The following is a 72,089-nucleotide window of genomic DNA, read 5'->3' on the forward strand; positions in this document are numbered from 1 at the left end:
CGTGCAGAGGGATGACTCTGCGTGCGCGAGCAATGATTCCTGTAACAATCAAACACGTTAGAAACCGACACCTGCAAAACAGAGGAAAAGTTATTATGATTCATACATGAATGCAATATCTATCCGTATGAGGAACATTCTGTCCTTCGATCCTGGCTTCATTGAGACGGATAATAATCCGACAACAACATTCTGACATCAGTCCTCTGGCTTTGCCGTACGGAACAGAAAGTTGTGCTTTAGCAAAGATATCACCCGACCATGTGTGTGTTACGTACGAAAAAGCAAATAAAGCTTTGAGATCAATCACTGAATGATAATAACCACTGTATAGCAAAAGTGTGCAACATGCGCGAGAGTCATATATCATATCTGATGCAAATCAACTTTACAATCCTCTAGAATCGGAAAGAAATACGAGCAAGTGAATTCCGTCAACATGCCTGACGGTAACCCAACACACGATAACAACTGCAATAAAAGTCTAATCTGAAGAAGGTCCCACAGAAGGCTCTGCATCATCAACCATCCCGGTAAACTTCATAGTGAACCTGAGCTCAGTGTTCTCTTGCTGAAGTCTTCCCACCTCTTTCTGATGAATCTTCATCTGACGGAAATAATGGTCCCTCTCAGCAAGATAGTGATCTCTCTCGGCCATAATCTTCGCTTTCTCTTCTTCCTTAACCCTCAGCTTCGCTTCCCACTCTGCGGTAAGGGCTTTGGCTCTAGCTTCCCTCTGAGTCTTCACAAGGACTTGTCTCTTCTTTTCATCTTCAATGACCTTCAAAGCTCTAGCCAACTGTTATCTGGTAAGGTCGTGCTCATTCGTAGATGACTCTAAAGCTTGGCTGATCTTACAATAATAGGCGGTGTCTTTCTCAAAACGCTTCACCTCCAGAGCATGTCTCTTAGCCTAGTCTTCTGTTTTCCCCTTGACTTCCTGATTAGCCAGTTGAATTCCAGCAACACTCATTTCTAACTCAGTCTTCTCTGCTTGCAGTTGATCTCTTTCCCTCTTCATCTCAAGAAATTCTTCCATACTAACGGAAGAGTGTGGCTCCTCAATCAACGGATACCAAAGATCACCCACAGGAAATGGCAGACGAGTGAGTTCAACCCTTTTTCTGAGCTAATCATCAAATGGAGGAAAAGACCTGTTATTAGCTCTACCAAAAGGAATCTGGCCTTTCCTTTGAATGTCCAATTTACAGTATGGTCAAGAAAGACAAAGGCACCCTTGGAAGGCAAATATCCCATGAACCACTTATATAACAATTGAGCACAACATCTAACCAATCCTCCACGCCGCTTCTCGTTCCGATTATGGACTGAATAATAAACATCCCCAATCAAGGTAGGAATGGGATTCTTCTGAACAAACACCCGGATGGCATTAATATCCACAAAACTCTTCTGATTAGGGAACAGAATAATTCCATAAATGCTTACGGCAAGCAAAGCACAAACAGTCTTCCAATTACCCAAAACAACATGTTCCTTGGCTTTGGCCTCCAAGAAACTCAGATGAAAACCGGGCAACTTTCCTTTCTCCTTCAAACCTTTCTTAGTCACTTCCGGGCTCAAATAAAGAGCACGAGAAATCTCAACAATATCAGGTTCTTCCTTAGTAACATAAAAAGGAATCTGGTTTCTGACCCGAATGCCCAGAATATCGGCATAATCCTCCATCAAAGGTCCCAACAAATAGTCTGGGAAGACAAAACATCTCAAACCCAGATCATAAAACTGGAGAAGAGTATGGATGACACTCCTATCCCCATCTGTGAGCCTGAAAACCATCTTCGTAGTACTGCCATAAGCCTCACGGAACATCCCCACATGGTCAGGCATAATCAATGCTATCATACCCTTCAACACGCTAATCTCTGGATCAAAGAAACTGTAGACAACATCATCTTTTAAGTCGGTCCTCATACCTGGAACAAGGATGTCTCTCAACCAGAATCTCAATCAAGAATGTACCCTGCATATGGATAAACATGAGTTAGATGCGGATAAATGCAAAATGGGAATGATGCAGATGCATGAATGCAATTCATAGTGTCATCCTCCAAGACATCTGAACATCAACTGTACTGGATTCCGGTCTCACAACTGATCACAACCATCCAAGGGACTAAGTAACCACAAATCCAACTCGGGGGTTCAGAAATAAACGGAACCAGAGGATACATCACCATCATCACGGGAAAGTCACTGAACGGATAGCAACAAGATCACCTGAACAAGTAACCCCAAATCTAACCCGGGGGATCCGAAATAAATGGAACCCGCTAATAAATACCACGGACAGAACTCTGGCGTGTCAGAAATAAATATCCATAAATCCAACTTATAAATAGAAACCCAGATCACGAACCGAACCAAAATCACCATCAAAGAGTCACCAACAGAACCTGTACCTGTAGGAACCAAACCCCTCCCCTCACAGGTGAATTCTAATAAGGTCATCCTAAGGCGGATAATCGGTCTCGATAATTGGATGAGATACTCAACGGGTTTGCCATTTCGAGAGTGCCGTGCAGCTCTCATAAGATCATCTAAACCAAAGATCCGGGAAAGAATGGTCACCGAAGTCAACAGCTCAAAAGAGATAACCCAACCATAGTGGAAACTCCACAAGGAAGAGCTCTCTCAAAAGAACCTCGTCCGGCTGTGGTATGTCACGTCGCAACAACATGTTGATCTAACATGAGAGGAGACATGAGACCACGCTAATCCTAGGTGTGTACTCGGGCTTGGGTTTTAGCCCCACTCAGAACACCCATCCCCAAATCAGAGGAACCACACCTGTCCAGAGTCCAGCACAGTGATAACATGATGCATGCAAACATATATGCAAATATACATATAATCACAGTATAATAATCATAAATGCAATAAATAAAGCAGTAAAAGCAACCCAAACTACCCTAAAAACTACGCTAGAGAGCGCTAGGATTGACTCGCTTAGGGAAGATGGACCAGCAATAGGTCAACTTCAGTCCCCAGTGAAGTCGTCAGCTGTCGCAACGCGAAAAACAACCGGCGGGGAAAATACAGAGCCGCCACCGATGCTATTCATCCTATGACGGAAAGGGAGCGCAGGACTAACCTAAGAAAGGGAAAGGAACGGTCTTACGACCAGAGATTGCAAGGTACGGGAGTCGGTTACGCAAGGAGAAGGATTAGCACCCCCTCACGTCCGCCGTACTCAACGGGATCCACGCTCAAAAGATAGCTCAAAGAAAAGGAAAGGGCTGCTAACAAACTGCTCAAAGAAACTGCACAAACTGGAACGATAAACAGGTGGAGGAGAGAAAGAAGACGGAGGAAGTGGACTCGGCAGGATGTTGCATCCTGGGCCTACGTAGTTTGTCAGAGATAAGCATCAGAGTCAACGTAGTTCGGGTAACGCACGCTGAAACAAGACACCAAAAAAGGGATGCTGAGACGTCAAAAGAAACACCCAAAAGGAAACAGAATGCCAATACATGGACTTACACCCGACTCCCAACAATAACAAAAAGGAAACAGAATGCTAATACATGGACTTACACCCGACTCCCAACAATAACAAAAAGGAAACAGAATGACAATACATGGACTTACACCCGACTCCCAACAATAACAAACGCTAACCAGCGAACACCAAAGAAATAGGTTATCAGAACGAACCCCAACAAAGTAACCAAATATCCCGAATAAACCCCCGATATGTATAACCAGTCACTACAAATGAACCCCAAAGATGATCCCCAAGTGAATAACAATCATCACAAATGAACCCCGAAGATGAACCCCAATATGAACCCCAAGTAATAACAGAAGAAATCCCTCAAGTCAATATAGGTGAACCCCGAACGGATAACAGGTAACCAAAGTGAACCCCAACTAGTGAACCCCGAATAATAATAGAAGAAATCCCCCAAGATATAAACATACAACACACATATGCTGAACAAACGGGTACTCACACCAAAGAAAACAAAAGCCAGAAACCAAGACACGAAACGGCAAACACAAGTTGGGACTAAGGGTGAACACACAGAGACTCAACAGTGGAAGAGGGAAAGAGGAAACAACACAAATATAAAAGAAAACAACTAAAGGGTGAACACGCGCGAAAACAAAGAAAAGGGTGCCCGGAGAGATTGCCCTCAACCTCCTGCCTACGTATCTCATCTGGCATGAGAATCAGGGCGACGTAGTTCCCCTTACCAGGGGTAAAACACTCTCCTAACCAGAGACCGGGGAAACAACAAACTAATAGGGAGACTAAGGCTCGAGCCTAATAGTTGTCATGCGATCAATATCCCTAAGTTGAGGTCTCTAACAAGAATTTAACTCATCCTGGAAGCGAGTCAACTCAAGTCTAAACTCTACATACGTTCAACTTCCTCAGAAGTTAATCGTACGACTCCTACAAAAATGGAGATGAGGAGAGGAAAGCAAATGAACACACCAACACAAGTAAACAAACATCACACACTATATCCACACAAGAGTCTCAAACAATGGGTGGGCTTTAGTCAAGAGGGGTCATATCAACCTCGACAAACAAGCCAAACTGTAAGGGGTAATCTGTAGCTCTTAACCACTAACATTGAACATCAGGGTGAAGCTGATCAAAGTCTAAATGAGGATGAGACCTCATGCTCTTAACCCTGGCCAGGGTGAGCTCATGACACAGAAAGCGTGGGGATCCAGAAAGTGGGATCCTTTTCCACTTGACAGACTCTGGACAAAAGATCTGGGGCACATGTTCAGAAGCATCAGCACGTAGTGCGAGCATAAAGAACGACACACTGAATAACGGGGAATTGGTTACAGATCCCTACCTTCCGTCAATTGCCTCTTCTCTTGGAGGTCTTAACAAATAACACATGCCTCTTCTTGGAGGTCTTTGGGCATAATTTTAAACAAACACAAACAGAGCCTCTGAAGGAGGACTTGCCAGCAAAATGCCTGCCAAAAAGGTGACAGGACTCCAGACTACATGAAGTAAGAAGCTAACTACCTGAGTGGCGCGTCAACCACAATCCAATGCTCAAGCAAGAGCTAAAGCAATAAAGCAACTAAGGTACCTGTACAAAGACTAAACAGTTAGTACTTCAGTCATAAAACCAGAAGACAAGCAGTGAAACCCTCTAACAGTTACACAATTCAATGCATAAGTGCCCTAGCACTCAAATGAGCCCATGAGCTCACCACATCAATTAAAACCCTACAAAACAAAAATAGGTCAGAACTCAATGCATTTTGTATCTCACAAGGTGAGAATAAACCCAATCATCAATGATGAGTATCCAAACCTGAAACAAGAGACAAAGTTAGTTTATGTACATCCAACCAACACAACAAAGCATAAACAAACAATGGCATGAGATGAATTGAATCAATATCACTCCAAGTCAGAAGTAGGGCCCTTCAAATGACCACCCAATAATCCATACTCCAATGTTCCAAAATCAACCATAAACCCTTGAAAACTCAAGTAGAACAAGCTAAGATTCAAAACCTAACCAAATGACCAATCCAGGACCCATCCTTTTGCACATCACACATTCAAACACTCCCTTCAATGTCCTCAAAAGGACCAACATCAAATCAATGATCAAGTGTCTCAACTTGCCTATGCAATGTAATGACCAAAAATATGCACAAAATGAATTTCCAACTTAGAAAATTCATATCAAATCAGAAATGCATGCAATGACTTTGGGATTTTTTGTATAAGTTCCTTATGCCATTAATGTTCAATATGCAAAAGATCAAGTCCAGAATGATGCAAATGCTATGTGAACAAAAATGCACCAATTCAATGTCAAAAATGTGACACAAATTGTCACATTTTTCTCTATGTGTCAAAAATGATGATAACATGTGAGAAAAAATCCAAACCAGTGACCAATAATTCATGTCATGTATGAATGTCATGTATGCAAAAGAGTGGATCAAAAGGTTCAAAATTGAGGATTTCACAATATTTGCAAATGATATAGTAGGTTCCTTGAAAATAAAAATACTCAAGCATTACATTTTATGCATCATTTGCATAAGCAGGTTTTCGCCAGATGTCTGATTGGTGTTTCTTCTGTGCTTTAGCCAAGCTGACTCACCGGTACAATACTCGAGCCAATCATCTGAGAATCATGGAACATTTGGAGCAAGAGAACAGAGAGTTGAAGGACGAGATCGCTCGCTTGACTGCCATGATGGAGTCAGTTCTTGCTACTCATAATCAAGCTTCTCCAATGCCTAAAACTCCTCCCGTGATGACTGTTATTTCAGAAGTGGTTACCTCCACCGTGCCCACTGCTGCCACCCACTTCACGCCGAATATGCCTGCCGGATTCTCGTGGGGAATGTCGTCCAACTTTGTGCCTGAAGGCTTTGCGCCTACTTTTTCTTCCATGCCGGCATCTAGCCCGTTCATGTCCGTGCCACCTCCCGTTGTCCACACCTTGCCTCGCGTAGAAGACATCATCTATCATTCTGAGCCGTCTGAGGGCCCGGATGTTTATGAGAAGATGGACGAGATGAAAGATCAGTTTCTTGAGCTGCGCAAGAAATTGAAGATGCTGAGAGGTAAAGATCTGTTTGGAAAGAGTGCTGCTGAGTTGTGCTTAGTGCCCAATGTCAAGATCCCGGTGAAGTTCTAAGTGCCTGACTTTGAAAAGTATAAGGGGAACTCTTGTCCGCTTAGTCATCTTGTGGTGTATGCCTGCAAGATGTCTACTCAGACCGACAATGATCAATTACTTATTCACTACTTCCAAGATAGTCTGATCGGTGTTGCGCTTCATTGGTACATGGGGTTGGATAGTGCAAGCATTCGCACTTTCAACGACTTGGGAGAGGCTTTCGTGAAGCAATACAAGTATAATGTGGACATGGCGCCGGATAGAGACCAACTGAGGTCTATGTCTCAGAAGGATAAAGAGACATTCAAATAATACGCACAAAGATGGAGGGAGTTGGTTGCCCATATCACTCCTCCTTTGGAGGAAAAAGAGATGACAAAAATCTTCTTGAAAACTCTGAGTTCATTTTATTATGAACGCATGATTGCTAGTACCCCCAGTGACTTTACCGAAATGGTAAACATGGGGATGAGACTTGAGGAGGAGTCTGTGAGGGACGTTTGTCCAAAGATGAGGCGTCAACAAGCAAGAGGTATGGTAGCAACTTTGGTAAGAAAAAGGACAGTGAGACCAATGTAGTAATTAGTGGGAGGCAGAGGAGACCTCAGATCAGAAGGAATCCAACATCCCGTCAACATCATCATCATCAAGTGTCATCAATAATTCCGGTATTTTCAAATCAACAAGCAATACCAATTCAACAACAACAATATCAACGTCAACAACAACAACCGCAACAAAGAACAAACACCTACAACAATAACAATGCCAACAACAATCATCATCAGCAGAACTTTGAGAGGAAGAAGGTCTCTTTCGACCCGATTCCTATGTCATATGCAGAGTTGTATCCCTCGTTAGTTCTCAAGAATTTAATTCAACCGAGGAACCCATTCTTGAACTTTTTCTTGATTTTCTTGATCAAATGCATTCATCAACCATATTTTCATGATTCTTGACTTGAGAAACCCATGGTTGACAAAAAAATCTCAAAAGTCAAACTTCGACCTTGAGCAGTTGACTTTTCATCAGATGAATTCCAAATCTTCAATGATCAATGAATCAAACTTCTTTAGACAATTGAAGCACATGAATGGATCATAATGAAGCACTTGAGGACCTTGAATCATATTTCAAACCATTAGATCATGCATTGGTCAAAAAGTCAACATCAGAGCAATCTTGATCAAAACCCTAATTTAGGCATCAGATAAATTTGGAACTTATAGGTCTTGAATGAATGCAATCTTGAACCTGATTATGATGAATGGAAATCACTTGACTATTGTAAATGAATGATAAACTTGAGTTACCGAGGAATGCCCATAATCTTGACCAGTCAATCACTTGAGCTCCTTAAACTAACACACATACCTTGTGAAAGAATCAAACAAGACAAAACGTATTTTTGTATTTTCATAAGGTTGACAATGCATAAAAGACACACACATGAGATGTTTGATGCTATGTAAATGATGAAAATGAGATGGAATCTTAGGGGTAAAAATTAGGGTATGACAGCAAGTAAATATATAATATTTTGTAAAATAAACTAGAGGTGAGTGAAGGGGCCATCGAAGATCTACAATCATTAAACAAAGTTCTAACTGCTAAAGAGCAAAATGCGAATAAGAAATTCAAGAAGACTTGTCAAGCATTGAACATGAACTTGTTCTTCTAATATAACTAAATTTGTCATATTATAATGTTCTAGATCAGATTGAAATGTTATATATTTAGTGAGCATTAGAGAAATAAACATTCCAAATAATTTATAATAAACTCAGTTGTATATATCACAACGGTTGTTTATACCAACTGTTGTTAAATCTTTGGCTTTGAAGAATATCACAACGGTCGTCTAAATTAACTGTTGTGACAGGTCACACGCTACATAGTTTTTTAATCATTGTCGCACGACCGTGGTGGTAAACATCGTACATATAATCACACTTTATCTTACAACGGTTGATTCAGTGTGATGGTATCCTTTTCCAACCATTGTGATATGTGTTTTGTATATTAGTATTTCACTTATCATTTAATCTTACAAAGCCTTCTTTCAAAACAACTAATATTTTGATCAAACATGTTTTATTTCTACATGATTAGCGGCCCTCCCGATCAAACATACTTTAATGGGTTAATATCTATTTTATTTTAGAATCTTTTACTATATTTCATATTTCAATTACACTTAATAATATTATATAAATCTAATATTTAATACATTATTTATTTTATATTTAAATTTTATTGCAGGAACTTTAATATATTGTTTATTAAATATTATTTAAATGTAATAAATATTTTTGTAGTGTTTGAATATTTAATAAATTTTTAAATTTCAAAGGTTTATATTATCAAACTAATATGACGTATTAAGTATTTAAACATTTTTCAGGTTCCCTCCCTCACATCTTCAGACGCACTTAACACTGAAGCAAGCATTTTCATATCCCATAAAACTTATCATAAAAAATTTAGGATATAAATCCTCTATCCTTTAAAAATTATTTAATGTTTAATAAAATTTTCTATATGAATGCATGTTTAATAAAATTTTGTATTTAATGTTTAATAAAATTTTCTATTTAATGTTTAATAAAATTTATTTCAATATTCAATTCATATTTAAATAGGATTAAATATTATTTAATTGTGTTTGAATATAGTTTTAAATAAATTTATTTAAATATTATGTAATCAATATTTCTTTAGAAATATTATGCAATGGATATTTTTTAAATAAATAGTTTTACACTTATACCGGATGTCAATTAATCCTGAATCTTAAATTATATATATATATATATATATATATATATTATATATATATATATATATATATATATATATATATAATATATATATATATATATTATATATATATATGTGATTAATTACTATGCATTGTTAGTGTAAAAGTTTTATATTGTCGATTCATCATCATTATCCGTTTATATTATTTTATAGATTTTTAAAATAAAAGTTAAACTTGTTTTAATATCCAATATTTATAATTAATTGGCGGTGTAAAATCTTTTTATACGATTAGTATATTTCAATTAAATTCATATATAAAAGTAAAATATATCACAACAAATGAAATTGCTTAATTATAAGCGCCTCTTGCAGATAAGGTAGAGAGATTGAAGTCCCGTCCCCCAAAACTTTGGAGTTTTAATCTTGTAAATTATCCCCACTTAAAATATTTAGAAATAAAAGTCACGTGAAATTAAAAACAAAATATAATAAATATAAAAGGAGTTAAAATAAGAGAATCTGAAAAGAAAAAAAAAAACAGGAGTGTTTCCAGTGGCGGAACTGAGGGGGGACGTGGGAAGGTCACGACCACCCCTCAACTTTTTATTTTTTTTAATTCATATATATTAAATTATTAAAACATCCTTATTTTAAATTAAAATTAATTTTTATTTTTTCTTTTTCATTCAAAGTTAGGTTAAAATACAGATAAGGTAAAAAGCTCCCACTTTTCCTTTCTTTCTCATATGGGTTTGCTACCGGCACCGGAATCGGAACAAATTAAAGTGATCGGCATCTAATAGGTAAAAAACTTTATTCATTCTTCTTTTATAAAAAGTAACAAATTAAAGTGATTGTTTGATTTCTGTTTTTGAGATTTTTAGGGTTCTTCTTTCTTAATGTGTTAAAATAATCTATATGAGGTTTATTAAGCCAATTCATAACACTGTAATTTACAAATATAGTTATACACTATAATAAGATTTATTTAATCATTGTTGCTGCTAATTTCTAATAGTGAAGTTACCGGTATTTGAAAACGGATTAAAGTTTATTAATTAAGTTTATTAATTTTTTTCTCTTTTAATTTTTATGTTCTCTAAATTGATTTTTGGATCTGATATGATATTATAGGAAGAGTAAAGATGAATAATAGGAAAATTGATTCTTTTTTCAAAAGGAAAGCATGTGAGATTGAAAGAGAAGAGAGAGATGAAGAAATTATAATCCCGACATCCGAATCTGAAACAGTTCTTGAGAATCCAACAATTGAAGATCATCATGGTTTTGAAAATTCTTTGGAACACGATCCTGGAAAGCGTCATCCGATTTGGCAATATCCATCAAATCAAGTGGATGCAATACGAAGAGCTTATCTAAAATGGGGTCCATATCAAATTCATTTAGAAAACTATCCTTTGTCCGGTAACGAGGATCATCCGAGAAGGTTTCAACATACTTGGTTTAGCATATTTCCATCATGGTTAGAATATTCACCATCTGAAGATGCCGCATATTGCTTACCATGTTACCTTTTTAGCAAAAAACTAAGTGGACGTCCCATATCACTTGTCTTTATTTCTATGGCTTTTAGAAATTGGAAGAAAGTTAGGAATGGAAAACATTGTTCCTTTCTTAAACACATAGGGAAGGATCCTTGTTCACCACACAACAATGCAATCAAAGCTTATCAAGACTTGTTGAATCAAGATGGTCATATTAGAAATTTTATTCAAGTGCAAAGTTCAAGTCAAAGAATGAATAATCGGTTACGACTCAAGACTTCAATTGACACTGTTCGTTGGTTAACACTACAAGCTTGTGCTTTTAGGGGTCACGACGAAAGTAGCAAATCAAGAAATCAAGGTAACTTTCTTGAGTTATTGAAACTTTTAGCATCCTACAATGATGAAGTTGCAAAAGTTGTGTTGGAAAATGCTCCACAAAATTGCAAGTATACTTCACATCAAATTCAAAAAGAGCTCTTGCAAATTCTTTCTAGTAGGGTGAAAAAGAGTATTCGTGGGGAAATTGGTGATTCCAAATTTTGTATCGTTGTTGATGAAGCTCGTGATGAGTCAAAAAATGAACAAATGGCTCTTGTATTAAGATTTGTTGATAAAGTTGGTTTAATACAAGAGAGATTTTTTGATGTGGCACATGTTAAAGACATCACATCTTTAACTCTTAAGGAAGCAATATGTGATATACTTTCTCGACATAACCTTGATGTTTCTAACATTCGTGGCCAAGGGTATGATGGTGCTAGCAATATGAGAGGAGAATGGAATGGTTTACAAGTCCACTTTATGAAGGATTGTCCTTGTGCATACTATGTTCATTGTTTTGCTCATCGATTGCAACTTGCATTAGTTACATCATCAAGAGAAGTCAAACCTGTTCATAAATTTTTTGAGAAGTTGATCTTTGTTGTGAATGTCGTTTGTTCTTCTACAAAGCGTCATGATGAGTTACAAGCTGCCCAATTAGAATAAATTGCTTATTTGTTAGAGATTGATGAGATTGTAACTGGTAAAGGTGCAAATCAAGTTGGTACATTGAAACGAGCTGGAGATACTCGTTAGGGATCACATTACGATTCAATTTCTAGCTTGATAAACATGTATGAAGCAACTTGTTTAGTTTTTAAAAAAATTGCAAAAGATAGAGGGAGTTATGCTACACGTGGGGATGCAGATAGTTGTTACAATTACTTGAAGACATTTGATTTTATATTTATTTTGCACTTGATGAAAGAAATCATGGGAATAACAAATATGATTTGTCAAGCCTTACAAAAAAAAAATCAAGATGTAGTTAATGCTATGAACTTGGTTCGTTCAACAAAACATCTTATTCAAGGTTTAAGAGAAAATGGTTGGGATATATTGTTTACCAAAGTGGTATCTTTTTGTGAAAAGCATGGTATTGAGATTCCTGATCTTAATGATGTTCATTCAACAACAAGATTTGGACGCTCCCGTCTTGAAGAGAATCAAGTCACAATTCAACATTACTTTAAAGTTGAAATCTTTTTCACTACCATTGACAAACAGTTACAAGAGTTGAATAGCAGATTCAGTGAGCAGACAATGGATTTGTTAACTCTTTCTTGTTCTTTATCTCCTAAGGATGGATATAAAGCTTTTAGCATTGATACTATTTGTTCTTTAGTTGAAAAATATTATCCTATGGATTTTAGTGATCAAGAGAAGAATAATTTGTAATTTCAACTCCAACATTTTCTATTTGTTGCTCGTCAAGCATCAAACTTGAATAATTTATCAACTATTCAAGAACTATGTTCATGTTTGGTTGCATCTGGACAGGCTGAAACTTACTTCTTGATTGATAGACTATTTCGTCTTATCATGACTCTTCCCGTTTCTACAGCCACAACTGAGAGGTCTTTTTCAGCAATGAAAATTATTAAGACTAAGTTGAGAAACAAGATGGATGATGGGTTTCTTGGATATAGCATGACAGTATATATTGAAAGGGAGATTAGTGCAAGCATTAGTTCAGAGTCAATTATTGATGATTTCAAGTCACTCGGAACAGCGTAAAGCATTACTTTAAGGTAGTTTTAAGTCATGTAATTTAAATTTTTAGTAATTAACTTTGCATTTATTTTAACTTTAATGTTTTATTTAAAATACTATTTACATTTTATTTATAATCTTTATTTTACATTAGCGGTCATCCCAAATTTTTTTTATCTGACTCCGCCACTGAGTGTTTCTGTATTTTTTTTTAATTTGTCCATTCGCCTCACATAGCAGGGGAGTGGGTATTAAGCCAATTTTATTTTATATATATAATTAAGGTCCCTTATGTTAAAAACCATTTTACTTTAAAAAGGCATTTATAAAACAGAACTTTAAATTAATAAAAGTTGTCAAAAGAACATCACATTTTATTAGTTTTGTAAATTATTGACAACTTTTCCACCGTCATAAATGCAAAATGTAATATAATATTAATTTTAAAAAGTGAATACATTACCCCTTTCATTATTTATTATAAATAAATTTTGATTTTTAAATTTATTTTATAATTAATATATTTGGTCGGTATATAAACTAAATACATCAACTATTTAATATAGGGAAAGGCTAACGGGTGTCAAAAAATAAAAATGATAAGTTGAATATTATTTAAGAGATTTAAAAGATATGTTTTTTCTAAACATATGGGTATTCAATTCACTGAAAACATGAATAATCAACTTTTTAAAAGAATATTATGTGTATTCAATGAACTAAACATAATATATTTTCTTTATTTAGAATTCTTAATGAGTGTCCCCGAAGTACTGATTAACATGATCCTTTAATATATTATTAGTGTATTTAAAAATATATAATAATTAATAATTAATAACTAATGATTTATGTATCAATTATTTAATACACCAAATACATTAGTATTTTAAATTTATTTCTTATTATAAATAAATTTTGACTTTTAAATGTATCATATAATTAATATATTTGATCAATATTATATATAACTAGTCACTTAAATATTATTCTTAATCGTCATTCTTTTAAAAATAGTCTTGTCTCAAATCCAATATCCCGAGTCACATTATTTCAATTTTAAAAAGAATTAACATTTTATATATATATATATATATATATATATATATATATAATATATATATATATATATATAATATATATATATATATATATATAATATATATTATATATATATATATATATATTATATATATATATATTGTAGGAGGTGTAGGATACCTTTCTGTTAGTATGAATCAAGTGAAAGTGTTGCGCTTGGGCCAAATATTGTTCAGCAGACTACTAAGAAGGTTAAGATGATTCAAAAGAAGATGAAAACATCGTGAGCATGCATAAGAGTTATCACGATAAGTAGAGGAAGACTATTGAGTTTCAAGAGGGTGACCATGTATTTTTTAGAGTCACTTCGGTGACTGGTGTTGGTCGTGCCCTGAAGTCTTAGAAGTTTACTCCTTGTTTTATTGGTCTTTATTCGATTATCTAGAGAATTGCAGTTGTTGCCTATCGAGTTGCCTTGCCACCGCCTCTTTCAAACCTTCATGATGTTTTTCATGTGCCTCAGCTTTCAAAGTATATTTCTAATTTGTCTCATGTGATTCCAATGGATGATGTGCACATGAGAGATATGTGTTTCACCTCTCGATCACTCTTGCAGATTGAGGATCAAGAGGTGAAGCATCTGAGAGGTAAAGAGATTGCTCTGGTAAATGTAGTATGGAGAGGACCTGCTGGAGGGAGCGTGACGTAAGAGTTGTAGAGTCGGATGAGAGAGTCTTATCCGGAGTTGTTTGTGTCCGTTTATTTTTAATGACGAATATCCTTTTAACTTAGGGAGATTTGTAACACCCCAAATTTAGTTATTTAATTTTAATTAAATTGAATTGAATTTATTTTATTTACTTGAGTGATATATGTGTTTTATTTGAATTATTGGTAATTTATTTAATTTAATTAATATTAGAAATATTAGAGATATTTTATGCTTGGGAGAAAACATTTTTTTAATTAAAATTAAGGAGTGATGGGTGAATTGAGTAAGAACTGAGGGCATGGTGAAAGTTGAAGAAATAATTAAACTAAAATATTATTTACTTAAAATTAAATAACAGAATTTGGAATTTTAGAAAAATAGTAAGACGAGGGTGTGAGGAGAGTGATAGGTGAGAGGATAATAAGAAAATTAGGGTAAATAAATAATAAAGTGAAGAAGGATTTTGGGAGTTCGTGAAATTGAGAAAAAATGTGAAAGGAGATATAAAGGCAAAAAGTTATAGCGAACCATAGAAAGAAGAGAGAGGTAGATCCCCAAAAAACCAAAAGTTTTGTCGATCGTCAAATTCAAGGTAAGGGGGAAACTATTCACATGTGGATGTTTAGGCAGTCAGATAGTGAGGGATCATTACCATCCTATCTTCTTATTCTAAATTTTGTATCTTTGTTGTATATTTGTGGCCAAAGATTACTATTGTATTATTTCACTTGAATCCTTATAGAATGCCTTATGCCTTGTATAAGGCAAATTCATATAAATGTGTAGTTTTATCTTTTGTACATTTTTTCCTTGTTGATGCATTGTTGTTGTTGTTGAATTGTAATTACTTGTGTCGAAGCAGTTTGCTCGACAAAATCAAGGAAGTGTCGAACCACCTAGGGTGTTGAGTTGTCTTAGTGTCTCGAAGTGTGAAAGCATGTTGCTTCTTATAAGATTTAGACTTATGCCTATTTTAGTAGTGTTAGCTATTTTGCGCTTTTATAGTTTTGGACTTTTATAGTTTTGGGTTTTGCCTTGAGGTCCAAGTTAACCTAAATCTATAAATAGAGGGAGTAACCCTTATTTTTGTAATGAAGTGAATAGAGTATTCATAACATTGTAATTCATAGTATTTTGCAGTTGCAAAATGAATAATAAGTTTTTCACAATATATGGGCAAAGAGAAACTCTACATAATTTTAATTATTCTTCTCCTTCATCGTTCTTTACTTTCTTTCTTTCTCCATTGTTCTTCTTTTTCATTGTTATTATGTGGGTGATAATAATCTTGTTCATCAAGATTGATTGAAATTATCCAAAGGTTTTAGGGGATTTTCAACATCTGGTATCAGAGCTCCAGGTTAATCGATTAGTGGGATGAAAATCACAATGGCAATGAATCATCCAAACGGGCATTTCCAGCAAATCTTTCGATTCTTAAGAACAACAATTATGAGAATTGATGCAAGCAGATAAAGGTTGTGTTCTGTTATCAAGATCTTTGGGATCTTGTGAAGGAAGGAGTAGCAACACTTGAAGAAGACGTGACAGGTCAAGAAAAGGCTGCACATAAAGAATTGAAGAAGAAAGATTATAAAGCTCTCTTTATAATCCACCAATGTGTTAATGCAGATAATTTTGAAAAGGTTAGTAATGCAGAGTAAGCGAAAGAAGAATGAGAAATTCTAGAGAAATTGTTTGGAGGCATAGAGAAGGTGAAAGAGGTGAGGTTACAAACTCATAAAAAAATGTATGAATTGATTTAGATGGAAGACAATGAAAGCGTAAATGATTTCTTCACCAAGGTTACGAAACTGGTGAATCAAATACAGGTATGTGGAGAAATGTTGACATCAAGATCTGTTGTTGGAAAGATCTTGAGGTCGTTGGCCCCAAAGTTCGAACACATGGTAGTAGCCATAGAATAGTTGAAGGATTTATCAAAACTGACATAGGAAGAGCTTCAAGGGATGCTTGAATATCATGAACAAAGAACGGATGAAAGAGCTACAGGAAAGTTGAAAAGTGATATGGATTTGCAGGCTCAATCAGCAAAAGAAAGAAAAGGCAACGGAAGCTGGAATGGCAACAAAGTCAAAGGAGGATATAATAATTCGACTGGTCAAAATAAACAAGAAGGAAACTGGTCGAATCAGAGAAATCCCTGGAACCAAGGCAACCAAAGAGGTGGTGTTGCAAGTAGGGGAAAAGGTGGTGGTCAAAAGTCAGACAAGAGTCACATTCAGTGTTACAATTGACAGAACTATGGTCACTATTCTAGTGATTGTCCAAAAAAGCAGAAGAATCAAGAAACTTATGCAAAGATGGCGAAACATGAAGAAGAAAAGACGTTGTTGATGGTTACAACAAGAGATGAAGAGAGATTCAAGGACCAGTGGCACTTGAACTCAGGATGCTCATCACACATGTCTGGAAGGAAAGATTGGTTTGTCAACATAAAGCCCTAGAACATGGTGAAATTTTCAAATGACAACACTCTAGCAGCTGAAGGTGTTGGTGATGTTCTGATTATGAGGAAAGATGACAAGAGGTCAGTAATTTCAAATGTGTTGTACATACCAAGCATGGAGACTAATTTGCACAACATAGGACGGTCAGTCGAAAAGAACTACAAGGTGTCGATCGAAGACAAGATGATGAGAGTTCTCGACTCAAATAGAAGGTTGATCTTCAAGGCTCCAATGTCTTATAATAGAACCTTCAAGATTGAACTAAATGTGGTGGAGCATAAGTGCCTTGCAACAGCAGCCAGCAGAGATGAATGGGTATAGAATTATAGACTTGACCATCTCAATTTCAAATACATCAGAGATCTGAAGAGAAGAAATATGGTTTCAGGATTACCAGAAATCGACATTCCAAACGAAGTGTGCGAAGAATGTGTGCAAATGAAGCAGGTCGAAGGCAATTCTTGAAGTTATATACTTTGATGTATGTGGTCCTCTCCAGGTGTATTCGATTGGAGGTAACAAATACTCTGTTACATTCATAGATGATTTTAGTCGAAAACTTTGGTCTTACCTGATAAAGAAGAAAAGTGAAGGGACTGAGGTATTTGCCAAGTTTAAATTTATGGTCGAAAGACAGAGTGGTCGAAAGATCAAGATTTTGAGGACTGATGGTGGTGGAGAATATGTGTCCAAACACTTCGATGCATTATGTGTGAAAGAAGGGATTGTGCATAAGGTAGTGTCACCCTACACTCCACAACAAAATGGAGTTACAGAAAGAGAGAATAGAGCCATTATGAATATGGTTATAAGTATGTTGAAAGGCAATCATCTACCTAAAGAACTATGGGGAGAAGTTGTGTCGACTGCGACATATATTCTGAATAGATGTTCGACAAAGAAGTTAAAAGGAATCACGCCATAAGAATGTTGGTCTGGTGTCAAGCCTAGCTTGAGTCATATGAAAGTGTTTGAATCTATAGCATATAGACATGTTCCAAATCAGTTGAGAAGAAAACTTGATGACAAGTCGAATCAGATGATCCTGATAGGATATCATTCAACTGAAGGATACAAGTCATTTAACCAAGTGAATAAGCAAGTGGTGATCAGCAGGGACGTGATCATAGATGAACTTAAGGAGTGGGATTTGACTGAGAATGTCAAGAAATATTCAGTGAGAATCTTTTGTGATGAACCAGTTAGTGAAGTCAAAAGAGAAGTTCGACAGAAAGAAGTTAAAGGTGAAGCAGACCCAAGAAGACCTCAAAGAACAAGACACATGCCTGCAAGGTTGCAAGAATGTGTGATTACATCAAATGATATTTTCAATGAAGAAGGTGAGCTTGTACATTATGCTTTCTATGCAGATGTCGAACCTGTCAATGCAACTAAGGCATTGGAAGATTCAGAGTGGATGAAAGTAATGGACGAAGAGCTGAAGTCAATCAAAGTCAACAACACTTGGTCACTTATCGAATTTCCCCAAGACACCAAGGCAATTGATGTGAAGTGGGTATACAAGGTTAAGTTTAATCCCATAGGAGAAATGACTCAACACAAGGCGAGACTTGTGGCGAAAGGATTTCTTCAGAAATAAGGAATCGACTTCGATGAAGTTTTTGCACCTGTTGCTAGGATCGAAAGAATCAGGTTGATTGTTGGTCTAGCAAACATAAACAACTGGCAAATGTGCCAGATGGATGTGAAATGTGCAATCCTTAATGGCCCATTAGAAGAAGAAGTTTATGTTGCACAATCAGTTGGGTTTATGAAATAAGGAGAAGAAAGAAAGGTGTGCAGGCTGCATAAAGCCATGTACGGACTTAAACAAGCTCCAAGAGCTTGGAACAAGAAGATAGATGGTTTTCTAAGGGAGAAGGAATTTGTGAAGTGCACATCTGAACATGGAGTATATGTAAGAAGAAGCAAGAGTGAATTGCTTATACTATGCCTCTATATCGAGGACCTGTTGATAACATGAAGCTATAAGAAGGAGATTGGAGACTTCAAAGGTGATCTAAATAAGGAATTCGAAATGTCAGATTTGGGTGACATTTCATATTTATTTGGAATCGAATTCTACAAGAGTGGTAGAGGTTTGATGATTCATCAAAGAAGGTATGCATGCGAAATACTCAAGAGATTTGAGATGCAAGATTGCAACCCAACTTCGACTCCAGCTGAGCCCAGATTACAAATGTCAAAATATTCAGATGAAGATGATGTCGACCCAACCCAATACAAAAGACTTATTGGGTCACTTTGATACCTTTGTCACACAAGGCCTGACTTAGCATACAGTGTAGGTATGGTGAGTAGATTCATACAGAAGCTAAAGCTATCACACCTAGCAGTGGCGAAGAGGATACTAAGGTATCTGAAAGGAACTCTCGACTATGCCATTTTGTTTTCTGCAGCTGATGAAGGAAAAGAATGCAAATTAGTGGGATACACCGACTCAAGTTTGTGTAGTGACGTTGAGGATCAAAAATCCACAGTTGGCTATGTGTTTATGCTAGGTGGTGCACCAGTTGCTTGGAGTTTGAGAAAAGAGTCAATAGTGGCACTATCGTCGTGCGAAGAAGAATACATAATTGCTTTTATTTGTGCATGTCAAGTAACATGGATAGTGTATCTGGCCGAAGAGATAACATCGAAGAGTCATGAAGCAATTACCATGAAGATTGACAACATGTCAGCTATCAATTTGGCAAAGAATCTGATAGCATATGGTCGAAGAAAGCACATCGAAATGAGGTTCCATTATCTTCGAGAGCAGATAGTAGATGAGAATATGAATGTGGAATACTGCAGAACTGAGAATCTGATTGCATACATCATGACGAAGGGAGTGCAGGTCGAAGTGTTCAGAAGACTAAGGGCTATGATGAATGTAGATAGATTAAACACAATGAATTAGGTGGTGTTTTGAATTGGAATTCCTTGTGTTGAAGTAGTTTGCTCGACAGAAGCAAGGAAGTGTCGAACCACCTAGGTTGTTGAGTTGTGTTAGTATGTCAAAGTGTCGAAGCATGTTGCTTCGCACAAGATTTCGACTTATGCTTATTTTAGTAGTGTTAGCTATTTTGGGTTTTTATAGTTTTGGGCTTTTATATTTTTGGGATTTTCCTTTAGATCCAAGTTAACCTAAATCTATAAATAGAGGGAGTAACCCTTATTTTTGTAATGAAGTGAATAGAGTATTCATAATAATGTAATTCACAGTATTTTGTAGTTGCAAAGTGAATAAGAAGTTTTTCACAGTTTGTGAGCAGAGAGAAACTCTGCAGAATTTTAATTATTCTTCTCCTTCATCGTTCTTTACTTTCTTTCTTTCTCCATTGTTCTTATTTTTCATTATTATTGTGTGGATGATAACAATCTTGTTCATCAAGATTGATTGAAATTCTCCATAGATTTTAGGGGATTTCCAACAGTTGTATGATGTATTGTGATTACGCCTTGTGGCAAAATTATAATAATTGAATTATGACATATAATTTATCTATGGCTGTTGATCTTTGTTCAGAGAGTAAAGGTCGAAAAAAGACAAAAAAAAATATCGAAAATTCAAAAAATAAGGTCCGCGTTTCGGGTTCACTGTCAAGTTCGGCGAATTTTTGAGAAATTTTGAGTTTTGTTACCTTTTTGATAAATTTAAGAGTAAGATTATTTACATTAGAGTTATTAGAGTTGTTATAAAGTTGTTAGAGTTTCTTTTGAGTTATTTACACTTGAATTTAGTTTGAAGCCTTTTGATATTATAAGGTTGCTTTTTGAGTGATATTTTTATTTGTTTGTGGCTGTAAATTTAAAAGAATTAAAATTGAGTTGTTGAGTATTGTTAGGGTTAAAATTTGAGTAATCTGACACATTTAAAGTTGTTTTGATAAGACTAGAGTTTGCTTGTGAGTAATTATTTTCTTACCTTTTTGATAGCTTTACGTGAGTAATAACTTTTCTCTATTAATGAGTATGTTTGAATATTATATGATTATGTGATTGAGCTAAAATTGAATAACATATTTTGAGTTGAGTAGTTTAGAGAGGAACTACATAGTTGATCTTACATTGGCAAGATTGTGGATTCAGAGAGGAACCTTATTAAGTATGAGGTGTGAATGTCTTTTTGTTAAGTATGTGTTCTGATTGTTGCTTGTTGTTGTTCATGCATTCTTGTATATCAGAGTTAGATAGGATTTCGATCCGACGTGGTCATAGTTCAGAGAGGAACCAATGTCGGTCTCAGGTTCAAAGAGGAATCATACATATGGATATTCAGTAACATACCTCTGACATTCAAACCTTGGTACCACATGAATATTGGAGGAGAATGACATAATATTTCATTCCCATTATAATTGATTGTGGATGTGAATGAATATAATATATATATGTTGATATTATTGTTATTTGAAAATTAGCCTTGTTGTTTAATACACCGATAACATCTGTGAAGTTATTCTCACCCCATTTTTGTTGTTGTGTTGTTCCTTTTGATGGTATTGTAGATACTCAATTAGAGAAGCACTAGATGCCGCTTATTGCGAAGGATTGACGTAGATGTCGACTTCTTTATGTTGACCGTTTTGAGTTTAGTTTTCTGCGGTGTCACTCTGATTATGTAATATTGGGACAAATTTCATTAATTGCTATTTTCTGTGATTTATAGATTTCATGAATTATGTTGAGTTGTTTGAAGTTGAGATGAAATGACTTAAATTTCTATTGCGTTATTATAAAGTTTTTTTTCTCGAGAAACATGCTTATTTAAGAGAGATGTGTGACACTCTTCCTCTATAAATACGAAAATTATTTATTTTTATTTAATTAAGAGTTTTCTAAGTGTAGGGTGTTACCTAAGTGTAGGGTGTTACGTGTAACCTTTCATCCTCTCCACATGAAATTATTAAATTTGATTTCTTCATATAAAAACTATTTTTAGTAAAATGAAGTAAATTACTTCAATAATTAAAATTTTATAATATTTAGTATCATTCATATTTAAAAAATATGATAAAATGAATTAAATTTAGAATCTTTTACTTTTATTTTATAATAAATTTAAAATTTATCAGGTTAATATCTATTTTTCCTCTACCATAAAGGAAAATGAAAAAACACTCATATTTTAGCCCCTCGATAGATTTGATTAGCAGTGGCACTTCACATTTAGTTTTTGTTTTTGTTTTTTTATTATGATGTGGATTGCCAATTCGAATTTTACATTTTATTTTTTATTTTTTTAAAATTTCACGTGACTTTTATTTTTTAAGTTTAGATATTTTAAAAGATTAAAAGTCAAAAACATTTGGGACAAGGTGACTTGAACCATGACCTATACCTTACTTGCAATATGCGCCTACCACTAGGCCATTTCATTTGTTATGATTTAGTTTTGCTCATATATATATATATATATATATATATATATATATATATATATATATATATATATATATATATATATATATATATATATATATATATATATATATATATATATATATATATATATATATATATATATATAAAAGACGTTAATTTTATGTATTTCATTAATATATAAAATGATTTTTGATTAATGTTAAATTTTATAGAGATTAAGGAATTTTTTACCCAAATAATCTAATTTTAAAAAAAAAATCTCAAAATAACCCATTTTTTAGATTATTTCCCAAAGTACCCCACTTTGAAGAGGTGGTGCGAGATGAATTGGCGTCTGCTCTGTAACTTAGAGAGGTGACGCCAATTCGATTGACTAGTGCACCTAGTGTTGTCAATCCAATTGGCGCCTGTGTGTTAATTTATAAAGGAGGCGCCAATTGGTCTGACACCTATGTGTGTTTCGTAATTTTTTTTTTGAAAAATAATGTACATTTTAGATAAAAATCGAAGTCGAACCAATTGATATTAATATTAATATGTATTTACACAAAAAGACTAATGTCATTGACCGTGATGATCTAATCGACCTCCGGTCCCACATCCCCTAGCTACCCGAACGCGTGACCCCAACCCATGTTGATGATTCACCCCAAGTGTTTGAGTATCTGAGGGGCCAGGAACATCACCACCACCTGCAGGAGATTGCCTAATATATTCAGACAAATCTGTGTAGTCTTATGTATGCAATGAAGCACTACCGCCATAGCTGAGTTCGTGACTCATGCCAGAGTAGTTGGGTTGTGTTTGAGTTATTGGATGACGACCAGGATGATTGAAGGGCGACATTGCTGTGAATGATGTATCGAGGAAAGATTGAAATGATTATTGTTGTGTTTGGTAGCCATATGGATGTTGCATGTTTGGTTTTTTGATGTTTGGGCTTCTTGGCTATAGTAGGAGGAGGGGCGGTTGGTGTTAAATGACCGTTGGGTGTTTTGGCTAAGGCGGATATGGTAAGGTGATGTGTTGGGTTCATAGCGATGTTGTGTGTCTTGATGATGATCTACTTGTTGGTGGTGGTATGCGATATTCTCCTGGTATTGTGGTTGGGTGTTTGTCATGTTAGGGTCGTAGATTTGTGTGTTTGTGGATCAGATATTTTGATTGATAGAGGGTTGTGAGTAATCGGTCTGACAATGTTGTTGGGGGTTAGATGTTGAACATCCTTGTGTGTAAGTTATCTGGCGTGGGTCGTATATGTACATATCCTCGGTGAGGAACTCAAATTCAATCGATTTGTACCAAGCCATATAATTACGACTTGGTTTTTGTTCGGTTGGCATCACAACATCAGTTAAGACATGGTCTTGTCGGTGCTTCAATTTTCAACACTCAGATCTAACAAAGTTTTGCCTAGGGTTAAAGTTCCATTGGTCGTTAACTTTTCGTAGATGTCATTCTCCAAGGTTTGTCGGGGGATCTGGGATGTGTTGAAGCATACCGAACTGCAATTTAACACGATCACTATGGTGCATATCCATAGTGGTGAATCTTATGATCGGTGTGCATGCAGTCCAAACGGCTGCGTCTTGTTCGTTGATTTCATGGTCATGATCCAAGTTTAGATATAGACGCCAAATGAAGTGAAATGTGAACATATATTAGATTATAAATTTGTTAGAAGAAATTAACAAATTATTATGAATTAATTAGGTTAATGACAATATATATGTTAGTCGAAGGTGATCTAAGAGATTGCGATACTGGGTAATATAGTGTCTAGGACACCTGTTGTAACTCATACCACGTGCCGACCATCTGCACCATAAAAGTAAATATATTATTTAGAGATAATAATCGATAAAGCAAGTAAATATAGTCCATTGTTAAGAACTTACTTTTGTGCATATGGGAATGTGAACGACTTCCGGTTGACGGGCGCTAGGGACGTAGAAGCAGAAGCAGAAGTCAACATCGTTGATGAAGAAGAAGAAGAAACCGAGACACGGGTCGATCATATGTTGAAAAACAACATTGAAGATGACAATCATCTAACGCCATTACCTTCAAGTCATGTATATAATCTGCCTTAACATATGACAAACATGGACTTGCATGACGATGAGACATCCAACAATGTTTTTTATAAACTGTAACCATGATCAGAGGGTGAGTTAAAAGTGGAATACACGTTCTGCACTAAAGAAGAATGTATGCGAGCTATCAAAAAATTTCACATGAATAACTCTCTCGATTTCACCGTGAAACGCACTGATTCAAGAAGGTATGTCATCGAATGTTGTAACATCCTTTGCAAGTTTCGGTTGGTTGCGTCTCATAATAAGAGAAGTGATTCTTGGGAGATATCTTCTATAGACCCATCTCACAGTTGCATTGCCATTAATGTTGTTAAAGATCACCGTAAATTAAGCGCTGAATTGATATGTCAAGACATTTTGCCTCTTGTTAACAAAGACCCATAAGTGAAGGTGTGTATAATAATATTTCATATCGTCACAAGATATAATTATACTCCCTCTTACAAGAGAGCGTGGATTGCAAGGACAAATGCGGTTGAACAGGTATTCGAAAACTGGGAGGATTCATACAAAGAATTGACACGATTTTATTGGGCACTTAAAACATACGCACCAGGAACTGTTGCAATTATGGAGACATTGCCAACATTTACGCCAGACGAAACTTATGTTGCTGGAAATAGAATTTTTCATCACCTATTTTGGGCGTTTCAACCGTGCATCAAAGATTTTGCATTCAGCAAACCTATTATTCAAATTGATGGAAAATGGTTATACGACAAATACAAAGGTACTTTGCTTATGGTTGTTTCACAAGACAACAACAATAATGTCTTTCACATTGCCTTTGCTCTAGTTAAAGGTGAAATCGCTGGTGGTTGGGGTTTCTTCCTTCGTCATCTCAGAACACATGTCGCGCTCCACAAGCCAATCTCTGTTTGATTTCAGATAGACATGCTTCCATTGATAGTGCTTATAATAACCATGATAACGGATGGCATAATCCTCCTTCTACTCATATCTATTGCATTAGTATATCGCACAAAACTTCATGCATGCAATCAAAGACAAGAACCTTCGCAAAAAAGTGGTGAATGCAGGGTATGCTCTAACTCAACCGTCATTTCAAAATTACCATGAAGAAATTAGATTGTCTAATGCAGAAGCATGAAAGTGGATGGATAATATACCATTAGAGCAGTGTAGAAGGGCATTTGATAGAGGGAGGTTGTCGATGGGGCCACATGACAACAAATCTTATAGAATGCATGACGGCGTATTCAAAGGCATTAGAAATCTACCAATAATCGCATTGGTCATAACAACCTATTTTAGGTTGGTGTAGCGGTAAATTCATGACCATCAAGCTATGGATAAGCTAGACGTCAATAAAACCAGAGTCGCCACTGCGCTTTTATTGTTTCTAAGGGAAAAGTACGAACAAAACCCAAAAGATAAGAAGTTTTCAAATCAAAACTAATAAAATGACAGAGATTACAAGTAAGGGGGTTGGTTGCACAGAGGGAAGGTGTTAGCACCCAAAGTGTCCTAGGTACTCCTAGGGAGCCCTTTCTTGTTGCGTTTGTGTTTTTGTACAAATGATGTTTGCAATAAATAGAATGGGGGGATGAGAAAAGAATTCATTAATTATATTTTTGTGTTTGACAAGACCTTCGGACATGTGCCTACATACTAACATAAAAATGAGGGATCAAAACCTCGCAGTTCGTGGTATCAATTTCAAAGTGAGTGCATTGCTTTTAACAAAATTTTAAGTTTAAAAAAGACACAAAGGCCTAAAATGGTTTGAATGAGTGTTAGTTCTTTTTGGCTTTTTTTTGAAATTTTAAGTCAAGTATAGTTAAGTTCATTTACAAGTTTGATTAAGAAAAAGTTTGAAAATGCAATGGCATAAGGCCAAAGTTTCTAGTTTGCAAAATTGGTCTAAGTTTAGAAAACAAGCACAAGCAAAGAAGATTTTAAAAGGAGGGAGAGATTTTGAAATTAAAGAAGTGGGAGGAGATGAAGAGACTAATCCTAAGCAAGAATTTAAAAGTTGAGAGTTGAAAAGATCTGACCAATGGACTGCAATCCAATAGACAAGAATTTCATATAGAAACCCAAATTCCCCTTGGACTTTAGAGTCCAGCAACAATGCAATACACAAAAATAGAAACTTGAAGAGCAAGGCATCAAATAAAGATAGCCAGATCCAAGCTTAGCAACTCCATGATTCGCTTCAGATTTTTCCCATGTAGCAGATGAACTCCAAGATGGCATAAGTCACAGGTTCAAAATAACAGCTTCACAATGATCATGTTGCAGATGAACTCAAATGGATCTTCAATTTTGTATCAGATGAAGTTTCACTTTACAAGCACTTGGTTACATGAAAGTTGGCATTGGCCAAATCCTTTGCATAGGGAGTGATGCCTAAATTCGAAGTCCAATAGTCTCAGATCAAAACAACAGTCCACACAAGATATTTTTTAGGGCTTTTGTTCTTATTATGTACATTAAGGTTAAAATACCAGACAAACATTCACAATATACACAATCACAATATATCACAAAATATGGTTCAAGTGGACAAAGTGAAAATAACGTTAACATAAACAATTTGAATGGTATGAATGATGGCAAATGAATAGAATCTTAAAAAAATTAAAGTGCATTAAAAGTAAATGACTTGAAATTAAATGTTAATTTTTAATGAGCTAGAAGTTAGTATTGTTCTTGCTTTGCTTTTGTTTAAGTCATTCTCTGGAGAACACTCAACCCACTTATTACAAGCATAGATCCTTGAACCAAGACATCTTCCAAAGGAAGGAAAAAAGGCCAAGTTTCCACACAATACAATGAAAGAGGGGAGACTTACAATCTCACTAACTAGAATGCTATGCCTTTTGTGTCAGAATTTAGCGCTATGTTAAGCAATCGTAATTGGACTTATGTAGAAGTCACAACTATTTAAGGCCAGATAATAGAATTTTGGTGTTAATGCATGTTACAGACATAGTATGATGAACTATGCTCATGAAACATACCACACACAAAAAGAATATGCAAAGTGGGGAACCTAATCTCATCCATACTTATGTTGATTTTCAATCAACTAGCCTTAGGATATAGAGATATCATAGGTCCTTGACATGAATGTATAAAGAAGGGGAATGAGATGAAGAGGGAGGGGGAATGGATCAAACACAAATTGGACAAAGGAGGACTTTTACCAAGTTAAGATCATTCATTCATTTTGGGAGATGGAATGTACATTCCATCAATCCCCTAAATCCAATGATCTTAACCTAACAAAGTCAAATCAACCTTGACCAAGGCCCAACAACACAAGTCAAACTCACCAAGTCAATTAAAAGGGCTCTACACAACTAATTTGGCATTTAATCAATTAAAATAAATAAAAATAATGCATTAAATTGAATATGGTTGGTCAATTTCCTAAAACCTCATCAAAACACCAAAGAAATGGCCACGAGATTTATCATAGGTCAAATAAGGTCAAAAGATCTTGGAGAAATCTTTCAGAAATTTTGGAAACTTAAAAGTATTTTAAAACAATTAAAAATATTCATAAAATCAATAAAATCATGAAAATATTAATAATGATCCAAAAAATAATTTTAATTCAGAAAATGAAAGAGGATTAGTTCAATTTTTTGGGTGAAACTCTCATATTTTTTGGATCAATATTAAATTTAATATGAATTAATGAAAATAAACGGAATAAAATGAAAATCAATTAAATTAGAAAAAACGTGGACCACTTGATCTCCCTCATTAATTGAGGTGGCAGATCAAGTGGTGGAAAACGTGTGTTCCATGATACACTTGAGTCAGTGTGCCACGCGTCTGGTAATCACAATGTGCGCTCAAGATTAAAACAATTTGAACTGATCCAATGGCTCAGAACACTCCGGAGCAAAGTGTCGGTCATCTTCTCCGATGACTCTGACCAGACTGGTTCTCTCATCACCATCACATAAATGAAAAAGGAGGACATGATCTTAAAGAAAAAATGGTGTAGATCACGAATTTGACCTCAATTTAGACTAACTCCAAGTATATTGAGAGATACATGGAGTTGAATTTTGAGGTGTATAAATTGAGTAACTTCTATTTGGCCTCAAAGCAACTCAATCTTCTTGCCTACATTGGTAGGACTTTAGACAACCAAGGATCCAGGAGAATTTATGAGAAATGAGAGAGAATCGAAGAGAAGAAAAATCTGGAAAAATACCTTCAATGCTGTACAAAACTTGGTCTCTCTTGCTTCAATTCATGCTTGATCTTGCTTATGGAGCTTGCATAAGTAGATTAGGAATGGTGCAAGGCTTTGAATCCTGGAGTTCTTGAATCTCCAAATAGTGAGATTCAAACTCAAATTTCAAGTGAAATTTATTAGGTTTTCCTTTGAATTATGAGGGTTTCAATGGTTGGAGGCAAAGCTGGCCTGCAAGGTCCTTCAAACTGATTCAATGGGCCTCTATTTATAGCAAAATGTAAGTGATATTTGCACACTTAAAAATGCTTCCAAAATTGGCAATGTGAAGTGCACGCTTGCATGGGCATGTACAGGCCCATGAAGCAACTCAATTAGGTCCAAATGCAAGTAAAATGAAGTCTGAATGAGAATTGGATTGCAAGGCAAGAATGTTTGGATGTTTGAAACATGATTCTTGCCAATTGATACAACTCTGTTCAAGCCATGCACAGACCCTTCAAACTTTGTCCAAAATGAATGAATTTGGACTCTTTGGAAAGGTTAGATCAAGAGGAACAACTCTTAAGTTGAATACTTTTCCATTTGGAACTTGTATCATGCTGAATTTTGAGGTGGAAGTTTGAAAATTTCAACATGTCAAAATATTTTCTAAGTGTCAAGCCATATGTTCAATTATTCCACCTTGGCTAAATTTTTATGTGAGCTCCAAATGAGAAAGGTGTTTTCATCAAAGTTGTAGATCTTTCAAAAACCTTAAAAATTGTCACAGATGTGTCATCATTTGGATTTGGGATGAATGAGTTATGCATTTTTGAAGTTGAGGAAAATCACATGTTCAATGGTATTGGTCCAAAATGACCTATAATGTATCCTCATATCACATGATCATAAAAGTTGAATTATATCTTCCTCCAAACATAAAAGTTGAAGTAAACATCTTGAATTTGATTTTGCAACTTGAAAATCTTTCATCTCATAAAGATTGAGCAAGTTATGGCCTTGGGAAGTTGACTTTCAAATTAGGGTTTAGACAAAATGACCTATAATGTTTCAACATAAAAAATGACTTTCCAAGCAAAACTAGATCTAGACCTCAACATAAGTAACGTTTATCTTGGAGTCACTTTCATATGATGAAAATTGTAGGAGATAGGGTCTAGGGGGACCCAATTTTGATCAGATGAATTCATCTGGCCAACCACCATCAACCAACTTGCTAACTTGCAATTCTCTTGACTTTTTAGACTCATGGGAGATCATATATGCATAATATGATGAAATTTGAAGTGTGCCTTAAAGTATTTGATCAATTGGTGAAGAATCTTATTGAAGAAGTCACTCAAGATACCCAGAGGAACTAGGGTTTCTAAGGCAAACCAACTCCAAACTCTTGAAGAATGCTTGATCAAAATAACATGTAGAGATCATGGGGACTCATATATGATGCCTAGAACCATTGTGGATCATTGCTTGGTTGATATCTTTTAGCAATGAAGGTCTTAAACCCTAGATATGAACTTGTTAGATTAAAGGTGATCATGTGCCCTACCTACAAAAGAGTTAGGCAAATGCAAAGACATATTTTTGGTATTTTAGTTAGTATATGATAAGATATAAAGTATGATACAATCACATGGTGCTTGATGATCTCTCCCAACACAAACCCAATGAAAGAGGGGTAAGGAGGATGCCAAGGTATGATCCCAATGCTAATGCATATGATGAGATGGCATGAGGGATCTTAGGATCAAAATTCGGGTCTTACAGTTGGCATCTACCTTCGCAACCAGAGGTGAAATATGGAGTCTAGTGTTAATGTCAGGTCAATTATTCAGTGAATGTTATATGAAAATGATGAAAGAGGAAACTATTAAAGCTAGTACACACGCGGTTACAATCTTTGACCGTCATAGGCAAAATTGGGTGTACAGGAAACAATGGACCACAATGAGGGGAGACCAAATTTATCCTATACTGTCAAACTAAACAGAAATTGGTGTGACTGTGGAAAGTTCTAGGCCTTCCGTATTCCTTACTCCCATGTTATTGCGGCATGCGCACATACTCGCTAGTACGCTTACAGACATCTATCCGATGCTTACAAGATCATTACCGTCATGAATGTGTATAACGAAAGCTTCTCAGTGCTAGCAATGCAGGAATATTGACCTCCATATGAAGAGGACGTAGTTTGACACAACGATGAGATGCGAAGAAAGAAAAAAAGGACGGCCAAATAGCACGCGTATTAGAACAAAAATGGATACAACTGATAAAATGATACGATTATGTTGTATATGTCGTCAACCCGAACACAATAAGCAAAAATATCTCAATCTAGGAGCAACCTCTGCATCATAATTTAGTACCTCATTTCAATTTTTGTAACCTTTGATTTTTATATATTAATAACTTTTTGTTACAACAAGGTTAACAACAAACATCACTCCAACATAAGCACACTTAAAACCGAACAAGTTTAAATAAACAACACAAACAACAAATATTGAAACAGATGAGAATACTTAACCACAACATTTAAAAATAACATTTCTAATTGATTACAACAATCAACTTATGTCATCTGGTCTAAACATCATTTTTCTAACATCCTTAGCAGTTTTTACTCGCACCTAACCAAATACACCATAGAGTCTCTCAATACTTCTAATTTTTTCCCTTATGGTATTTTTCCATCTAACCAACGAATCATCTCCCTCTTTAGTTGCTGGAAACGACATATGTTCTAGAAGAGCATCTCCATCAGAGGCTTGTATTTCGAATAATTCATTTTTCCATAACGACGACGAAGACGAAACATGTTTGCAATATGATGCAAAGAGATGTGAAAAATGAATCACACAACACCTCTATTTATACAAAAAAATTATACATTACACTGAGGCGTCAGACCAATTGACGCCTCCTCTCATTTAGTACACGTGGGTGTCAATTGGATTGACAGCACCATGTGTGGTAGTCAATTCAATTGACGCCCCCTCTTAAGAGTGAAGGGCACGCGCTAATTGATCTGCCACCTTCGCCTTAACATTTTTTTTAAACTGGGGTTTGGGAAGTTATTTGAAAATTGAGTAATTTTAATTTTAATTTTTAAATGTTGGATATTTGAATAAAAAATTCGAGATTAAGTGCATAAAAATTTACGTATATATATATATAATATATATATATATATATATATATATATATATATATATATATATATATATATATATATATATATATATATATATATATTATATATATATTAATTACAGATTTATTTAAACTATTTTATATTTCATACTTAATAATATTATATTATCTAATATTTAATACACTATTTATTTTATATTTCAAACATATTGCATGATACTTTAAAAAATTGTTTATAAGATATAATTTTATTGTAATATATATATTTTTAGTGTTTAAATATTTAATAAATTTTCAATATATAATAATTTTTTTTACTAATATTATGTAATAGATATTTATATTCCGCTTCCCTCCCTCCCAGGTCCAGACGTCCAGACGCCCTTACCGCTGAAGCAAACATTTCCAGTTGTTAAAATCTCCCATGAAACTTATTATGAACAATTTATGTTATAAATTCTCAATCCTTTAAAAATTATTTCATGTTTCATTAAATTTGCTACATAATATAAAAATGATTAATATTTAAATATATAAAAAAACATATGTTTCAATATTTCAAGGCATGTTTAAATAGGATATATATATATATATATATATATATATATATATATATATATATATATATATATATATATATATATATATATATATATATATATATATATATATAGATATATATATATATATATATATATATAATCCTATTTAAACATGCCTTGAAATATTGAAACATATATTTTTTATGTATTTAAATATTAATCATATTTATATTATGTAGCAAATTTAATGAAACATGAAATAATTTTTAAAGGATAGAGAATTTATATCATAAATTGTTGATAATAAGTTTCATGGGAGATTTTATATATATATATATATATATATATATATATATATATATATATATATATATAATATATATATATATATATATATTATATATAATATATATATATATATATATATTATATATATATATATATATATATATATATATATATATATATATATATTATTAATTATGAAATTAAAATATTTTAAATAAACTTGTAATTGAAATATGAAATATGATAAAAATGTCATGCACATGCAGTACATACATTTTAGGAGTAAAATATATCACAACAAATGAAATGGCCTAGTGATAGGAGTCTCTTGCAAGTAAGGTTGAAGTCCTCTTTTCATCAAAATGTAGGAGTTTTAAACTTTTAATTATCCAAACTTAAAAAATTAAAAAATGAAACCCATGTGAAATTAAAAAAAAAAAGAAAAAAAAGATAAAAGGGGCTAAAATAGGAGAATATGGAAAGAACAAGGAGAAAATATGTGTTTTTTATGCATTTTTCTAATTCGTCCCATATAGCATAGGGAAAATGGATATTAAACTAATTTTATTTTATGTGTTTTTAAAAGATATATAAAGAAAGAAAACTTTAATTATATATTATTTCATAAAAGAAAACATAATTCGCCTAACATTTTTTTTGTTATAAAAATTGACCTAACAGGGAGAGTGAGTACATTTTTTTGATTTTTTTAATTTTAATTATTTCACTTTAGTTTGTCTTTTAATTTTAATTAATTAAAATTTTGCATTTGTCTCACAATAATGATGGGGCCTTTTGTAATAAATAATTTTTAAAAATTATTTTACTTTTAAAAATGACTTTTATAAAAGAGGATTTTAAAATAATAGAGTTTGTCAAAAGAACATCACATTTTATTAATTTAGTTAATTATTTGTAACTTTTAAAAATGACTCTTATAAAAAAAGATTTTAAAATGTAATATAATATTATTTTTAAAAATTGAATACCAAATTTTGACTTTTAAGTTTATATTATAATTAATATATTTGGTCAAGATATATACCAAATATATCAATTATTTAATATATTATTATTTATTTAAAAATATATGATAATTAGTGTATTATATATCAATTATTTAATACACCAAATACATCAATATTTTAAGTCCATTCTTTATTTTATCAAATTTTATTTTTTAAATTTACTAAACAATTGATGCATTTTGTTTATATATTGACCAAATACATTAATTATTCAATAAATTTTAAAATCAAAATTTTCAGGTAGAGAGTAATTATTAATAAATGTTTTATTTATTATTTAGCAAGACTTATGTTATAAATATCAAGTAAAACTCTTGTAACCCTTCAGATTAATACAAGTGCTTATGTATCACTCTTAAATTGTAGTCACAAATTATCAGTCTTTCACAAACAAATCGTATAGAAAAATGACTGAGAAGAACAGATATTGGGTTGCATTGATAGTCTTAATGTGGATGAGTGCAACTCTGAGAGTATTAGGACATAGTGAGCCCACGAAATGGGCATTACTAGTTGCTGGATCTAATGGTTATGAAAATTATAGGCACCAAGCTGATGTTTGTCATGCTTACCAGATATTAAAAAAAGGTGGTCTTAAAGATGAAAATATTATTGTTTTCATGTATGATGACATAGCCTTGCATCCTGATAATCCAAGGCGTGGTGTTATAATTAATCATCCAAATGGTTCTGATGTTTATCATGGAGTTCCAAAGGTACATATATATACATATTCTATCTTGACTTTTCTTTATTTTAATAATATATTATCATTGAAAAAATCACATTTTTTAAATATTTTTATGAAATTTGTGTAGGATTATATTGGAGATGAAGGAAATGATGTGAACTTTTTTTGCAGTACTTAGTGGCAATAAAAGTGCTGTAAAAGGAGGTAGTGGTAAAGTATTGGCAAGTGGGCCAAATGATACAATTTTCATTTACTACGCAGACCATGGCTCCACTGGTTATGTCAGTAAGTTTTCTTTTGTCAAAAAATAGGTGAAATGAATTTTATAAATTTATAGAGATTTGTTCTTATTCATTGTGATATTTATAGTGAAATAAATTTATAAATTGATAGTGTATAGAATAATTTTTCATGTCATATATTATTTTTAAATTTTTAATAACTTTATTAGGAAAAACAGAAATTATTGGTAATTAATTTTTATATAACAATTAATAAATTCATTTAATTTTTTTTTACCAATCCTCTTTTATAATTTTAATTTTTTAATAAAAAAATTATTAGATACAACCTATCACTTAAATATTATTTTTAACATTTCTTATCTCAGATCCAATATCCTGAATCACATTATTTTATGTTTAACATTTATATATATATATATATATATATTCCCCTTCTTTTCTATTATTATTTTACCAGGAGTGTTAGAAACACTCATAAAATTCTATTTCTATCTATCACTTTTTATATAGTGAAATGTATAACTATTTTCATTTATGGTTTGCCAGCTGAGGGTGTTCTTTCTGGCAAAGATTTTGTAGACGCGTTGAAGAAGAAACATGCTGCTAGATCCTATAAAAAAAATGGTGAAAACAAATTTTAACTTATGAACAGAATTAGGTTTTTTTACCGAGATAACTCTGTTTTTCGAAAAAATTCCCAAAATACCCCAGTTTCCAGCAAAATTCCCAATCTACCCCACTTTTAGGAGGAGGCGCCAATTGGATTGGCGACCCCTCTTAAAAATTGCAAGGAGGCGCCAATTGGATTGGCTAGGGCAGGTGCCCTAACCAATCCAATTGGCGCCTATGTGTAATTTTTAAGAGGAGGCGCCAATTCAATTGGCGACTCTCTTAAAAAAGTCTCAAATGGCAAAACCTCCAACATGAAAGTTGTAGATCTTTTCAAGACAATGAATTTGGATATAAATTTTGCATCATTTGGATTTTTTATGAGAAAGTTATGGGCAGTTGAAGTTGGATTTCTGAGTTTCTCAACTGTTATCTGACCTATAATGCATTGCATTATTGCATGTGTTTCTTTTAGAGTTATGAAATTTTGTCCAACTTAAAGTAGACATCTCAAATTTTGCAATGCACTTGGTCCCACCTCAAAATAATTAAAAATGAGTGAGTTAGGTCCCTGCGAACTTGACCCAAAATTAGGGTTTCTGTCAAAATGACCTATAATGTTTTGAAATGAATGATGAGCTTCCAAGTTTCAAATGGATTTTTGATGAACATGAAAGTTGTTCATATGGCGACTGTTGTTAAAACTTGAATGGAGGCGCCAATTGGATTGGCTAGGGCAGGTGCCCTAGCCAATCCAATTGGCGCCTATGTGTAGGTTTTAAGAGGAGGCGCCAACTCAATTGGCGACTCCCTCATAAAATGCCTTTTTTGTCATATAAATAGATGCGTTGTGTGACCTATTGTTCCACAACTCATATAATCATTTGGCTATCATGTTTGGTGTTCGTCGCCGATACGGTAAGGTGATTTATGCGAGAGACAAACCTCAATTGCTGATGCTGTTTTGGAACATCACCATGTTAGATCAACTGAAGAGGGAGCTGGTTCGATGGTTAGACGGGAAAATACCAAAAGGGGAAAAAATCAGAAGTATTGAGAGACTTGACAGTATCTTTGGTTGGGTGCGAATGAAGACTGATAAGGATGTTAGGAAAATGATGTTCGGTCGAGACGACATTAATTTGATTGTTGTAATCAGTTAGAATTATTTATGTTTTCATATGTTTTGTACTGATGTTGGTTATGAAACTCGTTGTAACAAGAACTTAATGATATATAATGATTGATTGTTACAGAAATACAATGTTACAAAAAGCTTAAGATCTAGATAAAATGTTACAAAAAGCTTAAGATCTAGATGATGCTCCTTGATTGGGACAGTTGTTTTTGTTGTGTCCTGGTTGACGGCAGATACTACATAATCTTATCATTTTATCTGTGGAATCCATCTCTATTCTGATACGTGTGCTGTTTGGCCTTCCTTTCTTCTTTCTACGCATCTCTTCATTGTGCCAAACAATATCTCCTTCATATGGAGGCCAGTAATCCTCCATTGGTAGTACTGAAAAGCTTTGACTATATACATTCATGATGGTGCTGGCCTTGTACACATCAGATAAATGGGTGTAAGCGTCTTGACGAGTATAAGCGCATGCTGCAATGACATGGGAGCAAGGTATGCGGAAGGCCTGAAATTTTCCACAATCGCACCAACTTCTGTGTAGTCTAACAGCGTAGGCTAAATTTGGTCTCCCCTCGTTGTTGCCCATTGTTTCCTGGACGCTGAAATTTTGTCTATGACGGTCAAACACTGTTACAGCGTGTGTCGTAGCTTTGATGCTCTCCTCTTTCATGACCTTCATGCAACACTCACTGAATACTTGTTCGGGCATTAACACTGCACTCCATCTTTCACCTCTGGTTGCGAACATAGAAGCCAACCTATAATAGGTTGATCTTACCAAGGCGGTTATCGGCAGATTTCGAATCCCTTTGAAAACCCCGTTCATGCATTCCACAATGTTTGTTGTCATGTGGCCCCATCAACAACCACCGTCAAATGCTCTTGTCCACTGCTTTACTGGGATGTTATTTATCCATCTCCCAGCGTCTTCATTAGACAGTCGAATCTCATCACGATAATATTGAAATGACGGTTGAGTTAAAGCATACCCAGCATTCACCACCTTCTTGCGAAGATTCTTATCTTTTATAGCACGCATGAAGTTTTGTGCAATGTGTCTGATACAGTAGACATGTGTAGAAGGAGGATCATGCCATCCGTTGTCATGGTTGTTGTAGGCACGTTCAATGGCAGCATGTCTATCTGAAATCAAACATAGATTGGCTTGTGGAGCGACATGCGTTCTAAGATGTCGAAGAAAGAAACCCCATCCACCAGCCGTTTCACCTTCAACAAGAGCAAAGGCAATGGGAAATACATTGTTGTTACCGTCTTGTGCAACCGCCATGAGCAAAGTACCCTTGTATTTTCCGTATAACCAAGTGTCATCAATTTGCAAGAGAGGTTTGCAGAAAGCGAAACCTTTGATGCACGGGTCAAATGCCCAAAAGAGACGGTGAAATATTCTATTACCTGTAGCACAGGTTCCGTCTGGCATCATTGTTGGCACTGTCTCCATAATTGCCACAGTTCCTGGGACATAAGTTTTTAGTGCCCATAAAAACCGTGGTAATTCCTTGAATGAATCCTCCCAGTTGCCGAAAACCTGTTCAACAACCTTTGTCCTCGCAATCCATACTTTCTTGTAAGATGGAGTATAATTATATGTTGTTCGGATATGGGATACAATTATACTCACCTTCACTGATGGGTCTTTATTTACCAATGGCAGAATGTCTTGACATATCAAAGTTGTGCTCAGTTTACGGTGATCTTGTTCGACGTTACTTGCAACGCAACTGTGCGGTGGGTCTATTGAAGCGATCTCCCAAGAGTCATTTTTCTTCTTGTAAGATGCAGCCAAACGAAACTTACAAAGCATGTTACGACATTCGATAACATATCTTCTAGAATCAGTGCGTTTCACTGTAAAGTCAGCAAAGTTGTTCATGTGGAATTTTTTGATTGCCAAGACACATTCTTCTTTGGTACGAAACATGTCTCCCACCTTTAATTCGCCTACTGGTCTCGGATACGGATTATAGAAGACACTGTCGGATGTTTCATCGTCGTGAAGATCCATATTTGTCATATGTTGAGGAGGATTGTAGGCATGACTACGAGGTATTGGTGGTGGTTGAGCATCATCTTCATCGTCGTTGTTCAGCATGTGATCAACCTGTATCTCGGTCTCCTCTTCTTCTTCATCAACAACGTCGACTTCTACTTTTGCTTCTAGGTTGAGTTCATCTGACCATTGTGCATCCTCTGCGGCATCTTCACCAGCTGCATCCTGATCGGTTAGTTGAGATTGTTGAGACGGTATACATGGTTGTAGAGTAATGTACAACTCGATACAATCCATGCCTAAATGTTCATGACTAAGAAACATGTTTTCAACATCTTCATCGTCTCGTACCTTAAGGGGGAAAACTTGCATTGACCATTCTCAAAAAATATAGGATTTTGATATGTGATCTTTGACACAATACCTGATCCTATAAAGGATTGTATTCTTTTTTTCAAATGCAAAAAGGTTGCATTTCTCTTGATCGTGATTCTAATGGTATCAGTGTGTCAAGCATGGTAGCTAGTCATGAGATGATGTGTCTGTCATGCAAGACAGTGTGAGTTGATGTGTCAAGCATACTAGCTAGTCATGAGATGATGTGTCTGTCCTGCAAGACAGTGTGAGTTGATGTGTCGACCTTGCAAGCTATCAAGAAGTTAGTCATCAGCATGCAGAAGACAAGACAGCCACGTGTCGGACACCTAAGATGGTCAGACATGATTTGTCAGTCATGCAAGACAGTGTGAGTTGATGTGTCAACCTTGTAAGCTATCAAGAAGTTAGTCATCAGCATGCAGGAGACAAGACAGCCAAGTGTCAGACACCTAATATGGTCAGAGATGATGTGTCAACCATGCAAGCCATCCACAAGTGAATTGTTCAGCATGCAGGAGACAAGATTGCCATGTGTCAAACATGCAGATGGTGTCGCCAATTGGTTTGGCGCCTACACTTAAGGCTTGTACATGGTCGCCAATTTAAATGGCGCCCCCATGGAGTCAGTCCTCGAAACCAAGCATTCAGAACTAGCCTTTCATGCATGTACCTATGGTGTCGCCAATTTGAATGGCGCCCCCTCTTTAGGATTGTACATGGTCGCCAAATGAGGTGGAGACACCATGCAAACACAAATTTTTATGCTCTCTTCCATTTGCCTATAAATACATCCACTCCTTCAACAATTCTTCCATACCAACATTCTCACTACTTCATCTACAATACTTCTTTTAGAATTTCATCTTCAACAACATCTTCCAATTTCATCTACATCAACTCCCCAACAATATGTCTTTACTCACAATGGGCGAAGCACACAGAGGAACGGTTGCAAACATCGCAACATACGTAAGTTTTTTCTTATACTAACTTTTTATGTTTCATCTCCATCAACCCCATTTTATTTTGAAATACCAACTTAGTCAAGTGTTATATTATTTCTATTATAGGATGTATCAAGGTTTCGAACTCGAGTCCACGAATTTGTCCCAATGGACCCGATGATTCAACCTTATGTTGAACTCGCCGGTTTTGGTCAGATTAGCAAGATTATGTCTTGGTCTATAGATAACAAGTTCATTCTAGCCTTATGCGAAAGATGGAGGCCAGAGACACACACATTTTGGTTTCTAACCGGTGAGTGTACTGTGACGTTAGAAGACGTCTACATGCTTTTAGGACTACGAATGGAAGGCAAAGTTGTTAATGGTAAGACCAACTATGCAAATTCAATTTGCATGGAGCTTTTAGACACTGATTTGTTAGATGATAATGCTAGAGGTCAAGGTATACTACTCTCACGCCTAAAGTCATATTATAATAGTTTATATTTAGATGAGCATTCTACCGAAGATGCTCGAATAATCAAAACTAGGTGTTACATTATGTTGTTACTAGGATCCTTTTTATTTCCCGAAGATAGTGGTTCTAGCATGCATATTATGTACTTACACTTAGACATGTAGATAGAATAGGTAGTTATAGTTGGGGATCCGTATGTCTAGCCTATCTCTATAGTTCGTTGTGCAAAAACTCCCAGAAAGACACATCTACATTTTCTGGATGTGCTGTTTTGCTACAAGCATGGGGATGGTCAAGACTACCGTCTCTAGCACCGGTCAATAACAACCCTTTCACTTTTCCATATGCAAAAAAGTAAGTTGTTTAAATTGCTATATCTTTACTTACTTCCTTACAGTTTAGTACCTCTAACTAATTTATTTTAACTTTTTGGTGTAGATGGTCGGCACGTGGTATGAGTTACAGCAGATGTCCGAGACACTGTATTACTCAGTATCGCAACCTGTTGGATCACCTTCGACCGACAGACGTAAGCAAAATAACTTCATTAATTCGTCATATTATGTTGACTTTTTCTACATTCTTTTAAATCCTATTTTCTTTAACATTTCAGTTCATTTGGCGTCCATACCTTAATCTGGATCATGAGCATGAGGTCAACCCTGAAGACGCAGCCGTATGGACAACATGCACACCGATAATACGGTTCACAACAATGGAGATGCACAACACCAATCGTGTGAAGCTGCAGTTCGGTATGGTCCAGAATATCCCAGATCCCCCAGCTAGCCTAGGAGAATGGCATATGCGTAAAGTGAACGACCAATGGAACTTCAACCCTTGGCAAAACTTCGCAAGATCGGAGTGTCGCAAGTGGAAGCACCATCATGACCATGTCTTAACTGACGCAGTCATGCCAAATGAGGTAAAACCAAGTCGTACTTATATGGCTTGGTACAGATCGGTTGGATTTCAATTTATCGCCGATGATATGTACCTCTACGACCCACGCCAGACAAGTTACACACAAGAAGGATCAACATCTAACCCCCAACAACATTCTCAGCCCGGTTACTCACAACCACCTATCCGTCAAACTTTTCGTTCCACAAACACACAAACACACAACCAAAACATGCCATTCACCCAACCCCAATACCAAGAACATCCCCCATACCACCACCAACAAATGGACCATCAACCTCAGACCGAACATCGCTTCGTACCCACACCATCACCCTACCAAAGTCGCCTTAGCCAAAACACTAACCGCCCCTCCTCCTACCGTAGCCAAGAACCCCAAACATCACAATACCAAAAATCCCACAACCATATCTCTCCAAACACCCCAACAACCTTTCCAACCTTTCCTAGACCCATCATTCACACCCATGTCTCCCTTCAACCGTCCCGGTCGCCCATCCATGAGTCAACCACACCCCAACTTCTCTGGCATGGGTCATGAGCTCAGCTACGCCGGTACACCATCATTGAATACTGAAGACTATGCTGAGTTGGCTGAATACCTCAACGGATCTTCTCCTGTAGGAGGTAATGACGCTCCTGGACCATCAGATGAACAAACACCGGTGCAGAATCGTCAACGTGGGTTAGGGCCAAGGGTTAGGGTAGCTAGGGGATGTGGGACCGGAGGTCGGTTAGGTGATCCCGGTCATCACCATTAGGATTCTTTGTGTAAACTCCAAATTTTATTAATATCAATTCGTATTATATCAAATTTATCTTTGTGTAAACTCCAAACATTAGGTTTCTTTGTCTAAACTCCATTTTGGCAAAATTCACATACACATGTTTTGACAGAAACCCTAATTTTGGGTCAACTTCGCAAGGACCTAACTCACTCATTTTTTATGATTTTGAGGTGGGACAAAGTGCATTGGAAAGTTTGAGATGTCTACTTAAATTGTTATGTTGGAAAAAATTTCATAATTCTAAAATAAACACATATGATAATACAAAACATTATAGGCCACATAACAATTGAAATTTCAAAGAGTCCAAGTTCAGGTGCCCATACCTTTCTAAAAAAATGCAAATGATGCAAAATTTTAGTCCAAATTCATTATCTTGAAAATATATACAACTTTTATGTTGAAGGTTTTGTCATTTGAGGCTTTTATCATTCAAACAGAAGGGCTTGAAGTTGGTCCCTTTTGGCAAAATTCACATACACATGTTTTGACAGAAACCCTAATTTTGGGTCAAGTTCGCAAGGACCTAACTCACTCATTTTTAATTATTTTGAGGTGGGACCAAGTGCATTGCAAAATTTGAGATGTATAATTCAAATGTTATGTTGGACAAAATTTCATAACTCTAAAAGAAATACATGCAATAATGCAAAGACATTATAGGTCAGATAACAGTTGAAAAACTCAGAAGTCCAACTTCAACTGCCCATAACTTTCTCATAAAAAATCCAAATGATGCAAAATTTATGTCCAAATTCATTGTCTTGAAAAGATCTACAACTTTCATGTTGGAGTTTTTGCCATTTGAGGCTTTTTTTAAGGGAGTAGCCAATTGAATTGGCGCCTCCTTGCAGTTTTTAAGAGGGGTCGCCAATCCAATTGGTGTCTCCTCCTAAAAGTGGGGTATGTTGGGAATTTTGCTGAAAACTGGGGTATTTTGAGAATTTTTTCGAAAAACTGGGTTATCTCAGTAAAAAAAACCACAGAATTACTGAATATATAAGTTTGTTTAGTCTAGAAGGTATTATTTTACTAATTATAAATATATACAAGCTTGCCTAAAATATATAAAAAAAAGACATTGTTTCTATATACTTGATACAAAACAATATTTGTATACTTGATATTTTAAGTTTTTTAATAGTTAGATTGCTTATTTATTTAATGATATAAAATAAATACATGGAAGCATGTGAATCTGGGAGTATGTTTCAAGGAAGTTTTTTTTTAATATCCAATTTTTTAATTTTTTTTCCAAAAATACTCTAAATTTCAAAAAAATTATATTTTTGCCCATTTTTAGCCCTAATTTGGCCTTAGGCGCCACTCTAGTTGGCGCCTACCCTTAAATTTAGGGCAAGTCGCCACTAGGGGTGGCGCCTACCCTTAAATTTTTTTTTTAAATTTTTTTTTAATAAGTTTAAATGTATTAATTTATATTTATTCTAAATTATATTAATTTATATTAATACATATATATAAATAATGTTATTTACAAGATATATATATATATATATATATATATATATATAATATATATATATATATATATATATATATATATATATATTAATTTAATTTAATTTATAAGTAATAATATTATTTATAAATTTTTGGAAAAAAATTAATTTATATACATGTAAATAAATATAAATTAATTTATAAAGATATGATTAAAATGTATTATTAATTTGGGATTTATCACATATTATGCGGTCCCTGGTACGATCCGCACGGGAGAGGTCTAACTACTCGTCTAGACGGCTCACGTGGTGGTGGTGCTTCCCTATTACCACCCCTAGTCCTAACGCGTCCCCTTGCCGTTTGCCATTGTGGTTGGGTCGAAGTCCCTTCAATGCTGTAGGAAAGGCGGGTGCCCTCTGCGCCCTCAAAGCTTTGTCTCGGTGGGACAAACTGACTCCTGTTGGGTGCGCCCTCGAAATGTGGCCTTTGGTAGTTAAGGGTTGAATCGGGTTGGCTAAAGAACAATGTTTGTTGTGGTGTGTAGTAGTCTTGTTGGTAATCCTCTTGTATACCCGTGTCGGGGCTAGGTGGAGGACTGGAAGAGCTTGGGACATCGTCGTGATGGAAGTGTTGGGATTGGTGGATGTGGGGGGATTGATATTGTGGTAGGTGTTGGGACTGTTGATGGTGGTGGGAATGTTGAGGTTGGTGTTGGTAATCTTCATGGTATTGGGGTTGAGTTTGTGGTATGTAGTGTTGATTTGGATGGGGGGTGGACATGTGTTGTGTTGGTTGTTGTTGGTAATACGGTGGTGGTGGTTGTTGTTGGTAATACGGTGGTGGTGGTTGTTGTTGGTAATATGGTGGTGGTTGTTGTTGTTGGTAATATTGTGGTGGTTGTTGTTGTTGGGAATATTGTGGTGGTTGTTGTTGTTGAAAATATGGTTGTTGCATCCGGGGATCGTCCAAATAGAACGGGTCAGACACAATCATTTCTGGATTTGTATTTGCTCTATACCAATCCACATATTGCCTTGTCGGCTTCATTTCGTTGGGCGCCACCGGAAATTGTAGAACATAATGGGCACGGTCTTTCCACATTTTACGGAACTCCTTTGCAAATTCCTTCCAATTTTGGGCATACCACTGGTGGCTGACTTTTTTAAGATGCCAAGGTTCCAAAGACATTGGGGGGCCTGGGATTTCTTGATGCATTCCGAATTGCAGTTTGACACGGTCACTTTGGTGCATCTCCACAGTGGTGAACCGCATTATAGCCGTTTTTGCTGTCCAAACAGCTGCATCTTCGGGGTTGGGTTGATGTTCCAATCCCAAATATGGCCTCCAAATAAACTGCAAAGAAAAAAGTAAATATGTTATTTATTGAGAATGCTTGATATTAATAAATCAGTTCGAAGATGAGTGATTTAGTGGTAATACATCTTGTGCTCGGAGACGATCCAAGACTTGACGATAAAATATTATTTTATTTTTCGGGGTAAGACTGTAATCTAATCCGGTTGTAATGAACCTAAACAAAAAAAGATAAATAATATTATTTACAAATATTTATAGAATAAATATACAAAATGAAATAACATCATAAATTTACCTAGTTGCGTAGGGGAAGGAGTAGACGTTAGGATTTTCTGGGGCTAGCCTCGGCAATCTCCACCACCCCCATGTTTGGAGCAAAAAAGCACATCCAGAAAATGTACAGTGGTCATTTTGTGCATTTTTACACAAAGAGCTATATAGGAAAGCCAATACAGCATAACCCCAACTATACGTGCTTATTCTATCAATGTCCTCGAGCAAACTCAAGTACATACAGTTTATGTTATTTCCCGTGCCTTCGGGAAATAACAAGTTCCCAAACAATAACAAAATGTAAACCCTTGTTTTTATGTTTTTTTCTTGTTCAGACGAATCCTCAGTCAAATTTATAGAGTCGTGGTAGAATTGGAGGCTCGATAGTTTAATACCCTGGCCCCTTGCTTTTGCAGATCCCTCACCCTCGACCAGATCTACGCCCAACATTTGAACACATAGTTCGTTGGGTTGTTGCACATTTCCAGTCACAGGCTTACCATCTATTCGAAGACCCAAAAGCATGTACACGTCCTCTAGTGTGACGGTACATTCACCGATTGGTAGGTGAAAAGTGTGTGTCTCTGGTCTCTAACGTTCACACAAAGGAAGAATAAATTTGGCATCAATTGTGGCATTTACGACATGCATAACATGACCGAGCCCCGCACGCTCTATGTAAGGTACGCACCATGGGTCTGGATAAGGCATAGGCTGTGAACGTTGACGAAATTTCTTGGGATCCTTTAAAAACAAACCATATAAACAATCATTAGATTGGACTTTTAAAAAATAAATTGTAAACATACGAAAGAGGCAATGTTCAAGAAAAACTTACGAATGAGGCAATGTTTGCCCTAGTGCCTCTGTGTTCTTGGCCCATGGTAATAAGAGACATGATTGCAATGTACAATGAAGCTTGGTGGATAAGAAGTTTCGTCGGAGTTCTCTGAATAAAAGTGTTAGTGGTTGATGAAAACTTGCAAGAATGACCTTCTATTTATACCCGTTTTCAAATAGTATGAATATGCAAAAATGTGACACGTGTAAGGCATGCGTGGGAATCTTGCAGATTAGGTGGATAGGTTGGCATGCATTGGTACAGATTAGGTTGCACTTGTCTTGTCTAGGGGAAGGCTTGGTGGAACCTGATGATGCAAAGACGTGACACGTGTAAGGCATGCGTGGGAATCTTGCAGACTAGGTGCAGGCTAGGTGGATAGGTTGGCATGCATTGGTACAGATTAGGTTGCACTTGTCTTGTCTAGGGGAAGGCTTGGTGGAACCTGATGATGCAAAGACGTGACACGTGTAAGGCATGCGTGGGAATCTTGCAGACTAGGTGGATAGGTTGGCATGCATTGGTACAGATTAGGTTGCACTTGTCTTGTCTAGGGGAAGGCTTGGTAGAACCTGATGATGCAAAGATGTGACACGTGTAAGGCATGCGTGGGAATCTTGCAGACTAGGTGGTGAAGGCATTTGATGGATAGGTTGGCATGCATGAGGAAGGCTTGGTGGATGTGTGAGTATAAGTATTCACACAAATTTTCACAAAGGTATTCACAATATCTTCACATATATCTTCACAATATCTTCACATATATCTTCACAATATCTTCACAAAATCTTCACATATTATGGCATCCTCATCACAATACAAAATCAAAGCTCACGTGAATGGTGAGACTTATGAATGTGATATGTCTGGCTTCCTATTTAGAAACATCGATTGCACTCGTTTTTGTCTAAATAGAGGAGCTGTCTTCTCTTATCTGAAAAAAAGATTGAGTCCAAACTTAGACAACCCGTTTCCCAAATTTTTTATCAACAACCTTTTTTTTTCTTCTGAAAATAACTCAGTCAGGTTTTATAAGTCATTGATTCAAAATGACATGGAGGCACAATACATGTTTCGTAACCATGAGTATTCTGGTTACGAATATATAGTGTTGTACATTGTGTTGGCACAATTTTAACCAACTCAGAATATTCAGTCACAGGTTATTGATCCTGTGGATGATGACGAACAAGACGTTGAACACCACGTTGAAGACGATGTGGTTGATGATGCAGAAGACGTGGTTGATGAGTTGGTGAACCGTGATTCCGAAGACGAAGACCAAGTACAAATACCTATAGTGCAACGCTACTCACCGCCTGCGCACTTCACAACCCTTAACTTGGGCGAGGATGAGCCCTCATCAGATATGTTCTACAACCCATATATGAGGTCTGATGAGGAGTTAAAGAAGGGTGACCAATTTCGGACCAAGGAAGAGTGTCTGTTAGCAATAAAAAACTGGCACTTGAAAAACTGTGTTGACTACGATGTTAACAAATCAAACCCAGAAAGATACGTTATTTTATGCAAAAATCCGGAGTGTGGGTATAGGTTGATGGCATCATACAAGAAGAAACATAATGCGTGGGTGATAGGGTCCATTTCTCAAGCTCACACTTGCGTCAACACAAACATGGCACAGGATCATCGCAAACTTAGCCATGATATGATCTGCCATTCAATAATACCTTTTGTTGAGGCTGACTCGTCACTCAAGGTTAAAACTATTATCTCCCATTGTGTTGCTGTTTTCAAATATACACCGTCGTACTGAAAGGCTTGGTTAGCGAAAACCAAGGCAATTGAACTGGTATACGGTAACTGGGAGGAATCATACAAACAACTTCCGCGCTACCTGGCTGCACTAAATTTGTATTCACCTGGGACGGTTTCTATAATGGAGACCTTGCCGGCACAATCCCCTGACGGAACTCGTCTAAAAGGTAATGGAATATTCCATAGACTTTTCTGGGCATTCCGTCCCTGCATCATCGGTTTCACATTCTGCAAGCCGCTTATTCAGGTCGATGGAACTTGGCTGTATGGGAAATACAAAGGATCATTACTGATGGCGGTCGCACAAGATGGAAATTCTAATATTTTCCCAATAGCCTTTGCATTGGTAGAAGGAGAAACGACTGCTGCTTGGAGTTTCTTTCTTAAGAATCTCCGAACGCACGTGACTCCACAAGCTGGCATCTGTGTGATTTCTGACAGACACGCTTCTATAGACAATGCGTACAATAATCCAGCAAATGGTTGGCATGACCCCCCGTCTACGCATGTCTACTGCATCAGGCATATTGCTCAAAATTTTATGCGGGAGTTCAAAGATAATTTCTTGAAGAAAAATTTGATAAACGCGGGGTATGCATTAAACCAACCTGGATTCCAATACTACCGCCGGGAAATAGTGTTGGCAAATTCTGATGCAGGGAGGTGGATCGATAATATTGATAGAGCAAAGTGGACTAGGTCATACGACGATGGGGTGAGGTGGGGCCACATGACAACAAATCTTGTGGAATCAATGAACGACGTCTTTAAGGGCATACATAACCTCCCGGTAACCGCTTTGGTGAGTGCGACCTATTTTAGGATGGCTACGTTGTTCGTAACAAGAGGCAAGCGCTGGCATGAAGTGTTACAGACGAGTCAAGTATATAGTGATGCCTGCATGAAGTTTATGAGGCAGGAATCTGCCAAAGCCAGCAGCCATCAGGTTACAGAATTCGACCGCCATGGCCACACTTTTAGTGTCAAGGAAACAATTGACCACAACCAGGGGCTTCCCAGACAAGAGTATAGGGTCCTAATACCAGACTGTTGGTGCGACTGTGGTCAATTTCAGGCCTATCGTATGCCTTGTTCCCATGTCATTGCAGCGTGTTCACACAGCCACTTCGATGCATTGTCGTTAGTGTCTCCCATCTACAAAGTTGCAACATTGCTAAATGTATACGACAATCCCTTTCCGGTGGTAGCATTGGAGGCATATTGGCCAGAGTATGACGGGGAAATTGTTTGGCACAACAAATCGATGCGGCGGAATAAAAGTGGTCGCCCAAACAGCAGGCGCATTAGAACTGAAATGGACGTCGCAGAGAAAATGCAGAGGAAGTGTAGCATATGTCGACAACTGGGGCATAATAAGAACAAATGTCCATATCGTGGATCTAGTTCCACAACATAGTTTTCATATTCATAACTCTGTGTACCAACGCTATTTATCAATAAAGTTTACTTTTTATTCCAAATAGAAGATGACACTGGAACAACAAACACAAACATGTAACATCACAACAACAATTACTAAAACAAAAACAAATACTGGAACAAGAACAAGTACTAAAACAAGAACAAGTACTAAAACAATAACAAATACAAAAACAACATCACAAACAACCATTAAAATCTAGGAAATTACAACAATTAACACTATGTCGTCTGATCCATGCATCATTTGGATGCAATCAATGTCGCTTTCAACTTCAACCCACGAACATACCGTTTCTCCAGTTTCAGATGAGATACTTCTTCTAAGCCTTTGAATCCTTCTGATGACTTCACCGGGTTCGTAATCTCCCTCTAACCAAGACATCAAGGACCTTTTTAGTTGGTCCAACGAACGGATGTTCCAAAATTTCATCTCCATTGGGGGTTTCACAGGCGAGAAAATAACATGCCCATCCCTTTTTAAGATTACTGGTTCAGGATCCGACCGCCTTGATGATGTTCGCTGCCATGACGACGGTCTGGGGGATGCCATGAACTCAACTTGATAGAGAAAGTGATAGGAAATAGTGGTGAAGAAAATGCAAGGAAATAACACTTTATTTATAGAAAAAGATCTAGATTGTACACCAATGTACTTAACCCTAATTAGTGTCGCACTTGATTAATTAGTCTTAGGGGGAATTAGGTCATAACTACCAAACTCTAATTATAACCGATCAATAAACCCTAATTATAATTGATTAATTAACCCTAACATGATTAACCCTAATTCTCCCAAAAATTTATAAATAATATTAATTACTTATAATTTAAATATATATATATATATCTTGTAAATAACATTATTTATATATATGTATTAATATAAATTAATATAATTTATAATAAATATAAATTAATACATTTAAAATAATTTAAAAAAAAATTAAAAAAAAAATTTAAGGGTAGGCGCCATCCCTAGTGGCGACTTGCCCTAAACTTAAGGGTAGGCGCCAGCTAGGGTGGCGCCTAAGGCCAATTTAGGGCTAAACATGGTCAAAAATGTAATTTTTTTGAAATTTAGGGTATTTTTTTGAATTTTTTTTAAAAAATTGGATATTAAAAAAAAAACTTCCAACAAATACACATTACTTTTACATAAATTTGTTAGTGTTATTTCTACAGAGATATTATATTCAATTGAATTTTCTTTTATAGATTGTAAAAGGAAGAATACTTTTTCTTGACCTCCAAAAATGTGTCACAATTTGTTGAAGGATGGCATATCATTATCAATGATCCTGATATCACATTGATGAATTGATGAATGCTATAGAATTTTTTAATCAAACTTCATATGTAGCATGTTAATATAAAATAACAAAAAATGTAAGAGATAGATGTAAGTTGATTATAAAAACCAAAAATTTCAAGGAAAAATACGAGAGTGCAAAAAATCATCAAATCAAAAGAAGTGTAAGATACTATAATGACCACATGGGAAACTGTAATAAGTTGTTATACAAAGGAGGCTTTTATATTGATTTTGTTGTGCAGTTTAGAAGTGTCCATGCTATTTTTTCAAAATTTATGAAATATCAAACTAACTTAGTAGAACCAATGAAGAAGAAAATAGTATGAGCTTGGGATGATCAGGTTAGAAACTTTGGAAACACAATCACAAGCTGAGTTGAATATGCTGATGGTAGGTTGGAATGCTATTTGTCGAATATAAATGGTGAGTTTTACAAAGATTGATAATCAATTAACAACATGGTCATGTTGAGGCATACAATATATCATTGTTAAGAAGCTTTGTCATAATACACACTCATTGAAAAAGGTTTTGTTGTGATGGAATATGGTAAATTAGATATATATCTATTTGGAAGAGTAGAACATGATTCATGACAGATTTAACAAAGCTGATTACAATATAAAACTATATATTAATGAGTTGATGAGTCAGATGAGTTGGCATTGGGGGTTATCCCTTTGGAATTGGAATGAGGTGCTTCTGTGACACTTGAAAAAAAATGATGTTACACAACCATAAGCAAATATCATATGCATGGAATTTTAAGGTCTGAAGAATATCTTTTTAGCCTTCTCAAAGTCAGCTCCCAACTCATCAACTAATAGGTCTACTACTTGGCCCTATGAATTAAAGTATGACCCAATATATATCTGACCATTGAAAAGTAGCTGGAGTAGACATGATAGATCCTCGATCACCACTTGGTAGATGAAAATATGATGTATGGAAATTGCCACACTTTCGAAAAAAAAATACTATTTGACTGCAGTCGCCCATAGAAAGGGCGAGAGTGTATAGTAAGGAAGTTCCTCCAGGGCGGTCGTATTGTAAAGATATAAATAATATTAATAATTTATTAAATGTTAATTGAATGTAATTATTGTTAGAAATTTCGGAAAGATTAAAGGGATCCAGGCTTGAATCGTGAACGCAACACTTTCCTTATAGTATTTCAAGCACTCTCGATTGTCTTAGAGTTCTGATGCAGGAATACCCAGGATAATTCAGCCTTATCGAGTTTGCGCAAGACCGACGAAAACCCAAATGCAGCGAAGAGCGTCTGGAATTATTTAGAGGATTTTCGGATTTTGTGTGTTTTATTCTGAATCCGGATTTATGCTTTTATAGGCCATGTTGATATTGTTTCACAAGGTAGCGACCCTTGGTGAAGCAATGTCCTTTTCCAATAATCATAATGGTTGGCCTGCAGCATGTTTCACCAACAGTTGCATGGTTTCGCCTTTGCAACATCTCATGAAGAGTTACAATCTCCGAATTCAAAATTCAAATCGTAGGCACTGACCAAAAGGGAACAACGATAATAGCCCGGCCGCCGGAGCGGCGCCGCCTCATTAACGCTGCGAATAGCCCGATCTCAAGTGCCGTCTACAAGCCGCCACTAGCGCCCTACGCCCACGGACCCGGTCCCGCAGCCGGTGGCGACACCGGCGAGTGGTTGTAAGGTTGGGACAAGTGGCATAATGCTTGGGATCACCATATGTGTTTATGTGACACTTTATCCTCTTTTGTCCTTTTGTTGAGTTAATGATATTAACTCTTTATAAGGACTTACAAAGTGAGTAAATCTTCCAATGTGGGACTTTATCTCATGCATTTATTAGCATTAACTCACTTCCTTCATTTGTCATCTTGGAACACACTTGTATTTAATAAATTACAACAATCCCCCACTTGTTCTAATAATGACAAATCCAATTCCAGAATATAGAAAGCAAAAAGTGTTAATACAGTTAGGTATCTTTCGATTTGAACTTAACCTTAGTAAAGACAACGCAAAGCCTAATCGGAACATTAGGTAGCTATGCTTTGAACCATTATCCCATATGATCAGACCGGCGTTGCTATACACACACTTTTAGAGGTTCTTCGCCTACATATCTCGCCTAGCACTATTTATGGCCATGTGCTTTTCCTGTTTTCATGAATTTTTCATGAGAGAAACTCCAACTCTCACCTTAAGACGACACCATCTTGAAGTTCATATAGGTGAAGTTCAATTCGTATCTATTTCTTGAGATACGTATCCTCTTTGATATAGAACTTCATTAAGAGTTTCTTTGAAAAGTCAACCCTCAGTTTGTAATCGTCAACATTATCGCGGAATGTTGCATAACCTTCCGAATCAACGACTTGTTGTTACCCATTGAATCTTAGGTTAAGATGTGTTAACTTCAGATTGGGTTGCTATCATTGTCGGAACCCTTATTCAAGGAGTTTTAATCCCATACCTTTCGAGGTAGTCTTTACTAAATCTCTGGCCAGTGGTTTAGTAAATGGATCAGCCAAATTATAGCTTGTTTGTATATATGTTAGTGAAATGATCCCATCCTTTATCATTTTTCTCACGAGAGAATGTCTAAGACCTATGTGTCTAGTGTAACACCCCTTTTTCTACCCCAAAATACTTAACATATAATCAGAGTAAATAAGCACGCATACAAACAAAAGGGCGTCACTCCGATGTTTTCAAAAACTAAAAGCTTTCAAAAACCAACATCATTCATCATCAATGTACAATACACCTGGTCATTTAAAATAACTCATTTCACTTATCATGAATATTCAAGAATATACGTTCGCAGCGGAAAATAACGAATACTCATGCATTTCATAAAATGATCCATGTCCCATACCATGATTATCTCTCAATAATCTTCTCAAGATCAAATAAAACCATATCCAGAATATCGACATTATGGCCTCTCAAACAAGATATGAGTTCAATACTACTAATCTACCCAGTGTTACATGACCAGAGCATTGACTCATTACCTAGTCTTCAAACTAAAATATGGAAGCTCTCCGGCTAAATCTCGAATGAGCTACCTTCCACTTACTTCAGCAATACTACTCTTGAGTATCTGCACGATACCCATGTAAAGGTAACATTCAAACAGAAAGGGTGAGAATTCAAATCATTATGAAGAAGTATAATAAGGCACAATGATTAAATCAACCACTAAAGGAATTCATCACACTTCGTATAACCATGTAAATAATATTAATCAACATTTATTTCACATGTTTCAAACATCCATCAAAACTCAAGGAGTACAATATTAAAATCCAATACTATATTCCCAAAAATACACATAACTACAATTATCACATAATCACATATTTTGCCAAGTTATGTATCTAAACATCTCCAAACTCAATTACCATATCTCATACACACATCACCATCACAACAATGCATACACTCGATGATCACATAACTCTAATGTGACTCAATGCAAGACATGTGACTCTATGCATGTGGTACCTCAATGTGAACCCAACGTTTCACCGCTTTTCGATTCAATATCTAGAATCCAAGCCACACTTCCGATCCGGACAAGATCAAAGCCACTACGTCTATTTCCAATTAAGGATCAACGTCTACTACGCCTATTTTCAATTAAGGATCAACGTATGCTGCATCTACTACGCCTATTTCCAATTAAGGATCAACGTATGCTACGTCTACTACGCCTATTTCCAATTAAGGATCAACGTATGCTACCATGTGAACCCACAGTTTCACCGCTTCCACCATGAAGCCGACCATGCCATGAATGAATGTACAAATACCAATACATATGCAATTAAGATCATCTCTACCATTTTAACATTCCACATATCACCATAATTCAACTCTATGAATTATCCACCAATGGTACATATACACATTCATAACAATTACACCATTCACATAATATGCAATTAAGATCATCTCTACTATCTTAACATTCCACATATAACCATAATTCAACCCTATGAATTATCCATCAATAGTACATATACACATTCATCACAATCCACTATTCACATATATATGCTAATTATCAAATACACACACCTAGGTTTAATTCCAAATTGAATACAAATTTTAAAATCTCAATTTTTCATTTTTCACAGCAAGTAACCGGTTAACGCTCGGTGGGTAACCGGTTAACATAAAACAGAATTAATTTCCTGCGCAGATTTTCAAGCAAGTAACCGGTTAACGCTCGGTGGGTAACCGGTTAACACAAGAACTGAATCAACAGATTTTTAAGCAAGTAACCGGTTAACGCTGGGTGGGTAACCGGTTAACACAAAACAGAATCAACAGATTTTTAAGCAAGTAACCGGTTAACGCTCGGTGGGTAACCGGTTAACACAAACAGAATGCAGAATTTTCTGCGTTTTTCATCGTTGGAGGACTTTCGGACCTCCGATTTCGATTCCGTAAAAAGCCAAACATTCAGAAAATTATGACTCATACAATACTCTAAGTATATAATATTAATTTACAGTTCTAACACAATCAAATCACCACAAATCGAGAATACTCATCAACCTAACAATTTCAAACAACCATACAAAATTAAGGATTTTAACCTAACATACATCTACCCATTGACCCGATCATACTAACCCATAATAACAAGGATTCCCCCCTTACCTCTTCAATTTTCTGGAAACCCTAGCTCCTCTCTTGTTCTTCCCCTCTTCTCCTTAATTTTCCTCTTCTTTTTCTCTATTGTTGTCAAATGATCAAATAAATCCTAATTCTCACTCTCCTCACCTCTTATATACTAGTATTACATTTGGGCTTAAGAAATGATACCTCTAATTTAATTAATAGGCTCAATAAGACCTAATATTTAAATATCTCTAATTAGTTCAATTAAATTAAACTAACACAATATGCACACCAAGTTAATTAATTCAATTATTCATTATATCTCATATCAACTAAATAACTAATTAACACACCAAATTAATTAATATAATCAATTATTATACTACCTAACAACCAATTAATTAATTAACACTCTAAATAAAAAAAATAAAATACAATAATAATAATATAAGAAATAAATCCTAAAATTGGGTTGTTACAACTCTCCCCCACTTAAAAGATTTTCGGCCTCGAAAATACCTCAAACGAACAACTCCGGATACGATTCCTTCATCTTATCCTTGAGTTCCCAAGTAATATTGCCATTGGCGACTCCGCCCCATATCACTTTCACCAAAGCAATTTCCTTACCACGAAGCTTCTTCACTTCTCGATCTTCAATTCGCATAGGTGATGTATCAATCATCAAATTATCTCTCACTTGAACATCATCTAATGGAACAACATGCGATGGATCCGCAATATACTTCCTCAATTGAGACACATGGAACACATCATGAAGATTAGAAAGTGACGGTGGTAATGCAATCCGACATGCCACTTCACCTATCCTCTCGGAAATCTGATAAGGACCAATGAAACGCGGCGTCAACTTACGCGACTTCAAAGCTCTACCAACACCCGTTATTGGCGTAACTCGAAGAAACACATGCTCATCTTTCTCAAACTCAAGAGCTTTCCTCCTCTTATCATGATAACTCTTTTGACAACTCTGAGAAGCCTTCATCTTCTCTTGAATCATCTTAATCTTATCCGTAGTCTCTTGAATCAACTCGGGTCCAACCACAACACTCTCTCCCGATTCGTACAAACACAAAGGAGTTCTACACCTTCTACCGTAAAGAGCCTCAAAAGGTGCCATTCCAATACTCGAATGGAAACTGTTGTTATACATAAACTCGATCAAAGGCAAGAAACTATCCCAATTTCCTCTTTGTTCCAAAACACAAGACCTCAAAAGATCTTCAAGTGACTGAATAGTCCTCTCCGTTTGACCACCAGTTTGCGGATGGTACGCCGAGCTCAAGTGCAACTTCGTACCTAAAGCACTTTGCAAACCTTCCCAAAATCTTGAAGTGAACCTCGGATCTCTATCCGAAACAATGCTCGACGGAATACCATGCAAACACGCAATCCTCTCGATGTACAACTTAGGAAGTCTCTCCATCGAATAATCCATCCTCATTGAAATAAAATGAGCACATTTCGTCAACCTGTCCACGACGACCCAAATCGCCTCATAATTACTCAATGTTCTCGGCAAGCCCGAAACAAAATCCATAGAGATACTATCCCACTTCCACTCGGGAATAGATAACGGTTGCATCAAACCAGACGTCTTTTGATGTTCAATCTTTGACTTTTGACAAGTCAAACATGAATACACAAATTCCGCTACATCCTTCTTCATACCTTGCCACCAAAACATCTTTCTCAAGTCTTGATACATTAGTAGCACCAGGATGAATACTCATACCACCTCTATGCCCTTCCTCAAGAATCCTCTTTCTCAAATCCGCAACATCCGGAACACAAACTCGATCACGTCACCTCATGATACCATTCTCATCAATCCGAAAGTCACCACCTTTGTCTTGATTAATCAATGTCATAACATCGACTAATTTCAATTTGACTTCTGGCCTTCTCTAATCTCGTCAAGAATGCCACACGTAAGCTTCAGCATACCAAGCTTAACACACGAAGACATCGCTTCACAAAGCAAACTCAAATCTCTAAATTGCTCCAACAATTCAAACTCTCGAATCATCAACGTAGACATGTGCAATGACTTCCTACTCAATGCATCGGCTACAACGTTCGCCTTTCCAGGAGGATAATTCAAACCAAAATCATAATCTTTCAAGAATTCCAACCATCTCCTTTGCCTCATATTCAACTCCTTCTGATCGAACAAGTACTTCAAACTCTTGTGATCACTAAACACATCAAATCGCGATCCAAACAAATAATGTCTCCAAAGCTTCAACACAAACACAACGGCGGCCAACTTTAAATCATGCGTCAGATAATTCCTCTCATGAACTTTAAGTTGCCTTGAAGCATAAGCTACCACTTGCCCTTTTTGCATCAAAACACCTCCCAAACCTAACAAAGAAGCATCACAATACACAACGAAAGTTTCTAACGGATCCGGTAAAATCAAAATAGGAGCCGTAGTCAATCTTCTCTTAAGCTCTTGAAAATTCGCTTCACACTGCGAAGTCCAAATGAAAGCTTGACCTTCCCTAGTTAACTGCGTCAATGGTAACGACAACTTAGAAAATCCTTCAATGAACTTCCTATAATAACCAGCCAAACCAAGGAAACTTCGAATCTCAGCAACAGACTTAGGAGCTTCCCATTGAGATACAACTTCAATCTTTGTAGGATCCACAGAAATACCACCACTTGAAATCACATGTCCAAGAAAACTTACTTCACTCAACCAAAACTCACATTTGGAGAGTTTAGCAAACAACTTCTTCTCTTTCAACACCGATAACACAACCTTCAAATGCTCGGCATGATCCTCTTCACTCTTGGAATAAATCAATATATCATCGATGAACACCACAACAAACTTATCCAGGTATCATGAAAAATTATATTCATATACTCCATAAATACACCAGGTGCATTAGTCACACTAAAAGGCATCACGGAGTACTCGTAGTGACTGTACCTTGTCCGAAAAGCAGTCTTTTGAATATCCTCAGCCTTTACACGAATCTGATGATACCCAGACCTCAAATCAATCTTGCTAAACACATAAGCTCCAACCAGCTGATCCATCAGATCGTCAATCCTCGGAAGTGGATACTTGTTCTTAATCGTCACTTTATTCAGTTGTCTATAATCAACACATAATCTCATCGAACCTTCTTTCTTCTTGACCAACAGAACAGGTGCACCCCACGACGACACACTAGGACGAATAAACCTCTTCTCGAGCAAGTCTTCAAGTTGACTCTTCAACTCTTTCAACTCAGAAGCAGACATTCTATAGGGAGCCATCGATACAGGACTAGTTCTAGGAACTAAATCAATCGAAAACTCAACCTCACGTTCCGGCGGTAAATCACTTATATCTTCAGGAAATACCTCCGCAAATTCACAAACTATTGGCAATTCTTCAATCGTCCTCTTCTCACGAATATCCAAAGTTGCCAACAACATAAACAACTTGGTAGTTGTGTTCTTGTGGGATAAGTTGTGAGAGTGAGTATTGGTTATAGTGGATGATGGATCGTGTTTGTTGTTGGGTGTATGTTGAGGGGGTAAAATTTGGTTTTTATTGTTGGGTGTTATACGGGGTTGGGCTAAATGATGGGTTTGGTTGATTATAATGTTGGCTTGGGGTATAAGGTTATTGTGTTAGGTTGAAAGGTTACTCGGTGTTACATGTTGGTTATTGGGTGTAAGTGTTGGTTGATGGTCTGATGTGTTGGAAGTTTGAAGACATGAGTTGGTTATGAGGGTCAAATAGGTATCTATTTTGTGATAGATACAAATTTGTCACAGATCTATACCAATAAATGTATTTCCTACTGGGTTTACATTCGGTTTGCATGATATCTCCTTGTAAGACAGTGTTGTGACGATTTATCCATTGTTGACGCTCTTGTTTATAATGGTCTTTCCAATTTTCGAATCTCCATTGGTCTGACGTTTGAGTTGTGTGGTACTTCTCCATGCACCTAGGTGGACCCGACATTTCTTGTTGAATCCCAAATTGAAGTTTAACCCTATCTGAATGATGCATTTCAACATAAGTGAAACAAATTAAAAGTGTTGTTGAACTCCATATGTCACTTTCAGTTGGATCCTCCTTTTCAAGTCCAAGATATGGCCTCCATAGAAACTTTAACGTTTTAGTAACAAAAGATTAGTTAAAATAATAGTTATAAATAAACTTTAAATATTAGTAGAATAAGTCTTGGAGATAATACATTATCCGCCTCGAAATGATCGAGGAACGCATGATATGCAAAAGCATAATAATGAGGTATTTTTCCCTGTAATTCATCTGATATCCAGGAGCGCAATGATCGAAGAACACCTGATATCCAGGAGCACTGTGTGGATTTTAAGGTGAAAGATTATGATAAGAAGATATATAATATGTTGCAAAAATGAGACATGCAAGTTTCATCTATTGGCGTCCTATAGAAAAAGAAGTGAGTTGTGGGAGATAGGCATTATGAACCCCCCATATATTTGTTCAACAACTATCTTTAATCAGGATCATTGGAATCTTAGCTCTCACCCGATGTGTCAACATTTAATGCCTTTTATAGACAAGGATCCTTCTATCAAGGTGAACACTTGTATCAGTAAAATTCTTTCTGAATACGATTTCACTCCGTCATACAGGAAAACATGGATTGCAAGGAATAAAGAAATTGAACATGTATACGATAATTGAGAGAATTCATACAAAGAACTTTCACATTACTTGTTAGCACTTAATTTTTTTTTCGGGTACAGTGGTGGAAATAAAAACACTACCCATATAAATAGATGACGAGACTATTGTTGAAGGGAAACACATCTTCCACTGACTATTCTGGGCATTCCAATCCTGCATTAGAGGTTTTGCATATTGCAAGTCTATACTTCAAATTGATGGAACATGGTTATATGGTAAGTACAAAGGAACACTGCTTATGGCGGTAGCACAAGATGGAAACAATATATTTTCCCAATTGTTTTTGCCCTTATGGAAGGTGAGAGGGCTGAAGGTTATGGGTTATTTCTACAGAACTTGAGAAGGCATGTTGCTTTTTAACTTGACCTATTTTATTTCAGCCATGCATGCATCAGTTGAAAGTGCATACAATAATCCAAATAATGGTTGACATGATCCACCATCTGTGCATGTTTTCTGTATCGGACACATTGCACAAAATTTCATGAGAAAAATCAAGGACAGGAATCTCCAAAAAAAAGTTATTGTCATGAGTAAGTATCTATCTATTTGCTAACATTATATCTTATTCAATTATATATTATAACATTAACCCATTTATTTTTAACATATAGGGTATGCTTTAAACCAACCAACATAACTATTATCAGAATGAAATTGACATGGATAATGGTGATGCTTTAAGGTGGGAAGATAATATTATAGTAGAAAAGTGGACAAGGGCATTTGACGGGGTCAACATTGGGGTCACATGACAACGAACCTCGTCGAGTTAATGAATTCAGTCTTTAAAGTAACCCGTAATCTACCCATTACAACATTGGTAAGTGCAACATACTATAGACTGAGATCATAATTTGTAGAAAGGGGTGCAAAGTGGAGTGCAATTTTGAATTATGGGCAAACATTTACAAACAATTACGTTAATGTGATGAAATAAGAAACAACAAAATCCAACACACATAAGGTAAATTTTTTTGACTATATTCAAAACACTTTCAGTATGAAGGTGACAATGGACCACTGTGAGGGGAAGCCTATGGGACATTACAAGATCAACCTAATAAATGGTTGGTGTGACTGCAGAAAGTTTCAGGCATAGAATGTCCCTTGTTCACATGTTATCGTATGTTCTATGGTGCGCCACAATGTCTACGCTCTTTTGTCCAATGTTTACAAGGTTGCAAACTTATTTGGGGTTTACAACACAAGCTTTTTAGTGCTATCATATGATGAATATTGACCCATTTATGAAAGAGATCAAATTTTCCATAATCCAAGAATACGGAGGAATAAGAAAGGTCGCCCAATTAACACACATATTAGAACGGAAATGGACACGGTTGATAAGTTGGAGAGAAAATGTTCCATGTGTCATTTTCCTGGTCACAACTGAACTCGGTGTCCCAATGTTGGAACTAATAATAATTAACTTTTTATTTTGTTATCAAGTATCATTTTCAAATTGCCATCAAACTTCTTAATTATTTGAACCATTACTCATTAAGTACCAAATATAAATAACAAGAAACCAGGTATCACAAAACGAACAACAACGAGTCTAAATAAGCGACACATACAACAGATATCAAGACAAATAAAAATACTTAACCATAATATTTGGACAGAACATTTCTAAGTGATTACAATAATGAAACTGATATCATTTGGTCCAAAAAACATTTCCCTCGCATCCTTATCATTTTTAATTTGCACCCACCCATGCAAGGCATCTTGTCTCTTAATACTTCTAATTTTTTCGCCTTCAAGTATGTCTCTGTCTAACCAATGAATCAACTCCCTCTGCATTTGTTCGAAACTACAGATATTCTAGAAGAGCATCTCCATCAAAGGCTTGTCTCTCGAAAAACCACTTTTCCTTGGCGGTGACGATACATGTTAGCACTGTTATAAGAAAATGAGAAGAGATGTGATAAAGTAGATCACACCACACCTCTATTTATATCAGATCCACCACATTTGAGCTGTACTTAAATAATTAAATATCAAAGCATCCGCTCATTGCAATGACAAAGTTGTATTTAAATAATAAAATAATTAAAGCATCCGCCCTTTACAGTGATAAAATTGTACTTATATAATAAAATAATCAAAACATCCGCCTATTGTAGTGATAGAGCTGTACTTTTTTAATAAAATAATCAAAGCATCCGTCCATTGCAGTGACGGAGTTGTACTATTTTAATAAAATAATTATATACATATAAATCAATTTAAATTATTTAAAATTATTTTATAATACTTAAAGTCTAATTAACATATTTTATTAATAATTAAAATCTAATAAATAATTTAATTCCATTAATTATGTACATAGAAAAATTTAAATTATTTTATTATAACTACAAAACTATTATAATATATATTCATAATTAATTTTTATATTTATTTTAAATATATTAATTAATATATATTTATTATTAATATTTTTATTAATATTAATTATATTATTATTAATACTAATTATATTTATAATTAATATTCTTTATAAATATTAAATAATAAAAAATTAGTATTACAACAATGCTGCCTATTCAATGGGTGACTGCATTTATATTTTGAGAAGCGCCACCCATTCATTGTGCGGCAACTCTAGAATGTCTCTTTTTTTTTTTTAAAACATGGTATATTAGTATATATGAATGAAAACTGTGGCATTATGGTTATTTTCTTTTAATAGTGCAATATGGACTAAAAAATTCACACATTTCAATATGTCACGAAACTGCAAAAAGATTGTGCATGTAATCAGTACATATGCTATGTTAAATTATCAAATTGATTTATTGATATTTAATTAAAGATTTACCTCCCTATTCTATATGCGAATAACAACATGAGCCTAAAAAAATTAGCACTAACATATCCGATGGACCCCTCGAAAATACTACTTGTGCGAGGGCTTGGGTATGAGTCTAAACTTGAGGCTCAACGTGAGACTAAAAACGAGAACAAGATCTGACCTAAAACCAAGATTGAGATTCATCTTTGAGTATGCAATGGAGGGGACAACATATCAACACGTGCTTGATACGATTATCCTTAGTCATAGTGAGACGCCTAAGTTTGAAACGACTACCCCATGTCATATTATGTAGCATAAACGTTCTTGTATAACTCCCATTTTATCGTACTCCTTCCGTCTCATAGAAAATGTTTCATTTGCACTTTTTTTCCTGTCTCAAAATAAATATCTCTTTAGAATACCAATATAACATTTATTATTATTTTTCCACTACTATACCCTTATTTATCAACTTTCACTCTTTTCAACCACTCCACTATCTATAATAAATAAAGATATTTTAGTAAATGTTACTAATTTTATCATTAAAATCAACACATCTAATTATTTTCTTAAGAATCGATTAGAGCTCCAATAAGACACTTATTATGATACATATGGAGTAGTTTTAAACAAAATATAAAAAAAAATCATAATCAAATTTAAAATATAGTAAAATTAAACTATTTATTGTCATTTTAGGAAAATCTTTTAGATGACACTAATAATTAAAATTTGACTATGGTTATAAATGACATGATTATCATGATTATAGATGTCCTTCATATTGATTTTTCATTTATTGTATATGTCTTATAAATATGATTCATATTATATTTGAATCAAAGATTCATAATGATAGCAATATAATAAACTCTCTTCTTCTCTTTCTATATTGCTCCTTATTAATTTCACAACACATTATTAGTATGAAACTCTACCAAACTTTAAAAAAGACAAAAATTGAAGCCCTAACTATTAGAGATAGTATTAGTTTTTTAATTCTTTTTCTTTTTCATTATCTATGTTGAATTTTAACATTATATCTTATTAAATCATCAATAATCCTTGAAGGATTACAAAATAATGAATTTGTTATATACTTTTAGAAGAATTTATAAATATCTCTAAAATATAGCAAAATAATGAATTTTTTATATAGTTTCCGAAAAATTTATAAGCATCCCTGAAGGATAGTAAAATAATGAGTTTATTATATAATTTCGGAAGAATTTGTAAGGATTCTTGAAGGATAACAAAATAATAGTTCTTCAAATAATTTATGAAGAACTTATCAAACATTAATGGAGAACTTATCAAACATATGTGAAAGATTTTGCATTGAATAACTTTTTTCCCATGAATTATAAAGAAAATATATGATATAGCTCTTGAATAATTTTAATAAATAGAATCTAATCAAGTTAAACAATTCCAGAAAGATTGCAACAGTAATATTCAGATCCTACCAGGATTAAAATTAATAATGCAAAAGTATGACAGAAGGATTGCATAAAGACGTTATGACTAATATTAATGACATTAAGAATCCGTGATGGTTTGTAAATATTGTTATTTTTCTTAATAAAAGTATTTGTCATTGAGTTAAGGATTTGTGACTTAGTTCTTGAAAAACTACAACATCTCGGAAAGATTGGTTAAATTTTACTTTTTTTACTTAATTATCCATTAAATTAGATTTAATTCAAATGCTATAATTTAAAGTAAGTTGATCCCATATATATATATATATATATATATATATATATATATATATTATATATATATATATATATATATATATATATATATATATATATATATATATATATATACTTTTAAAAAATAAAAATAAAAATAAAAATGTGTATATTTTTATTTGTGCTTAGTTAAAATATGCTTTGTGTAATATTGATTGTAGACTGCTATAATTTTAAAAGCTTACACGTTTTGTTTGAACGAAGGGTGAAAAAAGATAATATTTTTAATCATATAAATTTTATATTATTTGATAGTATTTATAATTTTATACTTAAGTTTTGTTCTCACATTACATATGCTTTTATGTTCTGCACAAGTAGAAAAATAATCATTTTTGTTGTAAATTTATTAAGATTGAAAAATATAAATTTTATAACTAAATGTTATGAGATTAGTTGTTATGTACTGTCGGTGTAAAAAGTTTTACACTGTCAATGCATCACAATCATCCGTTTGTATTACTTTTTAAGTGGTTAAAATAAAAGTCAAACATTTTAAATAAATCAATGGTTGTGATTAACTGACAGTGTAAAAAATCTTTACACTGTCAGTGTATATCAATTAAATTCAAATATTATTAATTTGTTATAAATTATTGAATGATAAAATTAATGTGATTAATTTAATATTTATTTCATAATCAAATGTTATAAATTTCAAGTATTTATTTAATAATTAGAAGTTACCAATTTATTATTAATTTGTGTTATTGTATTTATTGTTTTTTATAAAAAAAAAAAGACTAATCGCTCCAATATAAAGTGAATTCTTCTTTTATCCTTTAATAATATCTAATACTGTAACACATAAATATATGTTATAAGTTATTTTTTATTAAAAATAAAAAAAATAAACATATGAATTAATGATTTGAATTTTGTTTAGTCTGATAGATATTTATTTATTTTAAATTTTTTTTTATTGTAAAGACAAGTCTTAGTGGTGATTTAATTGAAAAATTATTTTTTTAAATAATGAATTTTATAATATATATATATATATATATATATATATATATATATATATATATATATATATATATTATATATATATATATATATATATATATATATATATATGTGTGTGTGTGTGTGTGTGTGTGTGTCCCTAAAGAAAAAAATGAGAAATTGAGTTTTTATGACATTAATTGTTGCATCAACTAAAAGATCATGCATAAGTCTACTCACAATCAAAAGTTTGTGAAATTATTTTCTCAACTAATTAGGCTAAGATCTTATTTTCTAAATTTTTTAATTTTTTTTATAAGTATCACATATATTATTAAAATTGATAACTGAACAATGTCGCGTCGCGAAAAATCCAAAGCCGCCACCGAACTTTATTTATCCAAAGGAAAGAAAAAATATTGATAAAACCCCTAAAAGAGACCGTCGCAACCAAGAGCGGATTTGAGAGTCAATTATGCAAGGGGAAGGTATTATCACCCCTCACATCCATTGTACTTAACGAGAACCGTTTTGTTTGTCTTATGTGCGAATGTGTGTTGTTATCTTAAGGTTACTTGCGATTGGTTTAAGGAGAAAAAATAAGTTTTAAATTAGTGTGCTCGCCGAGGATTCGGACCCTCGTGCCTATGTATTCTCATAGTGAAATGAGAAAGTCAGAGCTCCGTAGTTCGTGGTAGAAAATACCGATCTGTTGGTTGTTTTTAGTGAACAATGTTAACGTTCGCGTCCTAGCAATTAAACATTGCCTGTATGCTCGTGCATGAAAGACTCAAGCGATTATTTGTTTGTAGTAGAATGGATGCACTTGGATCACATTCTAGCAGTTAAACATTACTTGTATGCTCGTGCATGTGAGGCTTTACGCGTCATTCATTTTGTGGTATAACGGAAATAACATGTCCTTTGTGAAAGGTTTTGAATTCCCTAGGGAAGAAAATTGGATTTGATGGGTTGTGACTGATTTTAGAGTCGGAGACAAGTATCAGACCACAAGCTAAGTATGACCGACATTTCGAGTACTTGGGAGCTGAGAGGACAATTGCATCATAACTTATCTTTTTCATCCTGAAAGTTTTTATTTATGAAATTGTGAGGCGTGTTTATCGTTGGTAGTTAGAGGGAGACAAGCATCTAACCACATGCTAAGTAAGACCGATAATCAGAGCACTCGAGAGCTGAAAGGACAATTTATCTAGCCTATATTTTTCTACCTAAGAAGAATGAATTAAACTCATTTATTGTTAAGTGTTTTTTGAATGGAAGACAAGTATTGTGCCACACGTTAAGCACGACCGACAACCCAAGTACTTGAGAAATGGTATGTACAAGTACGCCCACCCCATCCTTTTACATCCGGCTTAATGTAAAAATGTTTTGAAAATGACTTGATGTTGGATCAAGTGTTTGAAATAGAATCTAAAAATTGTGAATTAAATGGAAGAGATATCTGACTTTGGATCAAGAACTCGCGTCGCATTCAATTTGGTTTAGAAAAAACACTTGACATTGGATCAAGTTTATTTTTGTTCTTTTGAAAGAAGGTTTTTTTAGATCGCTTTTGATTATTTCTTATGTTAATGAGTAAGTGAGGAAAAAGATAAAATGGAAATTGATAAAAGTGTTACATGTTCATGGGAGTGGGGTACATTTTTTCCAAATGAAGGATAATCATACACCATACAAAATTAAACCATGCACAAAATTAAACCATGCACAAAATTAAACCATGTTCATGAATTAAGAGCATATAAAAATTTGGTAAAAAGAAGGATAAAAACAAGAAATACAAAAAAAAAAACAATTAAATCTGCAGGGGTGTACGAAACAGGGGGTGTGCAGCCTGCAAAATGAGGCTTTGGGCCTAACAGAAAAGGCCCAAAGACAAAGTGGTATTGTTGGGTTCAACACATGGTGCACCAAGCAAAATAAGGGTATAGAAAGCAAAATAATGAGCTTAATGGCCTAAGCCCAACTGAATTTGGTAAGGGAGACAGAAAAAATTCAGCAAAGTGAATCCTTATCTCTACACATCATGTTCCAATTTTATGTCAAAAACAACCACCATCGGAGCTCCGGCTCCACCGCGCTGGAGTTGGAAGGAATCAAGTAATATCCCAATTATTTTACCCCTCTCAACCTCTTCTATCCTAATCTCTTATCAATTCTTTCCAAAGGTTAATCAATTCTTTAAATTGAAGCAATAAAGCTAAGAACCCTAACCATGAAAGTTGAAATTAAATGGAGATGGAGAAGAATCAAGCCATCAAACCTTGGGGCTTTGATTCTCCGATGCACAAGCTACATTATGGTATCAAAAATTCAGCAAACAAGAAAGAATAAAAATTCTCCGACCTGCAAAATGGAGGATTGTCTTGGAATTTTCTGAAATTTGAAGGTGATGAAGATGAAGAAAACAAAGGTATGCTTCTTTGATCTTCTACTTCTTCTATGAACTTTTCTCTTCAAGAATTAGCTTTGAAAAATTCTGAACTGAATTATTGTTGTAGATGTTGATTATGTGAGTGTAGGTATTGTGTAGAATGTAGGAGGTTTAGCTCAATTGGTGATAAACTTCAATGTGAAGCTTGCTTCAATGGTGAGAGAGCTTTAGTGTAGGGAGAGGAATTGGAGAAGATGAATTAATAGGATGGAAACTGAATTTTTAATGAGTGATTTTTGATGATTTGGTGAATGATTGCTGAACCTTGTTGTTGAAGATAATAATGAGTTTATATAGATGTAATTCCTAGCTGTTTTGGTTAGCTTTTCCGGGAAGTGGCGGTTGAAAGTTAGAGCAATCGTTAGTGTTAAGTGATTCAATGAACAAGTTGGTTATGAAGTTAATAGTGTTAGATTTTATGTTAAATGTTAGTTAGAATTGTGATTAAAGTGTTAAAGGATTGTTATGAATGGTTGGTGAGGTTAGGATAAGTTAAATTGGTGTAGTGTAGTTATAATATTGATGAATGTTAGTGTATATGAATGAGTTAGTGTAAAGTGGTCGTGTGTTGCTTTGCTGTATTGGACTGAATGCATGCTGTTATGTGTTACTGGAAGTGAATTAGAGTGATTTGGTATGGAAATGATACTGTAATAAAGCTGAAAAATAGTTAGGTTTTGCCTTTTTGCACAGGTGTAACTGGTTACCTTGCTGTTGGTATTCGGTTACCAATGCAAAAACAGACATTCTGAGGGGGGTTTTTTGGTTGTGCAGAGCAGGCGTAACCGGTTACACCATTTTGTGTAACCGATTACCAATGCAAAAATTGGGATTCTAGGTTACTAGAAGTGAGGAAATCGCATGTGCAAGTACAGGCGTAACTGGTTACCATGTTTTAGGTAACGAGTTACTATAGCGGGTCACCGTAATGAGTTACCATGTTTTAGGTAACCGGTGACCAGAACGAAAACTTGGCTTTTTTGGCTATGTTATGTTGCAGTGGCATGTGTACAGTGTGGAATGATTGTAGCCTTGATTTTTCTCATTGTTTATGTGATTTTTGCAAGGTTAACATGATCATGGCCTTGATCAAGGGCATGGAGCATGACATTCACGACTCAAGACTCACTCATGGAGAAACTCGTAGACTTGGATGTTTTGGAGAAACACAAGAGATGTAATGAGGATGTAGTTTCTATATTTGTTTTATTTGGCTTGTTGAAAGTTTCGTACTGAAATTATGGTATATAGATAATAGATGTCGTATATGATGTAACGACACCAGGATCAGGACATGTCACACTAGAAACAAGTAGACAGATAACGTATGTGGTATACAATGTCACGATACCAGGAACAAAACCTGTCACACCAGAAAAAATTACAATATTAAAGTAAAAAACAGGAAGTAAATAACACAGATCAATTGTTAACCCAGTTCCGTGCAACGTCACCTACATCTGGGGGCATCTATGACAGGAAGGAAATCCACTATAATAGTATTAGTTTGAAGTTCTAAACAACTGTTGGTTTACAAACTTCTCACCTAATCACTACCCTTGAAATTTCTATCTAAGGCTCTCCTAGATATGAGACCCTTCTCACTTCCATTCAATCACACAACAATGATAACAACTTCTAATAATAAATATAAGACAAACTTTAAATGAAACATAATCCACTCTATAAGACCCCAATTTTGACCCCTAAGATCCCTCGTGCCATCTCATAGCTTTGCATTGGCATTGGGATCACACCTTGGTATTCTCCTCACCTATCATTCATTGGGTTTGCATTGGGAGATATCACCAAGCATATATGATTGTATCATACTTTATTTTATTTTCTTACTAACCAAAATACAAAAATATGTCTAGTATAGCTTTGTTTCTTTTGTAGGTAGTGTGTGTGTCCATCTGTGCCCCACCAAGCCCACAACTAGGGTTTGAGACCCTCAATGCAAGAGATCAAGCAAGTTAAGGTCAACATTGGTTCTAAACATCATATATGGATCCCCATGTTCTTTATTTGTCATTTTTATCAAGAGTTCATCAAGAGTTTGAAGCTTGTTTGTCAAGGAATCCCTAATTCATCTGGGTGTCTTATGTGCCTTCCTCAGCAGGTTTCTTCAACAGTTGGTCAAATATATAAAGGGATACTTAATCTTACATCATCATAAGCATGTATGATCCTACATGATTTCCTAATAGCAAAGGAACTTCAAGTATGCAAGTTGATTCAAGGAAGTTGACCAGAAATGTCAACTGGTCAAATCTAGGATTTCCTAGACCCTATCTCCTACACTTTATGTCATATGAAAATGCTTCCAAGATAAAAGTTACCCTTTATGACATTACAAAAAATTTTCATGTTGTCCTCAAGATCTAAGTTTGCTTGGAAAGTCACTTTTTATGGTGAAAGATTATAGGTCATTTTGTCTGTGCCCTAGATAAAAGGTCAACTTCCAAGAGCCATAACTTCCTCTTTTGTTTATATGAAGATGATCCAAGTTTCATGATTAATTTCAATATGTATTATTCAACTTTTATTCTTTGAGAAATATCAAATTCTACTTTAAATGTCACGTACCATGAGGAAACATTATAGGTCCATTTTGGTCATCATTATTGAACAAGCAAATTTCCTCAACTTCTAAAATCCATATCTCCATTATCCAAACTCCAACTGGTGCCAAATTTGTGGTCAAATTTGAGAGAATTGAAAGATATAGAACCTTGTATAAGGAGCCAAGTTCATTTTAAGCTCGCATCAAAAATTATTCAAGGTGGAAAGAGAGGTCATTTGGTTTATAACTTAGAAAAATTTCTAAGTATGTTTGATACCTCCACCTTCATGGCCAACTTTCTCCATTTCCAAGTTTCAAATTGAAAAGGTCACAACATCAATGTTATTCCTTATGAGAAGAGATTTCCAAAGAGTCCAAGATCACATCATTTGGATTAGAAATTAGGTACTTTTTCATGAGGTTCTTCCATGGATTGTTTTGGCAAGTTTTGAGCTCTAAACAATGCACAACTTTACATGGATTTGTGTGATGATTTCAGAAACCTCCTGGAACGATTTAGAGTGGATTCGAATAACTAATTGGGCGTGTACGATCACCCATGCACCGACGCACCAAGAATTGCTCATTTTTCATTTAAAATTGGAAAGGTGCACATATCAATTGCTTGGCCTATAAATCAAACACCATTTGCTCAAAAATAAAGGGGAGACTGCCTAAGCTCTGCTAGCCATTTCCATAACCTCACACCATATAATTCTTTGAAGATTTCTTAAGAAATCGAGTTATTGTTCAACTTAAGTTTCTGAACAAAAACTCCAAAGATTCATTCTCTTTTCCACTCCATTGAGTTTCTGCAAGCAAGAGGAAGAGAAATCACAAAGAATTACATCAAGAACAAAGCTCAGAAGAAGCTTAGAGAAGGTGAATTTCACAAAACTTCATCTCTTCGATTCTCCATCCATACTCTAGATCTAAGATGAATTTTATGATGGCTGAAGTCCTACCAATGTAGGCAACATGACTTAGTTGTTTTGTGCTTGATTCGAAACAACTCAGGTTGAACACCTTTGGTTTGATCTTGACTTTTCTAATCATAGAGTGAGAGATAGAACAAACAAAGGCCATATTCGTGATCCTTGCAATTTTTCCTTTCAAATGATGTTAGATCCATCAATTTCTGGGCAAGTTCGTTCTTGACAGTCGAGTGACCCTCACCGGAGCTAGGACTTTGATGGTGGCGTGGAAATGTCCTCATCCTTGGATCTCTCTTCCCTCTTTTAATCCGAGCCTTTGGTTGTGTTTACCATGTGTGTGGTGCGTTGACCGAAGGAACATATCGAACACATATTTTGGATCATCAGATCAGCCACCTCAATTAATGAGGGGCGATCTGATGGCTCCTATTTTTTTGTTCTAAATTGATTTTTAAATAGCCATTTCTTTTAAAATTCACCATAAATTCATTTTTGATCCAAAAATTATGGGACCAACACCAAAAACTCACAAATATTTTCTTCTTCCCATTTATGATTTAAAATTAATTTTTGGATTAAGTTTGATATTTTTGGTGTATTTTGTGATTTTTAACTTGTTTTAATTAGTTTTTAATTACTTTTTAATTACTTTTGACTTTTGAAATATACCAAAAAAATTAGTCAATAGTCATTTGACCTTACTTGACCTATGATAAATCCCATGGCCATTTCTTTGGTGTTTTGAAGGGGTTTTAGGTTTTTGAT

General features: G+C 35.1%; 1 pseudogene; it reads left to right on the plus strand.

Moving 5' to 3' along the window:
- Positions 1 to 34,219: 34,219 nt before the first annotated feature.
- On the plus strand, positions 34,220 to 34,962 carry LOC127129320 (vacuolar-processing enzyme alpha-isozyme-like; annotated as a pseudogene).
- The last annotated feature ends 37,127 nt before the right edge of the window (positions 34,963 to 72,089 follow it).

The sequence above is a fragment of the Lathyrus oleraceus genome, chromosome 3 (genome assembly GCF_024323335.1).
Source record: "Lathyrus oleraceus cultivar Zhongwan6 chromosome 3, CAAS_Psat_ZW6_1.0, whole genome shotgun sequence".
Lineage (NCBI taxonomy): Eukaryota > Viridiplantae > Streptophyta > Magnoliopsida > Fabales > Fabaceae > Lathyrus > Lathyrus oleraceus.